Source organism: Oryza brachyantha, chromosome 2 (genome assembly GCF_000231095.2).
Source record: "Oryza brachyantha chromosome 2, ObraRS2, whole genome shotgun sequence".
Taxonomy (NCBI): Eukaryota; Viridiplantae; Streptophyta; class Magnoliopsida; order Poales; family Poaceae; genus Oryza; species Oryza brachyantha.
This window is the reverse complement of record NC_023164.2, coordinates 10,346,817-10,418,320: the sequence shown is the minus strand read 5'-3', so window position 1 is coordinate 10,418,320 and position 71,504 is coordinate 10,346,817. Positions and strand designations below refer to the sequence as shown.

The window sequence follows — 71,504 nt, the reverse complement described above, 5'->3', positions numbered from 1 at the left end:
AAAAATATGTTGACGCTGAAAATAACAATCAATGGTCACACACGTAGGCGTAGGAATCAATCTTAGACCATTCCAGTGCAGGACATAATTCTTATAAATACTGGACATGTCAGTCAGTTTAATCTTGTAACTGACAAGATATAACATAGAAAACAGTTAACCCAGAAACCGCTATCGGTCGGATAGCCGATATCGTCCCAGGACCCTAGCCGATGGACTAGACGATCGGCTTTACAGGAATTTTGTGGTACTAAACGTAAACATGCCCAATCGACTGAGTCAGAAGTAGGATAAATACTAAATAGACCAACCGGCTAATTAAACTTAAAAGATCGGACCTAACCGAGACAGTCTTAAGATTGACCAGCCGATCGGACCACTTCAGTGCTTATCGCACGTAAAATTGACAGCCGATACGAGACTAAGTGCGGAATTAAACATAAATTGGGATTCCATAATAATTACCATCATAAAACAATAATAACCAATAACACGCATGCTCATACTAGATCTATAAGATCGAACCTAATCGAGACAGTACAGATCTAAGCATAATCACATATAAGATCAACTAAATATTATCGTATGTAAGTAACAAGATGACAAACCGGCGTAATCCACCAACTGATTCATTAAACTCAACCGAACGGATAGATTTCTATGGACAGATTTGTTAACGCTGAAAATAACAATCAACGATCACACACGTAGGCCTGGGAATCAATCTTAGACCACTCTAGTGCAGGACCTAATTCTTAGAAATACTGGGCGTGCCAGTCAGTTTGATCCTGTAACTGACAAGATATAGCATGGAAAATAGTTAACCCTGAAATCGCTATCAGCCGAATAGCCGATACCACCCCAGGACCCTAGCCGATAGACTAAACGATCGGCTTTACAGGAATTTCATGATAACGATCATAAACATGCTCAATCGGCTGAATTAAAAGCAGGATAAACACTAAATAGGCCAACCAGCCGATCAAGCTCAAAAGATCGGACCTAACCGAGACAGTCTTGCGATTAATCAGTCGATCGGACCAGTTCAATACTTATCAAACGTAAAATCATCAGCCGATACGAGACTAGTACAGAATTGAATATAAACCAGAATGCTATACTAATTATCGGCATAAAATAATAGAAACCAACAACATGCATACTCATACCAAATCTAGAAGATCGAACCTAATCAAGACAGTATAGATCTAGGTATAACCATACACGATATCAGCTGAACCAGCGTAACTAACCAACGTAACCTAATCGAGACAGTACAGATCTAGGTATAATATGTAAATAACAAGATTGCAAACCAGCGTAACTAACCAATCAATTCATTAAACTCGGCCGATCAGACAGGCTTCTACAGATAGATCGTGCCAAACATACATAGATCAGACCTAACCGAGACAGTATGTAATCTAGCACGATATAACCATAGAAACATGAAGATTGATGAGGCTAACAAACCAATCAATGGGTTACTCAAGATAATGCTGGCTAGAACTCCAGCAATAAGCCCTCGCAAGCCCCTAGTCGAATTAGATGACACAACCCTATTGAACCAGATTGATCGGACTAAACTGAGACAGAACTAGGTTAACTAGAATCATGCTAACAAATCAAACAGAAGAACTTGCGAGGCCTTGATCGAGAACTACTACTACTTCAAGCTAAAACAGATCAAAGCAATAATAGAACTCAGCCTGCCGATCAACCAGGAAGAAGATCGGACTTAATCGAGACAGTCCTGTTCTAGTTGATCGACGGGTTTTGACGAACTAAAACTTACATTGCGAAGCTGACAAACCTCGCGTCGAAAGCTCAAGCAAGTCGAAGATTTGAGGCGATACACAAAGTTAGATTGATCTGGAGATAATTTACAAGGACTCGGGCACACATATTTGTAGCCCCGGGTATTAACTAACTTATCCGGATAAGAATCCGATACTAACTAACTTACATTGTTCGGACTCTAATTAATACAAGAATCATAACCAAATTCTAAGATAAAGCCTAATTAATGTACACGGACTCACAACTAACACCGAATCCATCTCTAAACCTCGGGCTCAATCGGACTCCAGTCCCTGTCTGATTCAGACTCCATCGACTATAGCCATACCGCATCTGTTTTCCTGCCCCGAGCCGACTCGCCTTCTCTTAGCCGATTCGGTTTTTAGCTAAAATCTGGCGTTAACACATGCCCCCAAATTTCGGAATAATTCATTGTTCCGAAATTCCCTCTCATGTAACTGATTTCCGCTATTGGTATAGTCTAACAACTCCCTTGTTTTGGCGCAGTGTGCTAACGGTCACTTCCTGGTCGCTTGCGTTATAAACCTCCACCCTTTCCAGACTTAGCCATTTCTCACCATTATTCTCTTCCTCCTCCTCGAGCTCCCGCAATCTCCATCCACGCATCCAGCACACTCTTCCATCTCCCGAGCTCGCATTTTTTGCACGAGACCATCTCTGGGAAGCCTTCCGCCTCAAGGTACGACCCTTCACGCGTCATCAAGCCTTCGCTAGTAGGAATGGCTTCGACGAGCTCCTCGGCAGACACTCCGTACGAGATCCCCGAGGTAAGTTCCCATCCTAGCCCCATTTTCACTTTCCGCCATAGGGTACTCTGTTTTATCTACCTAGGGTTTACTGTTAGCATTTTTCCTGCTCGATTCCATTTCACATCGGCCCATTATATTGCAACATTTACTTTTTTGATCACTGATTGACTATCCTCATACTGATTCCTTTTCAGCATCTTAAGAACCAAATCATGATCCCTAGCCCAAACCCTAGATTTTACTTCCTTGGACCGATGGGGAATCCTGATACCACAAAAATTATATGCTCAGAGGCCAACAGAATGCCTTTCAAGAATGCCCAATTGAATGCCTCTGACTGGACTCAGTCCTTCCGTTCCTTTCCTACCACTTTAATTGGCTGGAGAGATTGGTACAATCGATTGTATTACGCATATGGCACTCAATGGGATGAACTAGACATCAGCCACTGCATAGGGCTAAGTTTATCTGAGTAGAGAAAGATGAGCCCTTACTAGCTGACGCCTCTTACTTTTGGTCCGATGCCTTAAACGCATTTGTATTCGGCCATGGTATAATTACTCCCACTCTTATGGATATGGTTATGCTAACGGGACTAAACATTATGGCCCCGGTAAACCCTTTTAACCTAAAGGCCAAATTCCAGCATCGGCTGCAGACCAAGAACATCGGGGGTTGGTCCAAGTACATTCAAGCCCACCGCAAGGAATCAGGGTCAGCCGATCACAGAGAGCACAACACCTTTCTCAACCTTTTGCTAGAAAGGTTTGTCTTTTGTGGCCAGACCTTAGGCCCAACTACCAACATGGAAAACATAGCAGAATGCCTGGCCGATGGAAATACCATCCCCCTTGGACAGTATTTGTTAGGAGCAGTTCATCACATGCTGCACCAAGTCTCCTCTAAGCTCTCCATCGGCCAACCAGTTGGACACATTGCCGGACCCTAGTGGTTTCTCCAACTTTCGCTCCGTCTATACTTCTCCAGAGTATTGGAGTTGTCGGCTTTTCACCAGCGCAGCTATCCCTCCCTATCCTTTCTGGAATCGGAGCCATCAGAGACCCGGGGATGCATGTCGTGTGGTGAAGTGGTCTCCTCTTTCCCCAGTCACTGAATGTCAGCAGTCCGCCTAGCCTAGATTTTTAAGCTGTGCTACCTCAGGCCAGAACCCAATGCATGCATCTGGTTTGCATATCCGGACACCAGAGATTACGAGATCCCTAGCTTCTTCAGAATGGAAGAAGTCTTGACCAGCAAGTGGTCATCAGAAAATCTTGCATTTGCTCTCACCCCTTGCCTGGTACCCGTTAGTTTTCACGCTGGACGATCGGCCAGACCGTCTTACGAGTTCTACCATCCAGCACATGCATCTTGGTAGCTGGGATGCGGTCAGCTACTGGCCGATTTATTCTTTCTTGGCAAGATCAAAATGAGGGGACAAGTATCTTCGGCCTTAGAGTTTAATAGAATTAGCAAGATGGATGAAGTTATACCATTTGGATCAATGACCTCCTTCTCCTTCGGAATTACCACCTTGGAGACCTACACCCACTAGTGGGAAGAACTACATCAACACCACTTTTCAATGACAGCTGGGTTCTTCTGCAATCGGATCGATTCTGATTATGAATACTCTGACTCTGAGGTAACCTCTATACAGAACTCATCCATTTACTTCTGGCATATTTTCTCTGCAATTACTGACTTTTCCTCTTGAAGCCCACCCTGGCAATTTCTGCCGTCAGCAGAAGCAGCAAGCCGATCAAATACTCAACATCGGCTCTCCCAGCTCTGGGTCATGGTGCTCCCTCCCACAATGTATATATCAAGAAATTCTCGGGGCCACCAAGTCCAGCCAAAAGGCCTCTTAGGAGTAAGAAGGTCACCTTATCCCCGAAGAAGAAGAAGGCCAAGAAGATGACAGTAGCTTCGTCGATTCATGTGTCATCGGCTGAGTTAGATGCCGCCATAGATGCTGCTGCCGAAGCAGTCTCTGACGCCGATATCCATCAGCAGGTGATTACCTATCTTTTTCCCATCTCTCCAAGTAATTGCCTCGTGACAGTATTTTATGACTGCATTCTATTGACTGTCGCACTAACTCTTTTTCCTGCAGTCTCCTGTTAAACCATCGACCGATGCTACCCTGATCCCGGCTACCGCCGCTGATCCCGCTCCTGCCACCGACGCGGCGTCCAACTCTATCAGCCGACCCAACTTTAAGATTCGGCACGAAGCGAAAGATGGCGGTCCTTCAGCCCTCTCAGCGAGCGGTGTCTCCAGCACATGTATTCTTCTATGGTAACTTTTCTAGTTGCGTCCGTAGTTAACTTTGGCATTTCTTGTTGTTTCAGGCCCTTACAACTCCCAACATGTCGGCCCTACCGATCGATACTGCTTCAGAACCGGTCATCCCTACAGGAGACGCAACCATGCCCATAGTCCCACCTGCTCAGCCAGCCGATCTCCTTGCAGCTATCTCGTCTTCCTAGGCAAGCACCTTTACCCGACACATATTCCCCTATCCGACTGAGTTAAGCCTTAATTTGTATTCTCGTGTTACAACTGTTCGACGACTTGCTCCCTTTTGACATCGGCTAGTATTTGGACATCGATGATGCTGACGTCGATAGCTCTGTCACCCTATTAGATAGCCTTAAGGGGCAACTCTCTGACATACTGGCGAGGCTAGACTACCCCATTGACACCTTAAACAACGATGCTGGTCTAACCAGAGCGAGAATTGAAGAGATACAAGATCAACTCCCCGATGATCTGATTCACACCATTGCGCCGGCTGGTTACATTGAGTCCCACAGGATTCCAGTGCTTCGGGCTCGCCAACGAATCGCGGACCGAGCTTCTCAAGTGCCAGCCCAAGCGAAGCTTCAAGCCGATCGGGAGCGAGCCATGACCGAGAAAACCAATTTGGATCAACTTCAGTCGGCTGTACCAGCGATATCGGCTGCCATCGACGAGCTCCAGGCCAAGAAAGCAAGTTTGGAAGCATAGCTTGCCGAGGTCATCGGGGACATAGCCCAAGAAGAACAGCGATTACCAAACCTGCCATCGGCCATCACTGCTCGGCGGCAAGTCTTGAAGTTTGCAGTCCAACGGACCGTCCAAAGCTGCAAGGCCATCAAGGCTATTCCTGGGTCAGACACTAATGACCTCAAAGTCATCGACGAAGCCGACCGCATTTGCCTACGAGCGATCGATGCCCTAAAGAAATCTCTAGGCTTGTAACTGCTTAACTTGTTTATGGCATCAGCGTGTAGCATAACTTGATACTCTGTTTGGCTTTTGACTACCTTCTAGCTTAATACAACTTCTGCTTTTCTGCCACAACTATTGTTTCTGTCTTGATTTGTAATGAATTTTGGTCTAAGGGCGATGTATCAACATCGGCCATCTTCAGGCGATACTCGGTCATATCAGCTTTCGTGTTAATTGGGTTAACCGATCACAAATTAATCCATACGCTCGAATAATACTTCTTTAGGTACTTTCCGTTCAAAGCTCTTCCGAACACTTATCCGTCCAACCCTTCTTGCATGTATGCATTTTCGGGCATGCAACTATGGATTCGAAAAGGCCCCTCCTAATTCGGCAACCACTAGCCGAAAACGTTATCTCAGGACCTGATCAGCAAAACTAGCTTCCATACCAATTCACCTTCCTCGAATGTTTTTGACTTAACTTTCTTGTTATAGTGCCTTGATACTCGAGCTTTGTTTTCCTTTATCTTCTCTAGTGCCCTCAATCGGGATTGGGCGACCTCCTCTGACTCATCCATCATGAGGTTATAGTACTTGTCGGCTATTAACTAATCTTGGAAAGTTAGTCTCCTGGAGCCGATGTTATTCTCCCATGGGAGTACTGCCTCGTGCCCATATACCAGTTGATAAGGTGGGACTTGGATGGATCCGTGACATGCCATACGATAAGCCCAGAGCGAATTGGCTAGCGAGGTGTGCCATCTCCACTTTATTAGCTTGATTAAACTCTTGTTCGAGGCCTCTGCCTGCCCATCAGCCTAAACGTAGTAAGGAGATGAATTGAGTAGTTTGACCAATTCTATTCAAGAATTGACCTCTAGAAATATGAAGACTCATGTTGTTCTAACATATGTATGAAATTAACTTAACTATGGAGAAGTTAAGCTGGTTTTCATGCAATGTTGCGAGAATCCAAGATATTTAGTTCATTTCTCAACTCACAAAACCTTTTCTCGTCTAAGGGCTTGGTGAAGATGTCGGCTAGTTCATGTTCGATTCTCACATGGGTTAGGGAAATGTCTCCTTTTGTTTCATGGTCCCTCAGGAAGTGGTGTCGGATATCAATATGTTTGGTTCTTGAGTGTTGGACCGCATTGTTGGCTATTTTGACAGTGCTCTCATTGTCACAGAGGAGGGGGATCCTAGACATGCCATATCCAAAGTCTTGGAGTGTTTGCTTCATCCATAGGAGTTGGGCACAACACGCACTGGCGGCTATGTATTCGGCTTTGGCGGTAGATAAGGCTATGGAATTTTGTTTCTTGGATGACCATGAGACTAGAGACCGCCCAAGAAATTGGCAAGTCGCTGAGGTACTTTTTCTATCAACCTTACACTCGGCATAATCTGAAACGGAATAGCCCACTAGCTCAAAACCCTTTAGGATACCAATGCCCTAGGTTTTGAGTATGAACTAGATATCTTAGAATTCTCTTTACGGCCACCAAATGACACTCCTTGGGAGTGGCTTGAAGTCGAGCACACATGCAAACACTAAGCATGATGTCAGGCCTAGATGCACAAAGGTAAAGGAGGGAGTCGATGGTAGAGCATTATACCTTCACATCTACCTCCTAACATTGATGTCGAGGTCGAGGTGTCCATTTATCGGCATTGGTGTCTTGATGGGTTTGGCGCCGTCCATATCAAACTTCTTGAGGACATCCTTCAAATACTTTGTTTGTGATATGAACATGCTGTCCTTCAGTTGTCTTACATGTAAGGCGAGGAAGAACTTCAATTCCCCCATCGTAGACATCTCGAACCTCTTGGTCATGATCCTACTCAACTCGTCACTAAAGGAAACGTTAGTCGAGCCAAAAATTATGTCATCGACATAAATTTGGCACACAAACAAATCATTCTTAAATTTCTTGGTGAAGAGAGTAGTGTCGGCCTTCCCGATTTTGAAGACATTTTTTGCTAGGAAATCGTGAAGACACTCATACCATGCCCTCGGGGCTTGCTTAAGACCATATAGAGCCTTATGGAGCTTGTAGACATTGTAGGGGTGCTTTGGATCCTCAAAATCTGGCGGTTGCTCCACATAAACCAATCAGAGATTGGTCCATTTAAGAAGGCACTCTTGACGTCCATTTGGTATAACATGAAATCATGGTTAGCAGCATAAGCTAATAAAATGCGAATGGACTCAAGGCGGGCAACCGGCGCAAAGGTTTCACTGAAGTCAAGTCCTTCGACTTGAGTGAAACGTTGGGTGACTAACCGGGCTTTGTTTCTTGTGATGACTTCATGCTCATCTTGCTTGTTCCGGAAAACCCACATGGTCCCGATGATATTTTGCTTGGGCCTCTCCACAAGTGACCATACTTCATTCCTCTTGAAGTTATTGAGCTCTTCTTGCATGGCCATTACCTAATCCGGGTCTCCAAGCTCATCTTCCAATTTCACTGGTTCCAAAGATGAAACAAAGGAGTAATTTTCACAAAAACTAGCAATGTGAGAACGAGTTGTTACCCCTCTACGCATGTCGTCTAGGATGTTGTCCACCGGATGATCGCGTTGCACAGTTTGGTGAATTCGAGGATAGTGCACCGCGGGGGCTGGAGCCAATCCTTGCTCACTTGCGCCCACGGCATCAATCCCATCCCCAAGGTCTTTATTTTCACCGTCATCACCAACTTTTACTTGATCATCTTGGGTTGAGAGTTATTGTTGAACTTCTAGCTCTTGCTCTTGCTCCCCCTCAACCTCAAGGGGTCTTACATCCCCGATGGCCTTCTTGTCTATATCCTCCATTGAAGTTTCAATTCTTGCATCATTCACTTCAACTTGCTCTACTTGAGAGCCGTTAGATTCATCAAACATCACGTCCCTTGAGACTTCAATAATTCTAGTGGACTTGTTGAAAACTCGGTAGGCACGGGCGTTTGCCTCATATCCTAATAAGAATCTTTCATCTACTTTGGATGCAAACTTCGAAGATCTAGGTCTTTTTCTAAGAATGTAACATTTGCAACCAAAGACACGAAAGTAGGATACGTTGGGATTTTTACTGATTAGAAGCTCATATGCAGTTTTCTTGAGGAGCTTGTGGAGGTATAGACAATTTAGGGAGTGGCACGCGGTGTTGACGGCTTTGGCCCAAAAGACATCCGGAGTCTTGTACTCATCAAGCATTGTCCGAGCCATCTCAATGAGGGTCCGGTTCCGGTTTTTCCTCTGTACGATCCCATTTTGAGGAGGATCATATGGAGCGGAGAACTCGTGCTTGATTTCCTCTTCATCAAGGAACTCTTCAACTTGGGTATTCTTGAATTCTCCTCTGTTATCACTCTGAACTCTTTTTATCTTCACCTCAAATTCATTTTGCGCTCTCTTGGCAAATTTCTTGAAGATTTCTTGAGTTTTGCTCTTGTCATAGAGAAAGAAAACCTAAGTAAAGCGAGAAAAGTCATCAACAATTACGAGACCATATTTGTTACCTCCCAAGCTTAGATAAGCTATTGGCCCGAAGAGGTCCATGTGCAATAACTCCAACGGTCTTGTAGTCATCTTGATGTTCTTTGCGGAACGGAATGTTCCGACTTGCTTCCCCGCTTGGCAAGCACTACAAACTCGGTCTTTCTCAAAAGTAAGATTAGATAAGCCAAGAATGTGCTCCCCCTTTAGAAGATTTGACAAATTATTTCTCATCCCAGAGTGGCCAAGGAGGCGATGCCAAAGCCATCCTAGAGTCGACTTGGCGATTAAGCAAGATTCAGAGTTGACTCTATCATTGTCGAAGTCAACAAGATAGAGATCCCCCTTTAATCTACCCTTAAACACCTCCGATTTGTCATCTCTCCTAAAGACGGTAACATCTATATCAGTGAAGAGGCAATTAAATCCAAGCTTACACAATTGAGAAACCGAAAGAAGATTGTAGCTAAGTGACTTGACAAGCAGGACATTTGAGAGAGAATTGTCTTTGGAGATTGCAATTTTACCTAGGCCCATTACCTTTCCTTTGTTGTCATCTCCAAAGATTATGTCGTCGCAAATTCCACCATTCTCGTCGAGTGAAGTAAACATACTCCTTTCTCTGGTCATATGGTTTGTGCATCCGCTATTGATCACCCTACTTGAGCCACCGGAGGAGTATGCCTACAAGAAACAGGTCAATCATGCAATTTAGGTACCCAAACTTGTTTAAGTTTGGGTCCCTTAACAATAGTGATCAACTCCTTTGGAATCCATATGCTTGACTTTCACTTCTCTTGATGATCACATGAGAGCCATATATAAAATTCGTCTTTGAATGCCTTCATCTTCGTAGAATCGTTGCTTTGGGTCACACATGGTCTAAGTTTGATCATGTATTCCTTCAATCAAAAGGATCTTTCATCTTCTCTGCAATCACAACCCATTAGCACACACATGCTTGGCTAGCATTGTCATTAATCATCCAAAACTTCATTTAGGGGCTAGATGCACTTTCAATCCCATGGTATATAGCCAACCGCAGCCCGTGGAGGAGCACTTCGTACTCGGCTACGTTATGTGTGGCCGGGAAGTGAATTTGGAGTACATACGTGAATTTCTCACCATTGGGCGATATAAGCACCACTCAAGCTCTAGTCCCTGACATATGCAAAGAGCCATCAAACTACATTGTCCAATGAGGCAGTTCTTCTGGCGCGGTTTCCAGCTGTACGTCGGTCCACTCGGCTACAAAGTCGGCGAGTGCCTATGACTTGATCGCGGTGCAAGGCTTGAAGGTGATGTTGTATGGCATCATCTCCAGTGCCCACTTTGCGATGCGGCCTTGCACCTCCTTGTTGTGTATAATGTCACCGAGTGGATAGGACATGATGACTGAAACCTGGTGGGCTTGGAAGTAATGAACAAACTTCCTTACCATGATCAGGACACCGTAGAGCGATTTCTAGACATGGGGATACTTTAACTTGGACTCCTCGAGTACTTCGTCGACGAAGTAGACTGGCCGCCGCACCAATTGGGCCTGCCTGTCTTCTTCTCGCTCGACCACGAGGACTGTGCTGATGACTTGTTCTGTGGCCGAGACGTAGAGTAGGAGAGGCTCGCTAGGGTTGGGTGAAGCCAGCACGGGGGGAGAGGTCAAGTATTTCTTGAAGTCGTCAAAGACTTCTTGTGCTTTCGGGGTCCACATGATGTGGTTAGTCTTCTTCAGTAGCTTGAAGAAGGGCATCCCGCGTATGCCGAGTCGTGAGACGAATCAGCTTAGGGCCGCCATGCACCCGACCAGCTTCTGGATGTGTCGGAGTTCGCTAGGAGGCTTCATGTTGAGTATGGCCTAGACTTTTTTCGAGTTTGCTTCGGTGCCTTGTCGGGAGACGATGAAATCGAGGAGCATTTCTGAATGGACACCAAACAACATTTTTCAGGATTCAACTTCATTCTGCATCGTCGGAGGTTGTTGAAGGTTTCCTGTTGGTCGTCGAGCAGGTCGCCCTTCTTTCTCGACTTAATGACCACGTCGTCGATGTAAGCCTCCACGTTGCACCCAATCTGATTGTGGAGGCAACCTTGGATCGTTCGTTGATAGGTTGCTCCAGCATTTTTCAGACCAAACAACATCATGATGTAGCAGTACGTACCGAATGGTGTGATGAAGGCGGTCTTCATCTGATCCAACTACCTTAGGCTGATCTGGTGATAGCCCGAGTAACAATCGAGGAAGCTAAGGAGTGCATAGCCAGCCATCAAGTGTACGACTTGGTCGATGTGCGGAAGACCAAACGGATCCTTAGGGCATGCCTTGTTAAGATCCGTGTAATCCACATACATTCATCATTTGTTATTTTTCTTTTTGACCAAGACGGGGTTGGCCAACCAGTCAGGGTACTTGACTTCTTTGATGAAGCCTGCCGCAAGCAGTTTGGTCAATTCCTCCTTATTCGCGTCTTTACTATCTTGTGCGAAGTGGCGAAGGCGCTGCTTGACCGGCCTAGCATCGTCTTTTACATTCAAGGAGTTCTCAATCACTTCCCTAGGGACTCCGGCATATCAGACGGTTTCCAAGCAAAAATATCTTTATTATTTTGGAGGAAAGTGATGAGCGTGCGTTCCTATTTAGGTTCTAACTGAGTCCCTATGAATGTAAACTTAGTGGGGTCGGCGGAGTCGAGGGTGATCTGCTTCTTCTCGTTGGAGGTGATCTTCGCTCTCTTTTTAGATGACAGGTCATCGTCCTCCGTCTTGCGAGTTGAAGCCTTGCGTATCTGCTCTCGGCCGGCCTGCTCTTCGGCGTGCTATGCGACCTCGCAGCTTTCCACTTCGCAGCTGAAGGCTTGCTTGATGTCATTGCGCAGAGTAATGACTCCGTGGGGTCTGGGCATCTTGACAATGAGGTAGGCATAGTGTGGGACTCCCATGAACTTCGCCAGCGCAGACCTGTCGATAATGGCATGGTACGCCGTTTCGAAGTCAACGACTTCAAAGCAGATAGTCTCCATTCGGTAGTTGTCCTTTGTTCCAAAGGTTACCGCAAGAGTGATCTGCCCGAGCGGTGTTGCCAACAGCCCGGGACTGACCCCATGAAAGGGCTCATTGTAGGGCGTCGCTCCGACCTTGGGATCTTCATGTCGTCGAGCGTCTTGGTGAAGAGAATGTTGAGAGTGCTTCCGCCGTCGATGAGCACACACTTTAACTCGTCGCTCTTTATGACTGGGGCCAGCACTAGTGGGTACCACCCTAGGTGAGCCACTCGGTCAAGGTGATCCGAGTAGTTGAACGTGATCGGGACTTCCTTCCAACGTAGGTATTGGGGGACATCCAGCGCTATGGTGTTTATCTCCCTTCACGTGAGCTTCTGCTTTCGCTTGGACTCGTATGCGAGCGGGCCACCGAAAATGTGGTTTAGCTCGGCTTGCGGGTCCTAAAAGTCGTCATCTTTCTTGTCGGTGGGCTTCGTCTTGCAAATTGTGGTGGCCCCCGGCTAACCTTTGGACAGCTGCTCTACGTACTAACGCATGACGAAGTAGTCTTTGGCCAAGTGGGAGGACTTCAAGTGGTAGGGGCACTTGCTGTTCATGACCTTGTCATAGTCAGACATCTTAGGACGTTGGATCTGCTGCCGTTCCACGACGGCAACCAGCTTCTCCGGCTTGCATTTCTGCGAGTCCGAGTCCTTTTTGTGCTCCTTTTCCTTGCCTTTCCCCGATGGTTGTCCCTTCTCTTCATGCTTGTCTCCCCATGAGGCAGACTCCGCATCAGCGGCCGCTGCATAGGAGTTAGCCATGTCAAAGATGGTCTTTGAAAGTAGTCGTCTCCTTCCTAGTAAATTTGGCGATGAATGGCTCATCGCGTACTCCCTTCTGGAAGGCGGTGATGACCACGTCATCTTTGATATCTGGGATGGGATGGAGTTATGGACCTCTGAGAACCGTTTGATGTAGGCCCGTAGAGATTCACTTTTCCTTTGTTGGACTTGGTACAGATCGTACTTCGTCCTTGGCCTTTCGTATGTGCCCTAGAAATTGGCGATGAACCGATCGCGGAGCTTTGCCCATGAGTCAATAGACTGTTTGGGTAGCCCCTACCTGGCACGCCAATTGTCGACGATTGTTATCGGCAATAAACTTATAGGGTGGTTACGAGGCTCGAAATTCAATGATTAAGATGAAGAGGGGAGATGGTTTGCCTAGGTTCAGGCTCTCGGTGTGGCGAGATAATACCTTACTCCTGCTTGGCGATCGTATTACGTAGATGATTCTCCGTTCGTTGGACATGCTCCAGTGGCCCAGGACTCTTGGTCGTCGCCTCCTATAGCGCGGATTGTCATGAAGTACACCGTGAGCCATGCTTTCGGGTCAGTGGAGCCGTCATATTTCTTAATGCCAGTTGGCATGAAACCAGTCGGCCAAGTTAACTAACTTATGTTTTTAGTGAATGCCGGGACGCCATCTGTCATTTCAGTGTCAAAGCTCTCGGGTGACCGATGCCTAGACGACTAGCTACGACTGCGGTGGTCCCGATCGCGGCGGCGATCATCTCGACGGGAGTGGCGTTGGTGTTTGATCTTGTGGCGGAGGTCGGCGGAATTCTCTTGATTGAGACGCTGCTTCTCAGCCCTAGGCTCTTGGCGCTGCCAATCCAGTCGGTGGATCTTGTCGTCGATGCGGTGTTGTCTCTCGATGGAGTCTCTCCTCCGCACCGAGTCAGGAGAGTGCGGGCGCGACCTGTTCTCGATATGCGGCCAGGACCCAGCCTACTGCCTAGAGACGTTCACCCTAGACCTAGGAGATCTAGACGACTGAGCCTCCGAACGAGCGGCTGGGTACCTGTCGTACGCTGGAGGGAGTGCTGAATCACAGCAGTGGTAATCATAGCCTTGACCTTGTTTATGGTTTCTACCATAGGTAGATTTGGTTGTGGGAGCTTCTGGATAATGTCGCCGAGTAGATCGGCGACCGCACGGACGTTTTGTTGGGGCGTCTTGAAGACGTCATGGCCATCAACTAGGGTTTGGAGCAAATCGCGTTGCATCCTCCGAGATTGGAGTCGTAGCTTGACATGCGATTGTGTCGCACGTTGTTCCTTGTCCTCTAGCTACTGGCGTTCTTTTTCCTCCTTGAGTCGGCACTCTTCTGCCAGCCGGGCCACGTCCTCCTCTTGTTGCTCTTGTTGCCTAGCGTCGGAAGAAGGTGACACCGGCTTGCTGGTGGCGAAGACCTCTCGGGGCAGCACGAATCTTCCAGTGTTGTTGCGAGCGTCGGATGCATCGACCAAAGGAATCGGTGCCACCTCGAGATTGGTCTCGACCTTCATCGGAGTTGTGCCTTGACTTGCTTGTCGGTCGGCCTACTTTGTGGATGGCATCTCAGTGTCATGTGACCTAGATTGGATCTGGGTCTGACCTGATGTCCTCTCGTCGGGCTCGAACCGGCAAACTTCTTCGTCGGAGTCAGAAGAGTCTGAAGCCTAATGTCATCGAACTTGAAGGTCGAGCCCAGCGGGAACTTCCTCTTCATGATGTCCGAGTTGAAGTTCATCGAACTTCGCTGAAAAGAATCATAGATCGAAAGAAAAAATAGCGCACCCCCTGCCTGGCACGCCAACTATCAACGATTGGTGTCGGCAATAAACTTATATGGTGGCTATTAGGCTCAGAATTCGATGGTTAAGATGAAGAGGGGAGACGATTTACCTAAGTTCAGGCTCTCGGTGTGGCGAGATAATACCTTACTCCTGCTTGGTGATCGTATTGCATAGATGATTCTCCATGCCCTCAAGGGGGCGCCCCGTGGCCCCTTATATAGTAGGGGAGGGGCTACAGATATGATAGAGTTCTAATCTAACAAGACTAAAATCTATCCTAATTCGGTTACGGCTTGGATCCGGAGTACACGGCATGCAATCCGGTACACAGCAAACTCCTAGTCGACACCATACAGCTACAATCTCTTTCCTCTTCGGTACCCCATTGACCGTACGTATTCGTGTAGTCTACGGATATTCCCGGTATAGGTATCCCACAATAACCCCATAGGTAGCCAACGCGGGCCCTAGTAGTCACCTTGAACTTTCGGCGAGGCATGTGCAAGCATTTGTATCAAACATACCGGACCTCACTCGGCTGAACGCTAGCCCATGTTTGATTTCTCACAATCAGCATTTTTGTAATGTTTGTTTGCATATCACAAAATACTCACAATCGGAACCCTCAACTTCATTACCAGCCTTTCTGTTGCCAGAGTACTTACCAACAACAAATTTCAAAGATTTTTTATAGTCTAACGCGACATCAAACCTATTTGTACGCAGAGAGAAACTAATATTGCTTCTAACTAATGTTGTACACGTGTTCCTATCGGACAAAAAAACTAAGTAATCATAATATAATAATATATTCTGATGTCATTTATTTTAATTCCCCTTATATATCGATGCAATCAACTGTACAAGTAATTTGATTTAGTTGACAAATTATTTTAATTGCCTATTTTAATAGGAGAATGATTATCGTCAACCAAAACTACGAACCTTATAAAGAGTATACTTACTCTAACACTACTTTCAACCAGAATTTTAACTGTTATTTTACAAATTATTAACATACAAACTAACGATGTGTATTAAAGTTATTATTGCAATTTGACCATTTTTAAACCACTTTTATATCGATGCAATTCATACATTACATATATCTAACCCTTAATTACCAAATCTAGCCTATATCTATCTCTTACTTATCAAACGTAACATATACCTTAATTATCAATTCTTGCAAAAATAGCCTTCATGTCAGATGGTGTTGCTATCACTAATCCTATCCGCCGAGACAGTGGGCGGCAAGGTGGTTGGCCCCCTGCCTCCCCTCTCGGCTGCGTGCTGCGCGATTTGCATATAGGCACTTGCCACCCTCGGTATCGGCGGTAAAGACCCAAATGCAATTTTCTTCACCCGCGCCGTGATCCGGTACCCTCCCGTCACCCAACCATCTGCCACGTAGCCTTTCCATCCAACCAGAGGGCGGCAGGAGGTTACAGCTATGATTTTTCAGATTGCAAAATTAATTTTGTAAATAATTTAATAAACAAAATCAAAAATTCAAAAAATTCCTCAAGCGGAAGCGCTGAGACGCGGCCCAGTGGCTCTGTCTGATTCGAGAAGACCTTGAACTAGGCATGGTGTGGTTTTGGTTTTGACAGGTGGCAAGCGAGGATGTGCTTAGCCTTGATTAACTTCTGTTTGAATTGTTGGTAGTACTTAGCTGGATTTTTTTTCATATTCTAGCATCCGCGCCTTGGAAGTAAATGCTAGCTGTAGCTCTGTCAGAAGACTCGGAACGTAGAGTTTGCCGATCTATCTGTGTTGCACTTAGCTCCTTTTAGAAAACGGCAGTTTACGAGATTTTCATATGAACTGGGACAGTTCCTTTGAAACTCTTCCAAAAGGTAGTCCTTTTTACCTCATCTAAAGGCACTTCTATCCCAGCGATGGAGTTTTCGCCACCTCTGTAATTACACAATCCGTTTCTTTGAACCAGTCGAATACTATAGGCACAGCTTTTCAATTAGGGTCTTTTTTTATCCTTAGAGAGTACCTCAAATTTTTGGTATCTCAAGGTACAATGTAAATTTTTTGAAGGATGGTCAAAAAAACTCTTTCAATTAACGTCTTGACTACAGTTTTATTAGTGTTTCATGTACGAAAGTGTACGATTGACAAGGATCTCCAATCCAATCAGTTGTGTACAACTGTGGAACTCTTTGTTCCCTTCCACGTCTACCTGACTATGCATTACGTGCATAACCTGCATTTTTCTAAACCCTCTGATTAAGAGCAGGTACAATAGCAGACTATAAGTCTGCTATAAACATATTTTAAGAAGATAATAAAGAAGAGATAAGAGAAGTGAGCTACTAATTTGTACCCAGTTGTCGTACGGACTAGTGTGTGTATGACGTGTGGGACATGATGATATATATTTTATAGATAGGTATTATATGAGTTGACTATTAAATTAGCTTTAGATGAATTGGAGCTAGCAGTTGGCTATACTATTGAACTTACTCTGAGTAGCTTGTTCACCACTCAATTCAGTGGATTACCCTTCCCGAGTAACTAGTTGTTTAACAATTGCCATTAACGAAGTCAGCTAAGTAACCCAAGCCATCCCTATGGCCGCCACGCCTCCACCCATGCTTTACACAACGGTAACTGCCATCAACAACTCACCGTCGCTGCCAGCCACAGCTACTAAAATTCTTCGGCGTGATCTTGAAACCAAAGCACAAGAAAGAGAGAAGAAAAGAAGATTAGACTTGCAAAAGGGAATTCTTAGCAAGAACATCAACTGGTGAAATAGCACTTGGTCTATATAAGCCCCTCTCTAATGCTCTCGTAACTCCAAACTCACTCGGAAGCTAGAACTGAAAGCTGAATGGAGCAGCTGAGCACGGAAGGGAAAGCCTCGCAGCCTACGGCGTCGCCAGCGGGTCTCCTGCACGGCGCAGGCGGCAGCGACGAGCTGGGCCACTCGTCAAGTGTATACTGCCCGGCGAGCGGTAGGGTCCCCTTCGAGTGGGAGGACGAGCCGGGGAAGCCCAAGAGCCCGCCGCCACTTGATGCGGTCCCGCCGCTGCTGTGCCCATCACCGGCGATGCAGAGCGCACAGCTCGCCAGCCAAGGCAGCGGTGGCGGCAGCTGCCGGGGACAAAAGCGCGGCGGGGCAGAGCCAGAGTTGGAAGGATGCCTGCCGGTGAAGTTGCACCTCGGAAGAGCCCTGAAGAGGTGGCACCTCATTTGCTTCTTCAGGGATGATTGTTGCTTTTAGCACGTCATGAAGGATCTAGAGGTGCACATATCTAAGATGGCTTCGTTGTGTCGTAGGCTACAACTTTGCGACAAAGGAAAACATAATGGAAATTTTAATCCTTCTGTACATGAATCAGTAGTAGTAAGGTACAACGCAATTTAGTACCTACTGGTAAATTTCAAGGGGAAATCCAATTTATACGATTTTATGGGAAGAAAATCTCTAAAGTTCTGAACAAGTGGGCTTCAATCCTAGACAACGAGGCTTAGGCGTGTGCTGAAAAGCATTGAAATTTAAACGCCAGCATCACTTGTTCAAAAAAAAAAAAAACGCCAGCATCAGGTTACACATGGTTATAATGAATTACCTTGCCAACGGCCAATATACAACGATAGTAAAGTTCCTGGGGTGATCAAACTACCAAACCAGACCAGTTGCGGGTAAAGACTCCATAGTTACCCAAGCTACATCTAAATTAAGTTAAAACATGTTCAGAGTTATAATTCTGAATTCAGGGTAGTTCTCAGCGGGGCGTTCAGAATTATGCTGCAGCCAAATTTGCAACCACCAACAAATTCATTTCATAATATACAACTAAAAGTAAATGCTGTTTCAATTTGTAATCCATGTGGCCCCTTACCTGAAAAAATACTAAGAAACAGACAACTGTGAGCATCGGAAATTCAGTAGAAAATGACTGCACAAGCATTGCTTAGGGCTCACCAAATTATACGCAGAAAGAAACAGCATGAAAATTTGTAAAGCCATAGTTCAAAATGTGCCACCAAATTCCTTTTTCCTGGAATGTCGACAGAGAAACTGATGAAAAAGGAGACATCCCATAGTCTAGAAACTTTTGCAAACTAGCCATCAAGGTTATACATGCTCAGTAGCAGTTAATTTCCTACTATGCCCAGCAAGACAGCAACATGGCCCAGCAGTCCACTGCAACACAAAATAAGAATATCTCCATCATCCTACAAAACAAATAAAGTTATTTTCATTAGCTAACCAACAGATCAGTAATCGCTACTTGTTCAGCAAGACATGCATACTACAAATAGAGTATGACACAATATCAGTCATTATCTAAGCGCAGTCATCCTCCTGTCCGTCTCACTGCATCTGCTGGATGTTTGTCGCTCCTTCGCACACCATGTGTAACAACCATAGGATCCAATGTTCCTCAATCTAGCGCCTAAGCCCATTCATTAAGATGGGCCTGTCCCGAGCCCATCCCCACAGGGGCTGGGGGTTGACTCCGGTCCATTGCAAAGCATGGGCTTTACTAGTTAAACTTAAAGGTTGGTTGCCACAAGACATACATGGATAAGCTTCCAAGCCAAACCAAGAAATCACATTATCTGTCAATTGCCATTGAATAAAAAACTGTGGTGAGAAACTGGTATAGCTCCAAGGCCATGGGAAAGCAGAACATATTTAACAAACAAATTTTTCTATAGGACATCATGAATTTGCGGTTTTAGCTATAGGACACCGCACAAAGTGACTTTTGGGCAATGCACTCCGTAAACATGGAAATTAGCTCGTGGACAGCGCATGACAATATTCTATATGAAAGATAAATCATGTGAAAGTTTGGAAATACCCCTAGGCACAGGTCAAATCTCCCATGTGACGCGACGGAGCAGTAAGAGAAAGCCAGACTCATTGGAGATACAGAGTCTTAGAGATATAGATATAGGCATATGTAGATCTTACATGTGGAGCCAGAGGTATTTCAGAACGTTCATGGGTTTCTCTCTCCTATTCAACCATAAATGAATATTCTAAAGGATGTGGTGTCCACAAACTAATTTCCACGTTTACAGAGTGTCTTCCCCCAAAAGTCACGTTGTGTGTCCAGCAACTAAAGCTGCAAAGTCATGGTGTCCTGTAGCAAAATTTGCCCATTTGACAGCTATAATTTGTTGTCATGAATAATTGCATCAAAGAACAAACATGGCATAGAAATGTCTTAAGTACGATAACTACAAACAATTGGAGTAACAAATTTCAATGACTGAGTTAGTCTCTAGGAAATAATTCATCAATAGTGTAGCATATCTTAAACCAAATTATAATAAATGCAGTTCAACATGTGAGCATGCACAGATGTTTGTTTCCACTGTTTCAGTTTTGGTGCTCAATGGAGCATGTAATGGTGCCAAACCTTCAAGCAAAGCAGTACAAAGAACTGATATAGCATGAAACACAACAAACATTCATAGGCTTTTATGCATACGTCACATCACAATTCTAGAAGTAGAAAGGGCTAATCCATACATATTGTTTTCAATTCATACGTGCATTTCAGATACAGAACTACAGAATCAAAGGGCTGGAAGTGGGTGGAAACCATGGAACACAATAAAGAAAATAATAGGACAGGTAACGCTTGCAACATTCGCCAGCAGAAGAAATAATGTACTTACTGGGATGGGTAATGTGCTCCTTTGTTCTTTCAAAAGGCTTACTTTGAGTGGGTACAAGGATTATGGAGTGCAAAACCAAGATTAAGAGCATAGTACTAAAAACAGTGCTTGGCACCAGGTGGCCATCTCAATAAAGCATTTGGTGTGCATTAAGTGGCTGCCCTGCCTCAGGGACTCTAGTGCTGTTGTATCAATATACGATAGTATCTTTTTTATGTCATATGTTTGCTAAATTGCTTCAAAGCCCCTGATCAAATAGGTCCTAGGCCCATAGGTGTTAGCCCTCCCAACAATCTAGTGTCTAGAGCTTCTTGAACTATGATAAAGAGGAGTCAAAATGGCTATGTTGCCCATGCTTAAATACATTGAAATAGGAGAGAACGGTACCGAGATGTTTCTTGTAAATGCAGTAGAGAAAGTTTGTGATAAATGATGGCAAACAAGGAAAATTGGAGCATAATTTAATTTTCTGTTTGATACAATGGATTAGGAGAAGACATTTCTTGTAAATTACCAGGAGAATGTTTCTCTCCCATACGTTGATCACCGTGCTAATTAGTGTGGTTCATATTATAATATGGATAGTTGAATGAATGTGTGTTGAGCACATGTAGTTCAGATTCACAATTGATATTCATCTATTGTCCACATTTGAGCATAGGTATTTCATAACTTGTTTAGGACTAATACCAAAAAAAGAAAAGAAAATGGTGTATTCAACTAACAAAATGTAACAGAAAGTTCGGTACAAACATTTGACAGCAAATATAACTACAAATACTGAGAAAAACCTTGCAATGCATACAATAGGATCAATTACAAGTTTACAATAGAACATCTCATAGGATCATAAACAATAAATCCATTTCATCTAGTACTTCCTGGTGACTTTGTATTTAATTTGAAATGCTCATGCAAATTGTTGTTATTATTTCTGTAATTTTCGGTCAAGTTATTCAGAACATTCTAGTGTATACAAAACCATATTGCAAAATATCACAATATGCAGAGCCTAATCCCATCACTGCATAGAACAGTTACCATGTGAAGTAAATTTGGCACAGCATTGCGTTGTTCAGGTCTGACTCCCTCAAGGACCACCACCATTTTAGAAGTAAACTATGATCTTCTTTCGTGCACATCTCACTACTACTGACAATTCGAACTACAGTGAGAAACTGAGAAGGTAAAATGGTTCTGAAGCTGAAATACAGAAAACGAACCAAAAAGATCATAGAGACACTAATGAGACTTAAGACATTGTGTACAAAGTACAGACATATTCTGTATTGCAACTAAGATGTTAACCTTCAATATTTATATGCCCATGACTATATGGCTCCCATATATTTAGGTACCTGCTCACCTCATTACGAGATAGTCCAAACATGTTAGGTCATAACACAAGTGTGATGCCCAAGCATTGGGGTTGAAGGTTCATAAGTATACTGCACATAATAAGGCAGTTTAAAATGCCAGTGCACTCAACGTTTTACCCAGTACAGATCTTGAGCACAAATAATCCATATACAACGGTTTGGATTTGTAAGTAAGCATATGCTCATTATTAACAAAATTCCTAACAGAGGCTAGTAATCATGCAGTAAGTCAAAAGATTCAGGCAGATTTTAGCACAAGTTTATACAAGCAAAAGAACATTCAGATCAGCTTTCAGTAGAACTAAATTATGCTCATAATTCCCACGCAAGCAGGTCAATAGAAAAACAAATCTAGAAAATCTAAGAGGAAGGAAATCCACACCATTTTCTTTCCTCAGCGGTTGCGCTCTGGTGGCAGGGGCCGATTGAACCCACCACGACGGTTCATGTACTGCCGTGGCTGCCGCTTGGTGACGACGCGTACCCCGCTGATGTCGGCGTCCGGAACGTGCTTCCCCTTGGTGGAGTCGAACCCAGCGGGGATCCCCATCATCCTCATCATCTCAAGTTCCTCCATGTCCACTGCCCCGTCGCCCGCCACGGCCCCTTCCTCGATGCTCTCAGTCACCACGGGTGCTTCTGGCTTCTTGTTGTCCTTTTGGTCCGTGGCAGGGGACCCGTCGCGGCGGCGCTTGTGGCGGCCAGCGTCCGGGGATTGAGGTGAGAGGCCGCGGTGAGAGTGGGAGTGGGATTGACGGCGGTGGGAGCGGTCGGCTGAAGGAGAGCGCGAGCGCTTGCGTTCACGGTCCCGGCGGCGGTCCCGGTCCCGGTCCCGGTCGCGGTCGCGCTCACGGTCTCGATCCCTCTGCTTCTCCCGCTCGCGGCCACGGTCGCGGGGGCGGTCGAGCTCCCGAGCCCTCTCACGGTCGCGCTCTCCGTCTCGGCCCCGGTCCCTATCCCTGTCCCTGTCCCGGTCGCGATCGCCCTCGCGAGGCTCCTCCCGGTCGCGACGGCGGTCGGACATTTGTGCGGCGCCGGTGAGGAGGAAGAGGAGAGGACAGGACAGGACAGGACAGGACAGGAGCTAGGGTTCGCTGCTTTGGTTCCAGAGTACAAATAGAAAGGGAGAGATTCTTACCTTTTCTTCTGCTAGTATATGTTGAATTCGTGATAACGCTATTGTTTATCTATTTATTAACACAAACATCGAAAGTTAACTATCTACCGAGCATTTGTTATTCTGGTTACGTAAACAAACTCTTACAAATAGGAGTAAACTATCTATTAATATCATTAATAGTGACTATTTTTACTTTACATAATTAACTAAAGTTGGCACATATTTTAAGTGCAAAATTTTAAGTTTAGACAATAATTTGAAAGGTGAAATTTATACACTAATTTAAAAAACATTGATACTCATACACCAATTTTAGAACCACCGTAACATCCAGTTCATATATCCCATCCCAAGATCAATTTTAATTAAATAATTTAATTATATTATCTAATATTAGCTCAAAATTTAACTCTGCACAAGCTAAATTTAAAACAAGCTACTTTATACAAACACGAGCTGCGTCATATACAACTTCCAATCTCCTTATGTTAGATGAAAAAATTTGTTATATATGAAATAAATAAAATAACTATCCAACTCTCAAATAAGACATAATTGAAAGCTTATTTTTTAAGGGTTCAAAACGGATAGCACTGTCACCACTGTGTCTCCTTGTAATACATAAAAGGAAATTAAATTAAATATTAATTGATCTACAGCCACAAGCCGTGGTTGTTGCCATTGTTTCGTCAACCCGTTTCACGATCCACGTGACAGATCAGTTCGACCGTGCGAATATGTGTTTCGTGCAAGTTTTGCCCCTGATTTGCTACTGTTTATGTGAGTCTTTTCCGGTTTGCAGCTTCGACATTGCCAGTCACGCCACCGGCTTCGGCAACCCCGACTGGAAGCGGACACACGCGCCTGCCGCCCCCACCTCCCCCGTCGTCCTCGTCGCCGGTGCCACCAGCTTCGGCACCACCGTCATGGACGAGATGTCCTACAGGTACATACTGATTTGTGCAAGTGCAACTCCAAGAATTGATGGATTGATTGAATTCTTGGCACTCAGCATCAATGGGGAGAACGCGCACTGCGGCACACCGACCAACCCGTGCACACCCGACCGAGTCCTCGGCGGTTCCTCCAGCGGATCAGCCATCGCCATGGCCGCAAACCTCGTCGACTTCTCCCTTGGCACCGACACCGGCTGCAGCGTCAGGGTGCCTACTGCCTACTGCGGCATCTTCGGCCTCCGCCCTTCCCATGGCCTGTTTTCCGCTGAAAACGTCATCCCCATGGCACAGATGTTTGATACTGTTGGTAATGCATTCTCTTTTCATTTCCCTCTTAAGTAACTAATGTTTACTGCATATTATTGTTGGTAAAATTACACACTCTTGATGCTATTACTGCATCAAGAACGATTGCAAGCAATTACATTATGCTATTACTGCATAATGTTGGGCAAATTACCGAAGCCCGATTGCAAGCAAGAGCAACAAGAACGGTTAAGAGTGGTGCTGACAGATGCCATCAGTTATGCAGGGTGGTTTGCCAGAGATCTATCTACGTTGTCTCTGTGACCAAAGTACAGTTGCCACTTTCTAATGAAACTGTCAAAAAACCTACCAAAGCCACAATTCCTATGGACTGTTTCTAGATATCAATGCTTCTGTAGCGAAGATCATCAATGCTTCTGTAGCGAAGAGATTTGGCAGTGAGTAAAACTTTCTTTGTTCTCATGTTCTAGATGAAAGCTCTTTCTTTCTGGCATACATCTTGTCTGATGTGTGTTCTTAATTTGTTTTCATAGGTCAGGCAATAGACAACAGGAACCTTGGTGATCATCCCTGATGATGTACCAAGCATGGGAAAGTTCATTGCCGGCTTCTTTGACAGTGAACTACCTTCTGTGCCAACTCTATGTATCGTTTCACATGTCATGCGAGGCCTGGTAAGGTTTCACTTACAGCTTACTCAGGATATGATGTAATCTCACTTTATAATATTAAAACCTAACCTAGGTCCTGGATTACGAGAGTGAATACAAGAGGCCATTGCATCAGGGGATAGTGAACCCTGGGAAAATTTCCAAGCTATAAGGGCTGAATTCAAGTCTGCACTTGTTGTGCTTCTCAAGGTAACTCTGAGAAAGAATGACATCCTCCTGCATTCTCCTGCACGCAATGATTTGATGGTGATCTATATCAGATGAGGTGTTCTCTTACCCATTTGCTTGCTTATCCATAGGATCATGGAATCCTTGCAATCCCTACAGTTCCTGGCCCTCCAGCAAAGTTGGGCATGGAAGCTACTCCTCTGGAAAACTTCCGAGCAAGAGCTTTCTCCGTTCTCTCGATCGCAGGACTATCCAGGTTTTGCCAGGTGCAACTAGCTATCAAGTTGATCACTCATTTTCTGATGAACTCTTATCTTGATAATTCTTGATAATGGACTAATGGTTCAGTGACTTTTTTTTTTCTGTACTGCGCTTGTCCTGCAAGTGAGTATTCCACTAGGTACACGAAATGGTGTTCCTGTGTCGGTTTCACTCGTGGCACAATATGGCTTGGATCGTTTCCTCCTCAATGTGGCTGAGCAGCTGTATGAGACACTCTTAGATGAAGCCACCAAAGCTTGGGCCTCCCGAATCGTTTACTGATTCTATCCTTATATACCAAATAGACAGCCTATAGCATATGACATGTGGAAATGAAATGAAGTGATATTGATACCACAGTAGACTGCTCATCCAATTAAAAATTGCATATGCATGGATGAATTTGCATTGCGCAGACGGTGTTATTTGGAATAAGTCTTGTGTTTTACCAATAAGGTTGATTGTTCCCTTTTGCTGATCTTTCCTCTAATGTTTCCATCTTAATTTACGTAGACTATGTGAAAAAAGGTTGAATTTAATTCTGAAGCCTCACACTAAATATATTTTAGTTAAATTCCATTTGAATTAACTAAAAATTGGAACTAGCGGCTCATATTCAGTCATCCAAATCAGCGATGATAAGGTAGGAGCGTGTTTTCGTTTGTGTAGCTCCTTGCTTACTGCAAAAGTGTTCAACTGAATTCACCTTTTTTTTCTTCAGTGAGCTATTCAGGAAGCTGGGAATATCGTAAGGTTTGTAGCTCTCTTTTTATTTTCTTCATATTAGTATTTTGATGAATGCATGTAGTGAACTAATACTAATACAAAATTTAGTTATATCTCATTAGGAATATGTTCAGATCTTTCTAATCCTTGATAATATGAGCTTTGCATTTCCAATTTCATTTTCCAAGAAAATTACACATAATCATGCAACTTATAGATGACATACAATAATTGCCTTTCTATGAAATATAATGCCAGGCTGCTAGCGATTGCAGAAGTGCATGACTGTCACGCCCAGAAATTCCTCACACGAATTTCTGAACTTAGTTGTGTATTAAATCCCTGTCCAGGATCAGCCAGGGTACACAAAAAGACAATGTTGATTACATAACCATCGTTCTTAGAAACAACTGAAAATTACACTTATTCTAGCGGAAATGCAGCGGAAAGAAAAACAAAGGGGTAGACTAGCTCCAGCGAGTACGGCTCCAGTCCACAGGCAACACTTCGACGGCGGAACAGCTCACTCCTGAGAGGCACCTCCATCGGACTCGACTTCTAGCTCTGGGGTGGGAAAGTTAAGCAAGGCTGAGTACAAACTACCGTACTCAACAAGTAACACGGACAGGGGGAAAATAAATGATGCAACGGGATTAACAAGGACAGGTTAAGGTTAGTTGCGATAAAGCGGCAGTTTAAATAAATAACAGAGCTTAAAGAATAAAGGTAATTAAGTACAGTAAAGCATAAATAAAATAAGCAGTTGTAAAGTACCACAACACTGTCCAACGTTACACCACGTTGCAACAGGCCCAACCACTACTCAACGTTACACCACGTTGCAGTAGTCCCGAGTGATAACCAATTACTCAAGTTATTAAAGTTCACTAATCACAGTGAAGCTGGGAGTTCGCCCGTAACCGTGGGCACGGCTATTCGAATAGTTTATACTCTGATCAGAGGTGTACTACTGTACCCACAAGACACGACTCCACTACACTTGAACGTGCGCCGACATACCACCACGGCATACCGGAAAGGAGATCGTGATACGACCCGTTACACAACCCTCCCTATTTAATCGTACCACACTTCAGGTTTCACCCCTTCCTTTACACCAAGTCAGGCAGTCCCCTCTTGTGCCTTGGTAGATCCGGAAGCAGGAGAAGCTTTCGTTACACCACGATTGCCCGTCCCTACTCCATCACGCCTACCCTTGCCTGGGTACGTCAAATAGTTCGAAGTCATGCTTCAAATCCCACCTTGCCTGGGTACGTCAAATAGTCCCGACGGCGCGGCACGTGCGGCGCAAGCGACGGCGGCCAAACGTCGGCGACGCGGAGGCGACGACGACCACGGCGGCCGACGGGAGGGGCGAGCTTCGCACTCGTCCGGCGACGGCACGCGACTCGGCGGCGGTCGGCGGAAGGGGGAGAAAGAGGGGAGGAGGGTGCGGGTGCGGGAGATCGGCGGTGGTGGCGGAGATCGATTGGCGGCGGCGAGGCGACCGGGCGCGACGGCGACGACGCGACGGAGGAATGCGCGACGCAGGGGACGCTCACCGGCGACGATGAGGACGGCGACTGGTCGGCGACAGCGGCGCGGAGGTGATGACGCGGCTGGACAGCGGCGAAGGCGTCCGATGGCGAAATTGCACGGCGGCGGCGAGAGGCAGCAGCGCGGCGACGACACGAGCGACGGCGGAAAGTGGGCGACGGCGCGGCGGCGGTGGGGATTTATAGGGTGGCGGCACCGGCTAGGGCGGGCGGAGGTTGGAGACCGAGTCGGCGACGACGCGGTCTCGGCGGCGGCCGTTGCGGCGGCGGCAGTTGCGGCGCGGCGGCGGACTCGGACTCGGCCGGCGCGGGCGCGGCGCGGGCTGGCGGAGCGGTCACTGACAGGTGGGCCCCACCTGTCAGTGGCGCGAGAGAGAGGAGGGAGGCGGCGCGGACTCGCGGCGCGGGCGAGCGGGCGACGCGGGAGCTGGGCCGAGCGGCGGCCCAGGCAGGGCGCGCGCTGGCGGGCGGAGGGGGCCGGCTCGGCTGGGCCGGCCGAGGAGGCTGCTGTCACGCCCTGAGTTTTACCCAAGCCAAGAATTAATTAAATAATGCATTAAAAATAATTTGTCAATTAAAGTTCAGGAGAAACTCGGTGTATTAAATTAATTTAATTTAATTGGAAGCTTTTCGGATGTTCAAAAATGTCCCGAAAGCATTTTAAATGATTAACAGGATTTATATTTGAATTGCAGTCAATAAAATTTGGTCTAATAAACTTAATAAAAATCGGCAAAATTGGAGGCAATTTCTTTTTTTTCCCTCCTTCCTTTTTCCTTTCTTTTCCCTTCTCCCTTTTTTTTCCCTTTTTCCCTTTTCTTTTCTCTTTTCCTTTTTCCTCTCCCTTGGCCGAACTCCTCCTCCTCTCCTCCCTGTACGATCCTCTCCTCCTCCTCTCCAAGCCATGCAGCCTCATCTCTATCTCCACCCAAAAAATCAATTCCAATTAATTCTAAATCTTATCTCTTTGAAACCTTATCTATTCCTTGTTAATAGGGGATGGATAACAAGATCTATCTCTAGCTTCCCCCTATAAATACCCCCTACACCCTTGCCTCTTTTCCCCGTCTCCCTCTCCCGTGCATCTCTAGTCGCCTCTTCCGCCTCCGCTATAGCTGTGCTGCCCCTATCCCAGCAGCTGCGCAGCAAGCCGCTAGCAGCCCTGCTGCATCCTTGTTCGCAGCACGTCGCCGGCTGGTCTCTCTCCACCAAATTTCAGGTTCACATATATTTTATTCTTGCGAATCAATCTAAATTAATCTACCGTTTAATTGTTCAGGTTTTCTAGCCTAACAGCGAGGAACAACCACAATCCGTCGCTGATCTCTCCACCAAACCTCAGGTTTGCATACGTTTTATTCATGCAAATCAATCTATCGTTAATCTACCGTGTAATTGCTTAGGTTTTCCAATCTATTAGCTAGCGTGACATTGATCTACGGTGCGGAATTCAATTTCGTAAACGTAGATTGGTTTAACCTTAAAGTCATCTAATTCTAGTTTAGCGAGTCGTTAAATCTCAATTTAACGGGTCGTTAACTCCTGCCGTTGTTTCGCTAACAGTTCACGGGTCCACGTATCAGATCTAATTTGTCGTACGGATCTCTAATTCGTGCATGATTTGGTTCTGTCGTGTGAATGCGTGTACTGTCTGCAATTTCCCAAGTCGTGTCCCAACCGGCGCTCAAAGTCTGCATCGCCTCCCTCGGCCCACTCCTCCTCCCTCTCCTCCCGGCCAGCAGGCCACCGGCCCAGCCAGCCGGCCCGCTCAGCTCGCCTCAGCCTCTCTCCCATCCGCCTCTCCTCTCTCCCGAGCGTGGGCCGAGCCACAGCCCATAGCCACCACGCGCGCGCCAAGTCCAGGCCGCCTCCCCTCTCCTCCCGGGACGCTGACAGGTGGTCCCCACCAGTCAGCCCCATCTTCCACCCCCAGTCGGCGCCTGCGCCCGCGCGCGTCGCGCCCGCGACTGCACCGGCCGCGCGCAGCCACTGTGCCGCTTTTCCCGGCCATGACCCGCGCCGCCGCCAACCACCTCCCGCTTTCGCCGCACCGCGTCCACCCGGCCGCGCTAACCACCGCTTCGCCCTAAGCGTGCCGCCGCCGCATCGGCTCCCTATAAAATCCAACCCTCGTCCGCCGCTCGCCCCCCTCCGGCTCGCCTTGGTTGCTCGACGTCGTGCCGTTCGGCCGATGCCGCCGCCACCCGATTCCGTCGCACGCCACCTCCGCCTCGTCCACGCCGACCCGTTGCCGCCGTTCTCATCACCGGTGAGCCTCTCCCTTTCTCTCTTCCGCCCTCATTTTCACTTCGGCCGCCGTCATCGACGGATGTGTCGCCGTCGCGCGCACGCCGTTTGCCGCCGCCGACGCACCCTCTCGGGGCCGTCTCCATCGCCCCGCCATCGCCGCCGCGGAACCGCCATCCTTCGCCGCCCTCCGCACCGGATGCCGCCGCCCTCCTCTGCCTGCACCCCTCACCGCCACGGCACAAGCCGAGTACCCTTAAATGTGTCGCCCGTTGTCGCGTCGCCACCCCGCGCTTGCACTGCGCTGCTTACGCCCACATCCTAGCCTCGCACTGCGCCAGCACCTTGCCACCGGCCACCCTTCGTCGCTGTGCTGCCTGCGTAGCTTCTCGCTACCTCTCGGCCACGCCGCATCTCGCTGTGCCGCTTCCACTGCTGGCCACCGCACCTCGCCTCTTCGTCGCCTCCCGCGTAGCCGCACTCGCCGCTGTGAGCCGCCCCTCGCTCGCCTCGCCACCGCGGCCTTGCGCCGTCGTCGGCACCGCCTCCCAACCGCACCTCCGCCCCCTCTCGGCCACACCGCCCTGCGCCGCCGCGTGCCTGTCGGCTGCGCCGCGTCGGCTCTCCGCTGCCGCTGCGTCGTGCCTACGCCCACCGCCTCAGACTTGCTCTGTCGCGCCTCGCCTGCGTTCAGCGTCGCGTCGCCCGCGTCGGCCACGCCTCGCCGTGTGCCGCCGTTGCGCTGCGTCACGTGTGCGCCGCCGCCTCACTCCCTCACGCCGGCGCAACAACCACTCTGCTTTCCCCGGGCGCCACCAACTGCCACCGCGAATTCTCCGGCCGTCCGCCACCTACTCACGCCACCCCGCCCGTGAGCGCCGCGAGCAAGAGCCGTCGCCCGAGCCGTGCCGCCTCGCCCCGCCCGCGTCCCGCAACGGCCGCGCGCAACCACCGGCCCGCTTCTTCCGGCCGCGTCCCGCTCCGACGCCAACCACCGCCCGCACATCCCGGCGCCGAGTCCCGGCCACGCCACTAACGACCTCCCCGCCCTAGCCGGCTGCTCTTCCCGTATAAAGCCCCGCCACCACACGCCGCCATGCCCAAACCTCGTCACCGCCGCCCCTAGCCGCCGATCGATCTCGCCGTCCGCGACTCGCCAACCTCGCCGCCGGCCGTCGTCCCGTGTCTCGCCGCCACGCCGAGTCACCGCCGCCTTTAACCCTATTGGTGAGCACCCGTGTTACCTCTCCCCTCCTCTTCCTCCCCTCCGCGCCGCCGTCGGGTCACCCTCGTCGCGACCGGCCACCGAGTACCGTCGTCCCGCCGTTGCTGCGCCTCTGCCCGGCGCCGCCGTCGCCATGCGGCCGCCGTGCCGCGACCGCCGACGTCTATACTCGCCTTCCTCCATCGCGCGCCACCCGTTGTCGGTCGCGCGTTGACATCGTCGCCGCGTCGCCGTTGGTCTTCGCTGCCGTCGCAAGAGCTGCTCGGCCAACATCGCCGCCTCCGCCTCGTCCTGCTTCCCCGTCCTCTCTTCCTCCCGGCCCGTGCTCAAGCGTCGACGCCGTCGATCTTCGTCGCCGCCGTCGTTGAGCCAAGCCGGGGCCGAGCGCCTGCGCTCTCCCCTCCCTCCTCTGCCCTCTCCCTCTGTCAAGTGAGCCCCGCCTGACATTCCTCTCCCTCTCTCCCTTTCTCTCTTTCCCCTTGGGCCCCACGTGTCATCCCATCCTTTCTTCTCTCTCTCACCGACGAGTGGGTCCCCTTTGTCAGTCCACTCTCTCCCCTCCCCTTAAGTCACTGTCCAGTGGGCCCACGCTGTCAACCTCACTCTCCCGAGGATGACGTCAGCGCTTCCAATAATTGCACAATAAATCAATTAAGGTTTCTGTTTAGTTTAAAAACACAGTTAATCTTCTAAAATTCATAAGTAATTCGTCTAGTCTCCGTTTAGGTCCATTCAAGTTTCATTAAATTCATAAAATTGTCAAGAATCCATTAAAAATAGTTTCTTTCTCTGTTTCAGTAGTTTTATAGCCTGTTTTGTTTGTTTTGCCTTGTTTGTCGTAGGTTTTGACCCCGTCGCAGCGCCGTTCGTTCTCGAAGTCGTCGCCGAAGTTCCTCGTGGGTCTAAGCAAGGCAAGTGGCACCCTTCTTTGATCATATTGAACCTATGATTATAAAATTCCCCGCTTTTACATTCAAACATGCATTGTTTTATGCAATCTATTTATTTTATTTATCTATTGGGCATTTACCTATATACCCGTTGATCCCCATTTATTATTATTGTCATCCCAGGGTTAATTTGACTAGACTTAGGGTTAGGCAATGCTTAGCCATGCTTAGCTCAACTAGCTCACCAATTATCGTTTAATTACTATTACAGTTTGATTAGACTTTGATAGACCTTTAATGGTTGTGATCATTACCCATTTTCCCGTTGTGGATTAATGACAACTAAAATATTGCTTATGGTGGGCTGTGGGTGCATGGTTTTGAGAGTCGCACCCATGGCAATTAAGGACCGGTTCTCAGGAAACCCTGAAGGTCTTACACGTACTAACCACAAGCCAGAATGGGCAACGGTGAGACTCGTAATCTAGCTTGTCCCTATTCGACGTACCCAGGCAAGGGTAGGCGTGATGGAGTATGGACGGGCAATCGTGGTGTAACGAAAGCTTCTCCTGCTTCCGGATCTACCAAGGCACAAGAGGGGACTGCCCGACTTGGTGTAAAGGAGGGGGTGAAACCTGAAGTGTGGTACGATTGTCTAGGGAGGGTTAGGCGAAAGGTCTTATCATGGTTTCCGTACTGAGGTATCGTGGTGATAAGTTGGGGCATGGTAACATGCTTGGCAGCCATGTCTTGTGGGTAAAGTTGTACACCTCTGCAGAGTAAAACTATTCGAATAGCTGTGTCCGCGGTTATTGGGCGAACCGACAGACTCACTGGGATTAGTTGAACCTTTTTAATAATTTTATTAATCTTGGAACTGGTTTGACCCTGCGCAATGTGGTGTAACGTTGGCAGTGGTTTGGGTCTGTCGCAACGTGGTTTAACGTTGGACAGAGGGTTGACCCTGTCGCTACGTGGTGTAACGTTCGACAGCAGTCTGGGCCTGTTGCAACGTGGTGTAACGTTGGACAGTGGATGATTATCTTAAATGTTACTTTACCTTTTATTTCAGTTTATTTTATCTACTGCTTTGCTAAATTACTACAGCTTTTGTGCAAGTTAACCTTAGCCTATCCTTGATACCCTGTTGCATTCATTATTCTCCCCCTCTTGGGTGTTACTTGTTGAGTACGGTGGTTTGTACTCAGCCTTGCTTAATTTTCCCCACCAGAGCAAGTGCCAGGGCCTGTGTCAGAAGAAGGTTGTTCCGAAGGTTGAAGTAAGGTTCAGTCCGCCGTCGAGAGTGCCTGTGGTGTGGAGACGTCTTCGCCAGCTGAAGCTGAAGACTAGATGGTTTAGTTTGTTTTCCTTTTCCGCTGCATTTCGATAGATAATTGTTTCTTATTTGTTTTTAAGCCGTGGAACTGTGTATTAATTTGTCATGGTGTGTACTCGGGCTGATGCCTGCACCGAGATTCAATACATGCTATTGTTCAGAAATTTGGTGTAAATTTCTGGGCGTGACAGCTGCGGGCTGGCTCGGCTGGGCCGGCCCGGGAAGGAAAAGAAAAAGAAAAAGAAAAGGAAAAAGAAAGAGGGAGGAAAATTGGACTTTGGCCCAATTTGAGAAGGAAGGGAAAAAGAAAAGAAAAAGGAGGGAAAAAGGAAAACCCCACTTTTGCCGAGTTTTAAATTAATTTGTTTGGCCAAATTTTATACTGCTGCAATTTGAATTTAAATCCAGTTAGTCGATTTGCGAGCCTCGATTTAGTTGAATTAATTCCTTTTAGAGGGATTTTTCCTGAGTTAATTAAGCCAATTGTTACTTACGAATTTCTTTTTACAATTTAGGCTTAGGACGAAACTCCGGGTGTGACAAACCTACCCCCCTTAAACGGAATCTCGACCCCGAGATTCGGAGGCACTAGCGAAGAGGTGCGGATGGGCGGCCTTGAGCTCATCTTCTCTTTCCCATGTTGCTTCTTCTTCTGAGTGGTGAATCCACTGAACTCTGCAGAATCTGATCACACGGTTCCGAGTCTTCCTTTCACTGGTTTCTAGAATCCGTGCTGGCTTCTCCACATAAGTTAGATCTTCCTGTAGATCGATGTGTTCGGAGTTGGTCTGTTCTTCAGGCACACGTAGGCACTTCTTGAGCTGCGACACATGGAACACGTCATGGATTCCGGCCATGTTAGCGGGGAGTTCCAACTGATACGCAACTTCTCCCCTGCGTTCCACTATCCGGTATGGTCCCACGAAACGTGGTGCCAATTTTCCTTTGGTCTGAAACCGGTGCACTCCTCGCAAAGGTGTGACGCGGAGGTACACATAGTCTCCTGCTTCGAAGGCTAAGTCTCTTCGACGATTATCTACATAACTCTTCTGTCTGGTTTGAGCTGTTTTCAACCTTTCGCGGATTATTCTGACCTTCTCTTCGGCCTGGCTTAGAACTTCAGTCCCAAAAACTTGACGTTCTCCTGTTTGATCCCAGAAGAGAGGTGTACGACACTTTCGCCCATACAATGCTTCAAAAGGTGCCATCTGCAAACTGGCTTGATAACTGTTGTTGTATGAGAACTCTGCATACGGTAGGTTCTTATCCCAAGTTCCACCAAAGTCGAGAGCGCAAGCTCTGAGCATATCTTCAAGAATCTGATTTACCCTCTCTGTCTGACCATCTGTCTGGGGATGATAAGCCGTACTGAAATTCAGTCGGGTTCCCAATTCTTCCTGTAGCTTCTGCCAAAACTTTGAAGTAAACTGGCTTCCACGGTCAGAAACGATCTTCTTCGGTACTCCATGTAAACACATGATCCTAGCCAAGTAAATCTCGGCTAATCTTTTCCCTGAGTAGGTAGTGTGAACTGGTATGAAATGACCGACCTTTGTCAATCGATCAACAATTACCCAAATCGAGTCATGACCAGCAGCAGTCCTTGGTAAACCAGTGATGAAATCCATCCCGATTTCTTCCCATTTCCATTCTGGAATCTGGAGAGGTTGCAACAATCCTGCTGGCCTTTGGTGTTCTGCTTTGACTCGTTAACAAACATCGCACAAGGCAACATATTCTGCTATTTCTCTCTTCATACTAACCCACCAAAACTTTTCTTTGAGATCCTGATACATCTTAGTACTCCCGGGGTGAATAGAGTACTGGGTTTGATGAGCTTCTTGGAGTATCAGCTCCTTCAACTCCCTGTTATCTGGTACGCACAACCTGTTTCCCATCCAGATTGTTCCATGTTCATCTTCTGAAAAATCTCGAGCTTTACCGACTCGCATGTTTTTCTTTAGCTCGGCTATCTCCGGATCATTTGCTTGGGATTGGCGGACTTGATCCACCAAAGTGGGCTGCGCTTCTAGGGCTGCCACAAAGCCTTCTTCGACTAAACCCAAATTTAGTCGTTCAAACTCCTGTTGTAACTGCTCACAAACTTCCGTTGACATCGCAGAGCTGCAGTAATTCTTCCGGCTCAAAGCATCTGCAACTACATTTGCTTTGCCTGGATGGTAATGGATACTTAGATCATAATCCTTGATCAATTCCAACCATCTTCGCTGGCGGAGATTCAAATCTGGTTGCGTAAAGATATACTTTAAACTCTTGTGATCCGTATATACTTCACACTTGTTACCGATCAAGTAGTGTCGCCAAATCTTTAGGGCATGCACCACAGCTGCTAGTTCCAAATCATGAGTCGGATAGTTACCCTCATGTGGTCTCAACTGACGAGAGGCGTAAGCAACCACCTTTTCTTCTTGCATTAGCACACATCCCAGTCCTGATCTGGATGCGTCACAGTAAACCTGGAAGTCCTTCGTTTGATCCGGCAAAACCAACACGGGTGCCGAAACCAACCTTTGCTTGAGCTCTTCAAAACTCCTATCGCACTCACTTGACCACTTGAACTTCTCTTCCTTTTTCAACAACTGTGTCATTGGCTTGGCTATCTTTGAGAAATTCTCAATGAACCGGCGGTAATAGCCCGCAAGTCCTAAGAAACTCCTGATTTGGGAAACCGTCTTAGGCGGGGTCCACTTGATCACTGACTCCACGTTACTGGGGTCCATTGCTACACCTTGGGCATTGATCACATGGCCAAGGAACTTCACTTCATGCAGCCAAAAATCACACTTGCTGAACTTGGCATACAACTGGTGTTCTCTTAGCTTCTCTAGCACAATCCGCAAATGTTGCTCGTGCTCTTCTTTTGACTTAGAGTAGATAAGAATGTCGTCGATGAAGACAACCACAAACTTATCCAGGTATTCCATGAACACCTTATTCATGAGATTCATGAAGAATGCCGGGGCATTAGTAAGTCCAAACGACATTACCGTACACTCATACAAGCCATAGCGAGTAGTGAATGCCGTCTTAGGGATATCTTCTTCCCGAATTCTCAACTGGTGATACCCTGATCTCAAATCGATCTTGGAGAAAATTTTGGCTCCCTTCAACTGATCAAATAGGTCATCAATCCTTGGCAGAGGATACTTATTCTTGATAGTAACATCGTTCAAAGCACGATAGTCCACACACATTCTCTTAGTTTTGTCCTTCTTCTCAACAAAAATAACCGGGCACCCCAAGGCGAGGTACTCGGTCGGATATAACCTTTCTGGAGCTGTTCATCCACTTGCTTCTTCACTTCTGTCATCTCATTGGCGGCCATCCTGTAGGGTCTCTTATAGATCGGTGCGGTTCCGGGTACCAAGTCGATACGGAACTCGATCTCTCTTTCTGGCGGCATCGTTGTGAGATCATCTGGAAACACCTCCGGATACTCACAAACCACTGGTATGTCTTCCAACTTCTTTGGGTCTTTGGCTTTTTCCGAGGGCTGCTCTTCGGCTTCCATCTGATTCAAACAAGTCCTGGTTGTCACTGACTCCAGCGACTGATAAGTCACCACTTTACCTTCTTCACTGGTCAAGGTGATTGTACGCTTGGCACAATCAATCACTCCTTGATGCTTGATAAGCCAGTCCATTCCCAAAATGACGTCTAGGTCTTTAGATTCGAGAAGGATGAGATTGGCTAGAAAGGGTATCCCTTGGATTTCTATGGGCACATCAGGGCTATAAAGGTCCGAAAACATACTATGCCCTGGAGTATTAACCCGCATCGGGTTTCTTAACTTTTCCCTTGCTAACCCAAGCATTCCCACAAACTTCCTTGAAATAAAAGAGTGTGTAGCACCAGAATCAAAAAGTACTGTAGCATGTACGGAGTTGACAGGAAACGTACCTAGTATTACTTCCGACGCAGCCTGTGCTTCTTCGGCGGTGACGTGATTCACGCGAGCTTGCACGAACCTTTGCCCACTGCGCTTCGGCTTCGGGCACTTGTCAGCAAAGTGACCTGGGTCGCCACAGTTGTAGCACACCCCAGGCTTTGCACCTGCATCCTTCCTGACTGGAGGAGGTTGAGTTGTTGGCGGAGGAGCATTCTATTGCCGGGGAGCTGGTGCAGGGAGAGCGCGTTGAGGTGGAGCACGCTGGAACGAACCACTGGAGAAGTTGCTGGGGTTGTAAGGACGATGTTGGCGGACAATGAAGGTTGATTGCCCGTGCTGCTGATTCGAAGGATAGGGGCCGGTGTGGAATCGGGGCTTCTGAGGAGGCGGCTGGTTAGACCTGAACTGCGAAGCCTTCCTCTTCTTGTTCATCTGGAGGTGCTGGTCCTCCTGACGGATGGCCTTATCCACTAGTTTCTCAAAGTCGGCATAGTCGCCCGAAAGCAACTGCTTCTTCAGTTCATCATCCAAGCCTCCGAGGAACTTTTCTTGTCTTTCGGCGTCGGTGCGGACGTCCTCTGGAGCGTATCGCGCTAGGCGATTGAACTCATGAAGGTACTCAGTCACCGTCTTGGTACCTTGCTGCAAAGCGGGGAACTCACGCTTCTTCTGGGTGACTATCCCATCGGGGATATGGGCCTTGCGGAAATTAAGGCAGAACTCCGCCCAAGTCACTTCCATGGTAGCGGTGCGGGTAACCAGGAAATTATCCCACCAAGCAGAGGCGGGACCCATCAGTTGATGTGCGGCAAAGGAAACCTTCTCTTGGTCAGTGCACTGCAATAGGTTGAGTTTCTTCTCGATAGCATCACTGTGATTAAATATTGGTTACGGGCACGTCAAATAACTTTATTCGAATAGCCGTGCCCACGGTTACGGGCGAACTCCCAGCTTCACTGTGATTAGTGAACTTTAATAACTTGAGTAATTGGTTATCACTCGGGACTACTGCAACGTGGTGTAACGTTGAGTAGTGGTTGGGCCTGTTGCAACGTGGTGTAACGTTGGACAGTGTTGTGGTACTTTACAACTGCTTATTTTATTTATGCTTTACTGTACTTAATTACCTTTATTCTTTAAGCTCTGTTATTTATTTAAACTGCCGCTTTATCGCAACTAACCTTAGTCTATCCTTGTTAATCCTGTTGCATCATTTATTTTTCCCCTGTCCGTGTTACTTGTTGAGTACGGTAGTTTGTACTCAGCCTTGCTTAACTTTCCCACCCCAGAGCTAGAAGTCGAGTCCGATGGAGGTGCCTCTCAGGAGTGAGCTGTTCCGCCGTCGAAGTGTTGCCTGTGGACTGGAGCCGTACCCGCTGGAGCTAGTCTACCCCTTTGTTTTTCTTTCCACTGCATTTCCGCTAGAATAAGTGTAATTTTCAGTTGTTTCTAAGAACGATGGTTATGTAATCAACATTGTCTTTTTGTGTAACCTGGCTGGTCCTGGACAGGGATTTAATACACAACTAAGTTTAGAAATTCGTGTGAGGAATTTCTGGACGTGACAATGACGACACTGACTTGTCAGTTGTGACAAATAATCAGTAAGGATGCAAAAGAGTTTTAATAAATATATTGTCCATTTGTTGGTCTGAATTGATGTTTCTTATGGTAAAAACCCATCATTTTTAACAAAAATTGGTCTCTCGGGAAATGCCATTTTTTGTTTACAATCAACTCCATTACATGTTCATGGTGAAATTTTGATCATTCACTTGAGAAGCTTTTGTGTTGCTACGTTTGTTGCAGTGAACAGACTGATGGAAAAAAATGAAGTTGAACTACTGCAAGATATTTGAATCACTCATCCAGTCATAGCGAATGAATTTCGCAATGAATGGCTCATCTTTCACGCCTTTGCGAAAGGCGGCGATGACTACGTCGTCCTTGACGTCAGGGATGGAATCGCGAAACTCAGAGAACCGTTTGATACAGGCCCGAAGAGATTCGTTCTTCTTCTGTTAGACCTGGTAAAGGTCGTATTTGGGCCATGACCTATCGTAAATGCCCTGGAAGTTGGCTATGAACTGATTGCGGAGTTTTGCCCAGGAGTTAATAGACTGTTTTGGGAGCCCCAACAACTAATGTCTAGCCGAGTCATCCAGAGCGACTGGTAGATAGTTGGTCATTGCTTTAGTGTCGTCGCCGGCTGCTCGGATAGCCATGGTGTACACAGTTAGCCAAGCCTTAGGGTCGGTGGAGCCGTCATACTTCTTGATACCAGTCGGCTTGAAATCAGTTGACCAAGTAAGCTAGCTCAAGTTTTTGGTGAAGGCCGCTACACCGTCAGTCATGTAAGTGTCAAAGCTCTCGGGTGACCGATGCCTAGACCCCCGACTATAGCTGCGATGTTCCCGGTCCTGACGACGACCGTCCTAGCGAGCTTGGCATTGGTGTTCGATCTTGCGGCAAAGGACAGAGTTGTCCTCTTGATAGAGGCACTTTTTCTCGGCTTTAAGATCATGGCATTGTTTATCCAGTCGGCGAATTTCGTCATTGAGGCGGCGTTGCTTACTGGTTGTGTCTTTCCTCTGCCCTGGGTCGGGAGATGTTCGACGCAATCTATTTCCAGTCGGTGGCCGAGATCTGGATGTTCGTTTGGAAACGTTCAATCTAGATCGAGGTGACCTAGACGACTGAGCCTCCGACCGTACCGATATTGTTCCCGAGTTGCATTGCAACGAGTATTGGACCGCAGCTGTAGTCACCATTGCCTTGATCTTGTTGATGTTTTCAACCATCGGTAGATCTTGTTGAGATAGCTGATGAATCACGTCGCCGAGTAGATCCACCGCCAATTGGACGTTTTGTTGAGGGGTCTTAAAGACTGCATGCCCCTCAACCCGAGCTTGATCACGCTGCACTTTGCGCGACTAGCTCCTTAGTTGTTTGTAAGATTGGTTCTCATGTTGGCGTATGGTTTTGTCTTCAAGTCGATGGCGTTCGTCTTCCTACCACTGTTCTCCGGCCAGCTTGGCTGCTTGCTCCCCTTGTCGCTTCTTCTCAACCTCGTTCGTTGTTGCCGAAGTGATGATGAAGACCTCTCTAGGGGAAACGAAGCTTCCCGAGTTGTTGTAGGTGTCTGATGCGGCGACTTGAGCAGTCAGATTTGCATTGACCTCAATCCCAAGCGGCGGAGGTGCTGACTGAAGAGACTGCAGCTCGGTGTGGTGAGATCTAGATTGGATCTCATCTTGAAACAGCGCCGAGTTGTCTGGTGCGAAGCGACACACCTCCTCCTCAGGCCTAGATGAATCTAAACACGTGTAGGAGAGCACACCACCCTAATCAGCGAGGAATCTGATGCTGCCAAACTTGAAGGTTTGCCTCGAGATAAACTTTGTCTTCATGATCTTCAAGTTTAGGTCCATTGATCTCGTCAATGACCTCAGAGTAGCTTCCCCTACTTGGCGCGCCAACTGTCGACGATTTGAATGTCGGCAATATATATGGGGTGGCTAGCGAGGCGTAAAGATCAATGGTTAGGATGAAGACACAGAGTTACCCAGGTTCAGGCTCTCGACTAGGGAGATAATACCAGAAGATAGTCGATATGATTATGCCGTCTCTCTGGCCGTCCCCATAAGAGGTGCCTCTGTCTCCCTTTATAGTGGGGGATAGGTCTTACAAGTAGAGTCCTAATCTGATAAGACCAAGATCTATCCTAATTCGGTTACAACTCGGAACGGGTATGTGCGGCATGCAATCCCAAGATCTATCCTAATTCGGTTACAACTCGGAACGAGTATGTGCGGCATGCAATCCGATAGTTACCAAACTCCGGTTGATACTGTACAGATATAATTTGATTCCTATTCGATACCCCCATGACTGTATGTACTCACGTAGTCTACGGATACCCCTAGTACAGGTGTTCCACAGTTGTTTTTAAGAACAAGTTTATGTAATCAACATTGTCGATTTATATACCCTAGCTGATCCTAGGGGATTTAATACTTATTTTAGTTTAAAAATTCATGTGTGAAATTTCTGAAAGTGATACAAATCTAAACCGAGTGTCCCCATACAGACATGGCTTATTTTTGCTATACGACACATCTCTCTCTCTATATATATGTATATGTGTATATATGTACGTATATGAATAGATATGTATATGTGTGTATATATATGTATATGTGTATGTATATATGTACATCTATATAGAATTTTAGTGCTTTGACATTTTTTGGCGTTTACCACCACACTTCAAGGTTAAACTAAAAACTTAGATATACAGTTGCATATTTCACGGAAGTCAAAAAATTAAAAAGAACACTATCGGTCATTGCACATATGCAATTTTGTCATTCATATAACAAGGATTTGGCAGGAGCGAACAAAACGACTAGTAGTTTCAATTCCATCCCAGCGCAGCCTGACCTGCCACGAGACTAGACACCGAAGATTTAACAAATGGAACTTCTCCACACATATGCTCAGCTAAACATTAAACCTAGCATAATTGCAGAAAAGAAGTTCTGATTTTACCATCTAAACTTTCTGCACTTTGCTAGCGATTAGGTCCTTCGGCTTGCCAGGTTTGCCAGACTCCACTTCCTGCAGTGCAATTAGAATAATTAGGCATCAGAAGCCACAAACTATGACCATTTTCATCAAGTTCTAATTGTGATGCTTGCCAATTTATTACAACCAGGGGATCAATGATATTGAATAAACAATGGTGTGACAAGAAATGCTTCTATGGTACAATTCCAAAGGGTTTGATACCACAAGAGATTCGTGACATAGCTGCACCATACATCCATATGGCCACCGACAATTGAAGATAAGGATTTGGCTAACATCAGGTAATGCTAAACATTATAGTTATCCATTGCAGTGCTAGTAATTAAAATGCAGAGTTGTTGTATAGTGCTAAGCCCTGGGATTAAATATTGGTTCTCTAAATTGTTGCTGATACAAAGCGTAAGTTGAACTGGGCAATTGGAGAAGCTAGGTGGGTATGCTCATTACCAGATAAACTCTAATCAATTGCGAAGGGCACATAAAGGTGTTACTACTACACCATTACTTGTTGTGAATGCTCAACTGCCAAGTGGTACAATAAAGGACAAATTTACATCCTTGATAATTATAAAATCTCCAATAATGCTACTTCGAACAAAATAGACTAGTAAGTAAAAAGGCTTCATAAAACATTATCCATGTCATCAAAATTCATTGCAAAAGGAATCAATGATTTTGCCATCTTGCTTCATTATGTTTGGTTGGGATGGCAGTGTCCTAAAACAAACCAAGAATTCCCCAGAATGCCATTTAAAATCTGTAAGGAATCACCAAAGTTATCCACAAATGTGAAAAAAAAAATCTGATTTAGTCACTCGAAGCAATCGAGTAATCAATTATGTGAAGAAATCAGAGCTGTTTCTTCCATCAATCCCACCTTGTAAAGCCATCCTGAACATATGTTATAAATTATTCATATATAACTCAAAATTACACTTACAGAACACTATTGTCAATGATAGCCTAGGTGCATTTAATAACAGAACAGTCAAATGATTAGCGATTACATCACTGTCAGGAGCATTTGTCACTGACACGAAGGATGCAGGTTTCAGGAAAGACAAATTTCTCATTTCACACTCTCGTGAGTCATGGTTCTTGCAATTTACAAATCATCAAGTGTCATAAAGTGAGTTGAGAGGATGTAATTAGTAGTACAAGCAGCAGGTACACTCAAAGGTAGAACCAGTTAACAATCTCAGAAACACTTCCAAGAGCATCTGTCTAGACTATGATAGCCTACGTCACATTTTTCTACTCAGGGATAACTCTTGATCATTCATATAGGTAGGTGCTAAAAAGGATGATTAGGTATCAATCCTTGCCTTGTGTTTCAGGCCTATGCACGAATCTACTTTTAGAGAAAGTCAGAAAGATGACCTGAATTTTTCTGCACTCACTAAATCTAACAAGCACCACTGTCCACCACCATCTAAAACCCTTTGCTTATATTCCCCACAACACAAATGCCTTTCGGGCCCAAATAGTACCTACCACATAAGACACAGTTACGAGCATCTATCACACTCAGAAGACAAAGATCAACAACTTTATGATCTAAAGGACATAGTCCTATGCATAGCTCCATGTTCACCATCAAGTAGACTTCACAAGGATAGACTGCAGCAGCATCCACCATAGATGCATCCCACCAACCAAACATCCACATCAAAAGAAACGTTTCTTCAAGTCACACTGAAAAATACAGTGGTAATTTTACCCCACATTTCTCGTCACGGACGCAGATCCAGTAGAGAATAACAGGCGTGCGAAACAACCCAAACGACAGGGATCGAATCCGATTCCTCGAAATTACATGCATATGCAGCGAAATCGCGGAAGATGAATCAGTGACAACGAACCTTGCCGGTGCTCTCATAGTAGTCGTTGAGCGCCCATTGGTACTTGGATTGATCCAGGCCAAACCAGTTCGCCACGTATTCGTCGAGGCTGGCGTGCGCTGCGGCAACAGCAGAGTAAATTCACGCATCACCATCTGAAATCTACGAAATGGAGAACTAAAAACTGCAAATTACAGTAACTAAGGCCAGGAAAATCCTGATGAGCCTCACCTTCCTGCACGCGCGCAAGGGCGTCCCAGAAGAAACCAAACGTCGATCCGTCGTGCTTACCCTCCGCAGAGGCCTTCTCGTACTGTGGCGGGGGCACCTGCACTGGATGAGGAGGGGCCTTCACTGGAGCCGCATGAGGGGAGAACTTCATCGGGATTGCGGGCGGACTCGCCGTCTTCTGATCCGACGAGAGGGACGGCGATGGCGACGCGGGCGTGCGCAGAGCCGGTGCCGGGGTAGAGAGACCCGACCGCAGGGACTCTGACCGACGCGAGGAGCGCGGCTTGCTGGCCGGCGACGGCGGCGTGATGAAGACGGTGAGGTTGCCCGCCCTCCCAATCATCGGCGGCGGCGGGGAGGACGGCGAGGAGGTGGAGCCCATACCAATGACGTAGAACAAGAAGGTAGTAGGGTTTTCTGCGGCGCGGCCTAGGGCGAGCAGCGGCGGGGCGCTCGTGGGAAAGCTCGAGACGCCATTGCAGACAAGGGGAATGAAGCTTTTGTTGGCTTGTAGGAAACTGGAAGAGTAAATTATTTTTCAATATTCCCCAAAGCTTTTTGGAAGGTGGGGTTTACATTGAGAAAATTTTTGAAAAACAGTGTCACGTCAAATGTTTGGCCGGATGTCGGAAGGGTTTTTGACACGAATGAAAAAACGAATTTCACGGTTAGCCTGGAAACCGCGAGACGAATCTTTTGAGCCTAATTAATCCGTCGTTAGCACATAGTGGTTACTGTAGTACTTATGGCTAATCATGGACTAACTAGGCTTAAAAGATTCGTCTCAAGATTTCTTCCGTAACTATACAATTAGTTGTTTGGTTCATCTATGTTTAATACTTTATTTAGATGTCCAGAAATTTGATGCGATGGTTTTAGAAAAAAAAATTTTAGGAACTAAACCAAACCAGACCAATACTACCTTTCCACCCATCAAATAACGTACCTTTGGAAGTTACCCCAGAAGAGCCGCATGCACCACGTCTTCAACACCTCATCAACGGGGCCCACATAAAATGTAACATTTGATGCACGCGGTGTTGGAAAACAATCTCCATTTAGTTAGGAAAAAAATTTTGAAATTTAAGTATTAAACGTGGTATGATTACAAAATAAATTTCATATTTTTCCTGAAAAACGCGAGACGAATCTTTTTAGTCTAATTACTCCGTCATTAGCACATATTGGTTACTAAAGCACTTACGACTAATCATGTACCAAAACTCCCGAGCATTAAAGGTACACTTGCATACCATCGTCAACTTCACCATTCATGCAAAATCAATTAAGATTCAACTATTAACATTAGGATAACTATCCACTTGGTTTACACTTTGTGCTCGAACACAAGTTAGGTAGCAAATCTCCCGCATGAAGGGTACACTTGGACTACACCATCAACTTCATCATTTATACGAAGTCGAACAATATTTGACTATTAACTTCTGAATAACTACACAAATTATGTGTCCACTTGATTTACACTTCGTGTCTGAATATAACTTCGGTAGACAAACTCCTGAGCATGAAGGGTAAACCATGTTTCGACTATTAACATCAGGATAACTACACAAGTTGTGTATCCACTTGGTTTACACCTCATGCTCGAAGACAACTTCGGTAGCAAAACTTCCAAGCATGAAGGGTGAACTTAGATTCATTCCATCATCAACTTCAGCATTCTTACAAAGTGGAAAAAAATGACTATTAACTTCGGGATAACTACATAAATTATGTATCCACCTTATTTACACTTCATGATTGAACAAAACTTTGGTAGCGAAAGTACCGAGAACGATGTGTACACTTTGATTCCATCAACAACATCACCATTCATACAAAGTAAACCAAGTTTCGACTATTAACATCGGGATAACTACACAAGTTGTCTATCCACTTGGTTTATACTTCATTCTCGAAGACAACTTTGGTAACAAAATTCCCGGACATGAAGGATACACTTGGATTCCATCAACTTCACCATGCACGCAAAGTCAAACAAAATTTGACTATTAACTTCGGGACAATTGCACAAATTGTGTATCCACTTGGTTTACACTTCGTGCTTAAACACAACTTCGCTACCAAAACTCCTGAGCATGAAGGGTACACTTGGATTCCATCAACAACTTCACCATTCATACAAAGCCAATTAATATTTGAGTATTAACATGGGGATAACTACACAAACAGTGTATCCACTTGGTTTACACTTCATCCTCAAACATAATTTCGGTAATCTCCTGAGCATGGAGGGTTGTCACACCCGGAGTTTTGTCCCAAGCCAAAATTTGTAAAAGAAATTCGTAAATAATAATTGGCTTAATTAACTCAGGAAAAATCCCTCTAAAAGAAATTAATTTAATTAAATCGAAGTTCGCAAATCGACTAACTGGATTTAAACTCAAATTGAAGAAGTATAAAATTTGGCCAAGCAAATTAATTTAAAACTCGGCAAAAGTGGGGCTTTCCTTTTTCCCCTCCTTTTTCCTTTCTTTTTCCCTTCCTTCTTAAATTGGGCAAAAGTCCAATTTTCCTCCTCTCTCTTTTTCCTTTTCCTTTTTCTTTTTCCCCTCTTCCTCCCCGGGTCGGCCCAGCCGAGCTGGCCCACCTCTCCCTCCAGGCCGGCCCAGCCGAGCCGGCCTAGCCTGGGCGTGCCTCCTCCCCCCTGGGCTACCGCTCGGCCTAGCCTCCGCGCCGACTCGCCTGTGCCGCCGAAGTCCGCCGCGCCTCCCCGCACCGGCCGCGGCGAGTCCTCCTCGCCACCGAGCCGGACTCCGCCTGCCGCCCGCAACCGCCGCCACTGAATCCGGCCGACGCCGACTTGGTCTCCTCCCCAACGGCCGTCCCGCCCTAGCCGGCGTCTCTCCCCCTTTAAAACACCCTCGCACAAGCGCCGCCGCCACCCTTTTTCCATTCGCCCGAACCACCGCCGCGCTGTCCTCCTTCGCCGCCGCAGTTGATCTCGCCACTTGCGCCTCGCCACCCTCACCGCCGGCTGTCACCCCGTGTCCCGCCGTCTCGCCGACCTTCCGTCGCCCTCGTCGCCGCCGGAGGACACCCGAACGCCCTTGCGCCTCTTCCTCCCCTCCGCCACTACCCCCGACCTCCTCACCGCCGCTGAGCCATCTCCGCCGCCACCACCGATCGACCGCGCCACCGGCCGTCATAACCTGTCCCGGGTCCTTGCGCTGGTCGGTGAGCCCTTCCCTCCTCTCTCCCCCTCTTTTCCATCGCCGCCGGGTCTCCTCACACCCGCGCCGTCGTCGGGTGCCATGCGCTGCCGGCGCTCGCCGCCGCATCTCTGCCCGAAGTCGCCGTCGCCGCGCGGTCGCCAAGCCGCCGCTACTGGTGCCCACCGTCGTCTCTCCCTTCCGCACGCTGTTGCCGTCGCCCTCGGCACCATGCGCCACCGCCCGTCGCCTCGCGCCGGCCGTCGCTGTCGTCGCCCCCCCCCCCCCCCGCCGCTGACTGTCGCCGTTGGTTGCCGGTCGTCGCTGCGTCGTCGTGTCGTCACCGCCGCGCCGTGCGCCGCCGCTGTCGCTGCCCGTCGGTTGTCGTCGTCGGCCGAGCACCCGCTCCCTGCTCCCCTACTCTCCTCTCTGAGGGACGGGCCCCACCCGTCGGCCTCACCCTCTCTCCCTCGCCCCGTGGCCCACCTGGCAGCCGCCCGCCCCTCTCGCCCCTCTCTCCTCCCCGCGGGTCCCGTGCTTCAGCCGGTCCCTTCCCTCTCTCCTCCCGGGCCTAGCTGTCAGCCCCTCCTCCCCTCTCTCCCTCACCGACAGGTGGACCCCACCTGTCAGCCGTTAGCGCCTCCTCTCTCCTCGCTGACGTCAGCAGCCCCATTAATTGCGCAATAATTGATTTAGGACTTTCCTGTTTAGTTAAAAACCTAGAAAATTTCTAAAATTCATAAGTAATTTATCTAGTCTCCGTTTAGGCCCATTTAAATTTCATTAAATTCATAAAATTGTCAAGAATCCATTAAAAATACTTTCTTTTACTGTTTCAGTAGAGTTTGTGCCTGTTTTATTTATTTTTATGCTTTGTCGCTTAGATTCGGACCCCACCGAAGAGCTGGTTTAATTCGAGATCGTCGCCGAAGTACCCCAGGGGCCAGAGCAAGGCAAGTGGCACTCATTTTTATCATATTGAACACATTATTGCAAATTCCCGCTTTATTTATTTAAATATGTATTGTTTAATTAAAGTATTTACTGTATTTTATTTTTCGGGTAAACCTTACTATTATGCCGTTGATTATCCAACTTTATTCATGCTAGACCAAGGGTAACTTGATTAGAGTTAGGCCTAGGTTAATGCTTAGCCGTGCTTAGAACAAGTAGCTCATGGGATCACATTTAATCATGCTCAGTTCTGAATAGCTGTAGTAATGATTCATTACCTGGTTCAGGCTAATGTCAACTAAAATATTGCTAATAGTGGGCTGTGGGTGCATGGTTTTGAGAGTCGCACCCATGGCAATTAAGGACCGGTTCACGGAAAACCTTGAAAGTAATTTAGTGCTAACCACATGCCGAAATGGGTAAGGTGGGATTTGAAGCATGGCTTCGAACTATTTGACGTACCAAGGCAAGGGTAGGCGTGATGGAGTATGGACGGCCAATCGTGGTGTAACGAAAGCCTCTGCTGCTTCCGGATCTACCAAGGCACAAGAGGGGACTGCCCGACTTGGTGTAAAGGAGGGGGTGAAACCTGAAGCGCGGTGCGATTAAATAGGGAGGGTTATGTGACGGGTCCTATCACGGTCTCCTTTCCGGTATGCCGTGGTGGTATGTCGGCGCACGTTCAAGTGTAGTGGAGTCGTGTCTTGTGGGTACAGTAGTACACCTCTGGTCAGAGTATAACCTATTCGAATAGTCGTGCCCACGGTTAAGGGCGAACTCCCAGCTTCATTGTGATTAGTGAACCTTTAATAACTTGGGTAAACTGGTTTTCACTCGGGACTACTGCAACGTGGTGTAACGTTGAGTAGGGGTTGGGCCTATTGCAACGTGGTGTAACGTTGAATAGTGTTGTGGTATTTTACAACTGTTATTTACTTATCCTTCAATGTATTTAATTACCTTTATTCGGTTTATTCTCTGTTATTTACTTATCCTCGCGCCCGTCGCAGCTCCTCCGACCTCTCCACCGCAGTGCCTCGTCGCCTCGCCGTCGTTCGTCGATCTCCGCTGCCGTTGCCGATCTCCCGCTCCTACCCGCGTCGCCACCTCCGCCTCGACCTCGCCGACCCGCCCGCGCGTTCGCCGCCGCCGGTGAGCGTCTCCATCCTCCTCCCCTCTCTCCCCCTTCCGGCCGACCGCCGCCGAGCCGCACGCCGTCGCCAGACGGGTGCGAAGCTCATCCTCGCCGCCGGCCGCTGCGGTCGTCGTCGCCTTCGCGACGCCGTTGTCTAGCCGCCGTCACCTGCGCTCGCGCGTGCCCGCTCTCGCCGCTCGCCAGTCGTCGCCGTGCCAGCCGTCGCCGCCGTTCTGCCGGGTTGCGCCGCGTGCGTCGCCACCTCGGCCGTCGTCGCCGTCGCGCCGTCGCCGAACGCCGGTCGTAGTCGTCGCGCCGACGCCGCCGCGTCGCCCGCAGCTCCCGCCGGCTGCCGCCGTCCGCCCGAGCCGCGCGCTCTGCTCCCCTCCTCTCTGTTTCCCCTCTCGCTGACGAGCGGGACCCACCCGTCAGCCGCCACCGCACCCCTCCTCTCTCTCCTCCCTGGACCCGCGTGTCAATCTCTCCCTCCCCCTCTCTCTCACCGACAGGTGGTCCCTACCTATCAGCCGTCAGCTTCCTCTCTCCTCGCTGACGTCAGCAGCCCCATTAATTGCGCAATAATTGATTTAGGACTTTTCTATTTAGCTAAAAAACCCAGAAAACTTCTAAAATTCATAAGTAATTCATCTAGTCTCCGTTTAGGTCCATTCAAATTTCATTAAATTCATAAAATTGTCAAGAATCCATTAAAAATAGTTTCTTTTGCTGTTTCAGTAGAGATTGTGCCTGTTTTATTTATTTTTGTGCTCTGTCGCTTAGATTCGGACCCCGCCGAAGAGCCGGTTTACTTCGAGATCGTCGCCGAAGTTCCCCAAGGGTCAGAGCAAGGCAAGTGACACTCATCCTTGAACATATTGAACCCATTATTGCAAATTCCCTGCTTTATTATTTCAAATATGCATTGTTTTAATCAAAGTATTTACTGTATGTTATTTTCGGGTAAACCTTATTATTATGCCGTTGTTTATCCAACTTTATTCACTGCTGGACCAGGGGTAACTTGATTAGAGTTAGGCTTAGGTTAATGCTTAGCCGTGCTTAGAACAAATAGCTCATGGGATCACATTTAATCATGCTTAGTTCTGAATAGCCGTGCCCACGGTTAAGGGCGAACTCCCAGCTTCACTGTGATTAGTGAACCGTAATAACTTGAATAAATTGGTTATCTCTCGGGACTACTGCAACGTGGTGTAACATTGTGTAGTGGTTGGGCCTGTTGTAACGTGGTGTAATGTTGGACAGTGTTGTGGTACTTTACAACTACTGTTTATTTATGTTTTACTGTACTTAATTACCTTTGTTCTTTAAGCTCTGTTATTTATTTAAACTGCTGCTTTATTGCAACTAACCCTAGCCTGTCCTTGTAAATCCCGTTGCATCATTTATCTTTTTCCCCTTGTCCGTGTTACTTGTTGAGTACGGTGGTTTGTACTCAGCCTTGCTTAACTTTCCCACCCCAGAGCTAGAAGTCGAGTCCGATGGAGGTGCCTCTCAGGAGTGAGCTGTTCCGCCGTCGAAGCGTTGCCTGTGGACTAGAGCCGTACCCGCTGGAGCTAGTCTACCGTTTTTCTTTCCGCTGCATTTCCGCTAGAATAAGTGTAATTTTCAGTTGTTTCTAAGAACGATGGTTATGTAATCAACATTGTCTTTTTGTGTACCCTGGCTGGTCCTGGACAGGGATTTAATACACAATTAAGTTCAGAAATTCGTGTGAGGAATTTCTGGGCGTGACATGCAGCAAATGCAACAACAGCATCAACAGGTGCTACAGCAGCTTCTGAACCAGCACCAGAACAACAAACAGCATGGACCACCCCTAGTGCAGTCCAAGTTGCTAGAGTTTCTCCTTGTTCGTCTCCCAACCTTCTCAAGCACCACTAATCCTATGGAGGCAAGTGATTGACTCCATGCCATTGAAAAGAAACTCAACTTACTGCAGTGCACTGACCAGGAGAAAGTCTCCTTCGCCGCACATCAACTGATGGGTCCCGCCTCTGCTGGGTGGGATACCTTCCTGGTTACCCGCACCGCTACCACGGAAGTGACTTGGGTGGAGTTCTGCCTTAACTTCCGTAAGGCCCATATCCCTGATGGGATAGTCACACAAAAGAAGCGTGAGTTCCGCGCTTTGCAGCAAGGTACCAAGACGGTGACAGAGTACCTTCATGAGTTCAATCGCCTAGCGCGATATGCCCCCGAGGATGTCCGCACTGACGCCGAAAGGCAAGAGAAATTTCTCGGAGGTTTGGATGATGAGTTGAAGAAGCAGTTGCTTTCGGGAGACTATACTGACTTTGAGAGGCTGGTCGACAAGGCCATCCGTCAGGAGGACCAGCACCTCCAGATGGATAAGAAAAGGAAGGCCTCCCAGTTCAGGCCCAACCAGTAGTACCCGCAGAAGCCCCGGTTCCACACCGGCCCCCATCCTCAGAATCAGCAGCACGGGCAATCGACGTTTATTGTCCGCCAACACCGTCCCTACAACCCCAACAACTTCTAAAGTTGTGGCTCGTCCCATCGTGCTCCACCTCAGCGTGCTCTCCCTGCACCAGCTCCTCGGCAACAGAACGCTCCTCCACTAAAAGCTCAACCTCCTCCAGCCAGGAAGGATGCAGGTGCAAAGCCTGGAGTGTGCTACAACAGTGGCGACCCAGGTCACTTCGCCGACAAGTGCCCGAAGCCGAAGCCTAGCGGGCAGAGGTTTGTGCAAGCTCGTGTTAACCACGTCACTGCAGAAGAAGCACAAATCGCATCGGAAGTAATACTGGGTACGTTCTCTGTCAACTCCGTACCTGCTACAATACTTTTTGATTCTGGTGCTACGCATTCTTTTATTTCAAGCAAGTTTGTGGGAATGCTTGGGTTAAGAAGGGAAAAGTTAAGAAACCCGATGCGGGTTAGTACTCTAGGGCATAGTATGTTTTCAGACCTTTATAGCCCTAATGTGCCCATAGAAATTCAAGGGACATCATTTCTAGCCAATCTCATCCTTCTCGAATCTAAAGACCTAGATGTCATTTTGGGAATGGACTGGCTCACCAAGCATCAACGAGTGATCGATTGTGCCAAACGTACAGTCACCTTGACTAGTGAATGTGGTGAAGTGGTGACTTATTAATCGCCGGAGACAGTAACAATCGGGACCAGTCTGAATCAGATGGAAGCTGAAGAGCAACCCTCGGAAACAGTCAAAGATCCGAAGAAGTTGGAAGACATACTAGTGGTTTGTGAGTATCCGGAGGTGTTTCCAGATGATCTCACAACAATGCTGATAGAAAGGGAGATCGAGTTCCGTATCGACTTGGTACCAGGAACTGCACCGATCTATAAGAGACCCTACAGGATGGTAGCTAATGAGATGGCAGAAGTGAAGAAGCAAGTGGATGAACAGCTTCAGAAAGGTTACATCCGACCGAGTACCTCGCCTTGGGGTGCCCCGGTTATCTTTGTTGAGAAGAAGGACAAAACTAAGAGAATGTGTGTGGACTATCGTGCTTTGAACGATGTCACCATCAAGAATAAGTATCCTCTACCAATGATTGATGATCTCTTTGATCAGTTGAAGGGAGCCAAAGTTTTCTCCAAGATCGATTTGAGATCTGGGTATCACTAGTTGAGAATTCGAGAAGAAGATATTCCCAAGACGGCATTCACTACTCCTTACGGCTTGTATGAATGTACGGTAATGTCGTTTGGACTTACTAATGCCTCGGCATTCTTCATGAATCTCATGAATAAGGTGTTCATGGAATACCTGGATAAGTTTGTGGTTGTCTTCATTGATGACATTCTTATCTACTCCAAGTCAGAAGAAGAGCACGAGCAACATTTGCGGATCGTGCTAGAGAAGCTAAGAGAACACCAGTTGTATGCCAAGTTCAGCAAGTGTGATTTTTGGCTTCGCGAAGTAAAGTTCCTCGGTCATGTGATCAATGCTCAAGGTGTAGCAGTAGACCCCAGCACTGTGGAGTCAGTAACAAAGTGGGCCCCGCCTAAGACGGTTTTCCAGATCAGGAGTTTCTTAGGACTTCCGGGCTATTACCGTCGGTTCATTGAGAACTTCTCGAAGATAGCCAGGCCAATGACACAGTTGTTCAAAAAGGAAAAGAAGTTCAGATGGTCAATTGAGTGCGATAAGAGTTTTGAAGAGCTCAAGCAAATGTTGGTGTCAGCACCCGTGTTGATTTTGCCAGATCAAAACAAAGACTTCCAGGCTTAGTGTGATGTCTCCGGGTCAGGGCTTCGATGTGTGCTGATGCAAGAAGGAAAGGTGGTTGCTTATGCCTCTCGTCAATTGAGACCGCATGAGGGTAACTACCCAACCCATGATTTGGAACTAGCAGCCGTAGTGCATGCCCTAAAAATCTGGCAACACTACTTAATTGGTAACAAGTGTGAAGTGTATACGGATCATAAGAGTCTAAAGTATATCTTTACACAGCCGGATTTGAACCTCCACCAGCGAAGATGGTTAGAGTTGATCAAGGATTATGATCTAAGTATCCATTATCACCCAGGCAAAGCAAATGTGGTTGCAGATGCTTTGAGCCAAAAGAATTACTGTAATGCCGTTGTATCAACGGAAGTTTGTGAGCAGTTACGGCAGGAGTTTGAACGACTAATTGGGTTTAGTCGAAGAAGGTTTTGTGGCAGCCCTAGAAGCGCAGCCGACATTGGTGGATCAAGTTCGCCAATCCCAAGCAAATGATTCGGAGATAGCCGAGCTAAAGAAAAATATGCGAGTTGGTAAAGCTCGAGATTTTTTAGAAGATGAACATGGGACAATCTGGATGGGAAACAGGTTGTGTGTACCGGATAACAAGGAGTTAAAGGAGTTGATACTCTAAGAAGCTCATCAAACCCAATACTTTATTCACCCCGGGAGAACCAAGATGTATGAAGACCTCAAAGAAAAGTTTTGGTGGGTTAGTATGAAGAGGGAAATTGCATAATATGTCGCCTTGTGCGATGTTTGTCAACGAGTCAAAGCAGAACACCAAAGGCCAGCAGGACTGTTGCAGCCCCTTCAGATTCCAGAATGGAAATGGGAAGAAATTGGGATGGATTTCATCACTGGTTTACCGAGGACCGCTGCCGGTCATGACTCAATTTGGGTAATCGTTGATCGATTAACGAAGGTCGCCCATTTTATACCAGTTCACACTACCTACTCAGCGAAAAGACTAGCTGAGATTTACTTGGCTAGGATCATGTGTCTACATTGAGTACCTAAAAAGATTGTTTCTGACCGAGGAAGTCAATTTACTTCAAAGTTTTGGCAGAAGCTACAGGAAGAATTAGGAATCCGACTGAATTTCAATATCGCTTATCATCCGCAGATAGATGGTCAGACGGAAAGGGTAAACCAGATTCTTCAAGACATGCTCAGAGCTGCACACTCGACTTTGGTGGAACTTGGGATAAGAATTTGCCGTATGCAGAGTTCAAATACAACAACAGTTATCAAGCCAGTTTGCAGTTGGCACCTTTTGAAGCTCTGTATGTCGAAAGTGTCGTACACCCCTCTTCTAGGATCAAACAGGAGAACGTCAAGTTTTTAGGACTGAAGTTTTAAGTCAGGCAGAAGAAAAAGTCACAATAATCTGTGAAAGGTTGAAAACAACCCAAACCAGACAGAAAAGTTATGCAGATAATCGTCGAAGGGACTTAGCCTTCGAAGCAGGAGACTATGTGTACGTCCGCGTCACACCTTTATGAGGAGTACACCGGTTTAAAACCAAAGGAAAGTTGGCACCACGTTTCGTGGGACCATACCGAATAGTGGAACGCAGGGGAGAAGTTGCATATCAGTTAGAACTCCCTGCTAACATGGCCGAAATACAAGACGTGTTCCATGTGTCACAGCTCAAGAGGTGTCTTCGTGTGCCTAAGGAACAGACCAACTCCGAGCACATCGATTTATAGGAAGATCTGATGTATGTGGAGAAACCAGCACGGGTTCTAGAAACTAGTGAAAGGAAGACTCGGAACCGTGTGATCAGATTCTGCAGAGTTCAGTGGAGTCACCACTCAGAAGAAGAAGCGACAAGGGAAAGAGAAGATGAGCTCAAGGCCGCCCATCCGCACATCTTCGCTAGTACCTCCGAATCTCGGGGTCGAGATTCCGTTTAAGGGGGGTAGGTTTGTCACACCCGGAGTTTTGTCCCAAGCCTAAATTTGTAAAAGAAATTCGTAAATAATAATTGGCTTGATTAACTCAGGAAAAATCCCTCTAAAAGAAATTAATTTAATTAAATCGAGGTTCGCAAATCGATTAACTAGATTTAAACTCAAATTGAAGAAGGATAAAATTTGGCCAAGCAAATTAATTTAAAACTCGGCAAAAGTGGGGCTTTCCTTCTTCCCCTCCTTTTTTCTTTCTTTTTCCCTTCCTTCTAAAATTGGGCCGAAGTGCAATTTTCCTCCTCTCTCTTTTTTCTTTTCCTTTTTCTTTTTCCCCTTTTCCTCCCCGGGCCGGCCCAGCCGAGCTGGCCCAACTCTCCCTCCAGGCCGGCCCAGCCGAGCCGGCCTCGCCCGTGCGCGCCTCCTCCCTCCCTGGGCCGCCGCTCGGCCCAGCCTCCGCGCCCACTCGCTCGCTCCGCCGAAGTCTGCCGCGCCTCCCCGCACCAGCCGCGCTGAGTCCTCGCCACCAAGCTGGACTCCGCCCGCCGCCCGCAACCACCGCCGTCGAATCCGGCCGATGCCGACTGGGTCTCCTCCTCAACAGCCGTCCCGCCCTAGCCAGCGTCTCTCCCCCTTTAAAACACCCTCGCACGAGCGCCGCCGCCACCCTTTTTCCGTTCGCCCAAACCACCGCCGCGCTGTCCTCCTTCGCCGCCGCAGTCGATCTCGCCGCTTGCGCCTCGCCACCCTCGCCGCCGGCTGTCACCCCGTGTCCCGCCGTCTCGCCGACCTTCCGCCGCCCTCGTCACCACCGGAGGACACCCGAACGCCCTCGCGCCTCTTCCTCCCCTCCGCCACTGCCCCCCGACCTCCTCACCGCCCCGATCGACCACGCCACCGGCCGTCATCACCTGTCCCGGGTCCTCGCCGACTTGCTGCCGCCTTCCGTCGCCGCCGGGGAGCCCTCCCCTCCTCTCTCCCTCGCTTTTTCCGTTGCCGCTGGGTCTCCTCGCACCCGCGCCGTCGCCGGGTGCCATGCACTGCCGGCGCTCGCCGCCGCATCTCTGCCCGACGTCACCGTCCCACGTGGTCACCAAGCCGCCGCTACTGGTGCCCACCGTTGTCTCTCCTTCAGCACGCTGTCGCCGTCGCCCTCGGCACCATGCGTCGTCGTCCGTCGCCTTGTGCTGGCCGTCGCTATCGCCGCCCCCCCCCCCCGCCGCTGACCATCGCCGTCGGTTGCCGGTCATCGCTGCGTCGTCGTGTCGTCACCGCCGCGCCGTGCGCCGCCGCTGTCGTCGCCCGTCGGTTGCCGCCGTCGGCCGAGCACCCGCTCCCCGCTCCCCTGCTCTCCTCTCTGACTGACGGGCCCCACCCGTTGGCCTCACCCTCTCTCCCTCGCCCCGTGGCCCACCTGGCAGCCGCCCGCCCCTCTCGCCCCTCTCTCCTCCCCGCGGGTCCCGCGCGTTAGCCGGTCCCTTCCCTCTCTCCTCCCGGGCCCAGCTGTCAGCCCCTCCTCCCCTCTCTCCCTCACCGACAGGTGGACCCCACCTGTCAGCCGTCAGCGCCTCCTCTCTCCTCGCTGACGTCAGCAGCCCCATTAATTGCGCAATAATTGATTTAGGACTTTCCTGTTTAGTTAAAAACCCAGAAAAGGGTAAGGTGGGATTTGAAGCATGGCTTCAAACTATTTGACGTACCAAGGCAAGGGTAGGCGTGATGGAGTATGGACGGGCAATCGTGGTGTAACGAAAGCCTCTGCTGCTTCCGGATCTACCAAGGCACAAGAGGGGACTGCCCGACTTGGTGTAAAGGAGGGGGTGAAACCTGAAGCGCGGTGCGATTAAATAGGGAGGGTTATGTGACGGGTCCTATCACGGTCTCCTTTCCGGTATGCCGTGGTGGTATGTCAGCACACGTTCAAGTGTAGTGGAGTCGTGTCTTGTGGGTACAGTAGTACACCTCTGATCAGAGTATAACCTATTCGAATAGCCGTGCCCACGGTTAAGGGCGAACTCTCAGCTTCACTGTGATTAGTGAACCTTTAATAACTTGAGTAAGCTAGTTTTCACTCGAGACTACTGCAACGTGGTGTAACGTTGAGTAGGGGTTGGGCCTGTTGCAACGTGGTGTAACGTTGAATAGTGTTGTGGTATTTTACAACTGTTATTTACTTATCCTTCAATGTATTTAATTACCTTTATTCGGTTTATTCTCTGTTATTTATTTAAAGTGCTGCTTTATTGCAACTAACCATAAGCATGTCCTTGATTATCCTTATGCATCATTTATTACCCTCTTTTCCGTGTTACTTGTTGAGTACGGTGGTTTGTACTCAGCCTTGCCCAATTTTCCCCCTCCAGAGCTAGAAGTTGAGTCCGATGGAGGTGACTCTCAGGAGTGAGCTGGTCTGCCATCGAAGCTTTGCCTGTGGACTGGAGCCGTACCCGCTGGAGCTAGTCTACCTTTCTTTACGCTGCATTTTCATTAGAATAAGTGTTATTTTCAGTTGTTTCTAAGAACGATGGTTATGTAATCAACATTGTCTTTTTGTGTACCCTGGCTGGTCCTGGACAGGGATTTTAATACACAATTAAGTTCAGAAATTCATGTGAGGAATTTCTGGGCGTGACAAGGGTACACTTGGATTCTATCATCAATTTCACCATTCATACAAAGTCAACCAAGATTTGACTATTAACTTCAGGATAAATACAATTTTTTTGTATCCATTTGATTTGCACTTCGTGCTGGAACAAAACTTCGGTAGCAAAGCTCCCGAGCAGGAAGGATATAGTTGGATTCCATCAAGAACTTCACCATTCGTATAAAGAAAACCAATATTCGACTATTAGAATGAGGATAACTACAAAAGTTGTGTATCCACTTGGTTTACACATCATGCTCGAACACAACTTTAGTAGCAAAATACTCAAGCATGAAGGGTACACTTTGATTCATTCAATCATCAACTTCACCTTTCATACAAAGACAAACAAGATTCGACTATTAAATTCGGGATAACTAGACAAATTGTGTATCCACCTTGTTTACACTTAATGCTCGAACACAACTTCGGTAGTGAAAGTTTCGAGCACGATGAATACACTTGTGTCGGTGATACGGCTCCCGACCCCCGCAGTGCACGGCTCAAGCGCCGCGATGCCCATTGTGTGGCGGACATGACCTTAGCAACCAACCACCGCATTTACTACTATGTGAGGGGGCCTGGAGCGTGTGCCGCCCGCGTGATGGGCATGGGCGCACATGCGCCCCCACTCGCCCCCCACCGAAAGAAGAGGCGAAAGGGGGACAGGTGTCCCTGACAGGGTGGTGACGCCCCTATCATCATATGGATAGACTGTTCCCTCTCCGTCACCGTTGCATTTAATGTGATGGACAACTACGGAGCCGAGAGGACGACTGCCCGTTCGGACCGTTGGGTCCGAATGACCGCTGGTCCTAAGGTCTGGACACTGATTCATGGGACTAGGCATGAGAGGTGTGGCTGCCCCCTCCGCCAAACTTTCTGACTGATGGGACCGGGTAAGGACGACATGGTTGCCTTGTGCACCTAGCCTCTGATGGATGGGACCGGACGGAAGCCGTTCGATGCCAGCGAATCGCCACAGCGTCGAACATGCATGATAATAGATTGTTAATCGTAGTGCACTGATAGCCTATTGATCAATAGATGGTAAGATCATAGCAATTGTGGTGTCCCCTTACTAGTATAAAAGAAGGCCCTGGCCAACCGTTAGAGGAGGACCGAAAAAAGACACACAACAACAATCCTTCATAGGCTTGTACGAATTTACTTAGATAGTTCTCAAGCAACAGAAATAGGGTGTTACGCCTTGCGGCGGCTTGAACCTGTATAATTCCTCTTGCGTACTTTCTAGTTCATAGGGATTTCTTAAACTCACCCTGCACCCATGTGCCGAACTCACAAAGGGGTTTAGGGAACTCCCGCTCGAGGAGGTCAGTCTCAGACGGCTAGCGTGCCAGGTAGGGGGTGTGTCATTTGGGTTTTTTTGAAAGCTTCACCTTCCCGCCACCGCCGCCCGGTGCCCCCGCGGTGGGCGAAGACACCACAACGGCGCAGGAAGCCACGGCTAAAGTGGACGCCTCAAGGGGCAGGGAGCGACGCCGCCTGGTGGAGTTTGGCACCCCTGAGGGCGCTCTCTAGGCCGCTGAGGCGTTATTACGCCATCCCCCGGTCACCCCAGAACCGGGAACCAACTGTGAGCACTGGCTGGATGACGTGACCAAGCTGGTCATGATAGCGCAGCAGCAGCTGGTGGCCCCCGATCGAACGTCGACGACGACCTCTCGTAGCATGGCCCCCACCCTTGGTATTAGCGCAGCGAACAGCCTCAGCGGCTCGGACTCGTTGAGCCCCATCGCCATTCGTAGCCAGCAGCGTACGGGCGAACGAACTCTACGCCGAGAGTGACGCTCGCCTGAACATCGAGAGACGACGCGATGAGCGCCGCGACGCACAAGTCATGGGCAGCACCCACTCCTCGGGCGAAGCGCGCACCCACAGACTGGCGACGCGGACCCAACCATCCCCGACAGCATGCACCACGGGCAATGCCTCTCCCTAAAGGGGACGCTTTCCCGACGCAGGAGTGTGCACCCCTCTCCCTCGCCATCCTCTGGGGGTGGATGCTAAGCCTTTGTGGCGAGCCTGAGGAGCGTCCGTTGTCCCTCGAAGTTTCGGCCCCACCTGATGGTGAAGTATGACGGTAGCATCGACCCCGCCGAGTTCCTCCAGGTCTACACCATGATCATAGAGGCGACGGGGGTCGACGATCGTGTCATGGTGAACATCTTCCACATGGCGCTGAAGGGCCAGAGGCGAGCCTAGCTAATGAAACTCCTGACGGCATATGTGCACTCCTGGGAGGACCTATGCTAGCAATTCATCATGAACTTCCAGGGCACGTACCCCCATCCGAGGGAGGAGGCAGACCTCCATGCCATACTACGAGAGGACGACGAGTCCCTTTGCCATTAGATTTAGTGGTTCTGCTAGGTGCGCAACACCATCCCACGAATTCCTGCCCATGCGTTTATTTATGTGTTCAAGAATGGTGTCCAGGATAACCGCATGCTGGAGAAGATCACCTCCAAGAAGCGTGAGACCATGGGTGAGCTCCTTGAGCTCGTCGATCGAGTGGCACAAAGAGAGGAGGCCTAGGCCTAGAACCCATGTCCACCCCCGCCATGGCGACGTCCACGTCCAACCCCACCGCGGCGACATCCACGTCCCACGAGGACCGACGAAGCAAGCGACATAAGAAGGGCACGTCCTCGCCGTCGATGGCGCTGCGCGTCCCTAGCGCAAAGGGAAGGCCGGAGGGTAGCCACGGCAAGTCTGCCACATCCCAAGCCAAATTCAATAAAAGAAATTGTTAATTAATAATTGGCTTAACTAAACTCAGGAAAAATACCCTCTGAAGAATTAACTGAAATAAATCGAACTCCGCAAAATCGTTAACTAGATTTAAAGTTGAAATTCCAATTATAACACTTGCCCCAAAAATTAGATAAAAATTGGCAAAGTGAGGCTTTTCCCCTCATTTTCCTTTTCTCTTTTTCTCCCCCTCTTTTTCCCTTTTTTCATTGGTTTGGACCACGGCCCAAACTCCCCTCCCTCTCTTTCTCTCTCTCTTTCTTCCCTCTTTGGGCTAGCCCAGCCGCCAGCTTGGCCTGTCTCCTCCTCCCGCACGCCCGCACGCGCCCTCCTGCCACTGGGCCGCTGACCCAACCCGCCTGTCCGCTCGGCCGTCCCCTCCATCGGCGTGTCGCTGATAGGCAGGTCCCGCCTATCAGGCCGCCCTCTCTCCCCTGTCTGACCCAGCGCACGCCGCCCATCGCCTTCTCCGGGCCGATCACCGCCGCTAACTGCGCCCGGATCCTGGTCGGGCTCAACTTTCCATCCCTCCCCCTACTTTTCATAGGGGCAATCCCTCCCCTGGTATAAAACCCTCGCCGCCGCCGCTGGGCTTGTTTCCCCTCCCCACCACCGCCGAACACCACCGCCAAGCCCGCACCCAAAAATCGCCGTCCGTCGCCGGACCCCGTCACCACGTATCCTGCCACCTCATCGAGGTCACCGCCGTCTCCTCACCACCAGTCGCCGCCACCGCTGGGCCACCGCCGTCGCGCCACCGGCCATCCCCCCAAGCCGGATACCTTTGGCCACCTCCATCCCCCTCCGCTGTTTTCTCCCACCGACACCTCGGGTCCCACCATTAGTCCCTCACTCCCATTCCCCACTCATCGACAGGTGGGGACCACCTATCGACGCCACCTCCCTCCTCTCGGGCTGACGTCAGCATGCGTCATTATTGCACAATAACTCAATTAAGGATTTTTCTGGTTTAGTTTAAAAACCCAGAAAATTTTTAAAATTCATAACTAATTCATCGAGTCTCCGTTTTAGTCCACTAAATTTTATTAAATCTAGAAAAATTTCAAGAATCCATTAAAAATAGTTTCTTTTGCTATTTCAGTAGAGTTTTTGCCTATTTATTTATTTTGTGCTTTGTCGCTTAAATTCGGACCCCGCCGAAGCACCGGTTTACTTTGAGATTGTCGCAGAGATCCCTCCTGAGGCTGAGCAAGGCAAGTGGTACTCCTTTTGACCATATTGATCCCATTTACTATAACATTCCCACTTTATTCATTCAAACATGCATTATTTACTCCTTTTGACCATATTGATTCCATTTATTTTAGCTGTTAATGATTCATTACCCAATCAGGGTTAATTACAACTAAAATACTACTAATGGTGGGTCTTGGGTGCATGGTTTTGAGAGTCACACCTATGACAATTAAGAACCAGTTCACGGGAAACCCTGGAAGTAAATTAGTGCTAACCACAAGCCTAGTACGGGCAAAGTGGGATTTGAAGCGTAGCTTCGAACTATTTGACGTACCAAGGCAAGGGTGGGCATGATGAAGTATGGATGGGAGTCGTGGTGTAATGGTGGCCTTTGCTACTTCTGGATTCAGCAATGCACAAGAGGGGAATGCTCGACTTGGTGTAAAGGAGAGGGTGAAACCTGAAGTGCGGTGCGATTAAATAGGGAGGGTTATGTGATGGGTCCTAGCACGGCTTCCTTTCTAGTGTGTCATGGTGGCACGTCGGCACATGTTCAAGTGCAATGGAGCCATGTCTTGTGGGTACAGTAGTAAACCTATTCGAATAGCCATGCCGACAGTCATGGGCGGACTCCCAGATTCACTGTGATTAGTTGCACCTTTAATAACCTGAGTAAATATGCATTCACCTAGGACTACTGCAACGTGGTGTAACATTGAGTGATGGTAGGGCATGTTGCAACGTGGTGTAACATTGAGTGATGGTTGGGCATGTTGCAACGTGGTGTAGCGTTGAAAAGTGTTGAGATGTTTTATTTAAATGCTTTACTTCATTATTTAAATGATGTTATTCTATTTAAATCTCTGTTTTACATAATTGCTACTTTGTGCAACTAACCCTAGCGTCCCCTTGAGATTTATTTGCATTCATTTACTACTCATTTTCCGTGCTGCCTGTTGAGTACGTGGTTGTACTCAGCCTTGCATAATTTCCCCCTACAGAGGTAGAATATTGTTTAGATGGTGGAGGTGACTCAGAAGGTTGATGCTTGTCCGCCGTCGAGGTGTTGCCTGTGGACTGGAGCCAAGCTACGTTGGAGCGTAACGTCATTTACTTTATTTTCCGCTGCATGTCGTTAGACATTAATTATCATTTATTGTTGTTTCCAAGAACGTTGGTGATGTAATCGACTTTGTCTATTTGTGTACCCTGGCTGGTCCTGGACGGCTGGCCAAATGGAAACCCTAAGAGCCCTTTGCTTTTCATATTTATGCATTCTTTTCCAAAAAGGATTTGAAGTGAGTAGGTGATATGCAAAGGTGTGAGTGGTTTAAAGGTAAGTTTTTGGCTGCAAAGGTGTGAGTAAAAGTATTTACGGGTAAAACATTGTTTACTTTTTCTTTTATTGTTTATTCTGTTTAAAACAAAGCTTGCATCCATTGAGTCTTAATTCCTTGGTATCTTTAGATGGCCAACCTTCCCGCAACTCACCGTGGGCGTGGAATGGGTAGTTTCGTAACGAAGCTTAGTAGGGTGTCCTTTACAGCACTACCCCTACGAACTAGAGTACACCACTGCCCACCCTCTTAGTAGAGAATTCCCTCATCGAGTCTGACTGGAGCTGCAAGGGATTCCTAGCTACCTCCCAAACCTGGAAGTAGACAGAGCTGGAGGCTCGCACGACCACAATTGTCAAGAGGCGGCTTACAGCATGATGGTGACGCTCAGGGCCAGGCATGACCTGACGTTCCTGAAAGTACATCTAGGCCCCAAATTTGTTTCGGTGATTAATGACAATCAAATGATGTTAACTAATGATGTGTGTGAGAATGTGAAGGTATAGATAGTCCTCATGAAAAAGTTGTTGTTGCACCGCCCACGTGAAAAGAGAAGAAAAAATTGGTATATTCATGTTGGCGTGAGTATTTATTTATGAGTTTGAGTCAACTAGGAATGCTGTACTATAAGAGGGGTGCGCAAATGAATTCTAGGAATGAATACGGTGCTTAGAATTATATTTGCAGTGTTCATTTTCCTATCTTTTTGAACTTGTGCTAGAATTTACGGAAGTTCCGGAGGTGTCATACGGAACTTCAGAACAGGTCAATTTAGGTTCTGTAAGAACCACGGAAGTTTCGAAGATGAACTTTGGTTTGAAGAAGTCAGAATAGGCTTAAGATTCACGGAAGTTTCGAAGAGGACCTTCGAAAGTTCTGAGGAAATTAGTTTTGGTTCTGTGAGATTCACGGAAGTTCCGAAGGTTGTGACCAGAACTTCCGAAGACTTAAATTTTCACATTTGACTTTGATTTGTGTAAGTGTTGTGGGTTGCAATTTTGAACTGACCGGAAGTTCCGAAGAGAGCATTTTTTGCCCCCAACTTGTAGAAATTGAGTGGGGGTATAAATACCCCCTCCCACCCCCAAGCTAGGGTTGTTGCTCACATTGCTCATTTATTTTTGGCCCTTGGCTTGATTTCCTAAGATTCACTTGGAGCCTTGCTTTCTCCCTACCTTCTCTCCACATATCTAAGTGATTTGGATTTTGTGTGTGTGAGAGTTTGTTGGTTTGAGTGCTTGGTGTTGGCTTCGTCAGAAATTTCTTGAGCACTAGATTCATCCCCAAGAGCGGATTGCAAGCTTGTTACTCTTGGTGGTTGAGGACACCTAGACGGCTAGGCGTCGTTCCTTGAGCCGCCAAAGTTCTTGTGGTGCGCCAAGGAAAGTTTGTGAAGGTTGGGTCTCACCTCCAAAAGGGAAGAGACACCTCGAGTGAGGGGGAGTGCACGAGTCCAACCCTGAGGAAAGGGTTGTGGAACCCGGCTCAAGCATGAGCTCCTCAATGGAGAGTACAATCCCCTCATGGATTGGAACTTCGGTTAAAAAAAGTCTCCATCTCTACCTGTGGTGATATCTCTCTAACTTTTGAATTTAGCATTGCTTTTAGTTGTCGCGCGTACTCTAGTTACTAATTGTTGAAAGCTTGGAGGTGGTTTGCTTATTTAACTTTTGGGTGGCTAGATCTACTCATTTCTTGTTCTAGATCTAGTGCTATCTGAAGTTCTGAAGATCAACGGAACTTCCGAAGGCCGAAAGTTCTGAAGTCCTGACCGGAACTTCCAAAACATTCAGCTTGCGACTTTTGGGTTTAATTTTTAAATCGCCTATTCACCTCCCCTCGAGGCCTTGATATACTCTTTCAGTTCCGTCATTCGGCTTATTGGTATCACCCTGGTCGTGGACCCAATTCCATGGTTAGAGTGTTCCGGTCTGCCAGGAGTGAGCAAGACCCTACATTCGATAGGATATGTGCGATGCTGCAAGGACTTGACTGCAAGCTATGAATGACCACAAGCTGATGAAGGTCGTCCGCTTGTAGAACGAGGTTGACCGCCTACATAACGAGGTTGACTGCCTGAAGAAGGAGAATGCCAGGTTACAGGGACGCCGAGAGCCCGGAGGTGCAAAGATTGCACCACGGTCAACAGCAAGGAAGCGGAGAGAGGAAGAGAGGAAGAGTGATGATACTGTCAAGAGAGAGGAAGAGTGATGATACAATTATTCCTCATGGCCGAAGCGGTGATTACTCCGCTGTCGGACATGACTACTCTACATCTACATCATATTCCTCTTATAGTGGTAGGGCACCGTACTTCAACGGTACAGAGTATGCCGCTTGGAAGTATAGGATGAAGATTGTCACGCACAGAAATTCCTCACACGAATTTCTGAACTTAATTGTGTATTAAATCCTTGTCCAGGACCAGCCAGGGTACACAAAAAGACAATGTTGATTACATAACCATCGTTCTTAGAAACACTAAAAATTACACTTATTCTAGCGGAAATGCAGCGGAAAGAAAAAGGTAGACTAGCTGCAGCGGGTACGGCACCAGTCCACAGGCAACGCTTCAACGGCGGAACAGCTCACTCCTGAGAGGCACCTCCATCGGACTCGACTTCTAGCTCTGGGGTGGGAAAGTTAAGCAAGGCTGAGTACAAACCACCGTACTCAACAAGTAACACGGACAAGGGGAAAAATAAATGATGCATAGGGATTAACAAGGACAGGCTAGGGTTAGTTGCAATAAAGCAGCAGTTAAACAAATAACAGAGATTAAAAAGAACAAGGGTAATTAAATACAGTAAAGCATAAGTAAATAACAGTTGTAAAATACCACAACACTGTCCAACGTTACACCACGTTGCAACAGGCCCAACCACTACTCAACGTTACACCACGTTGCAGTAGTCCCGAGTGATAACCAATTTACTCAAGTTATTAGAGGTTCACTAATCACAGTGAAGCTGGGAGCTCGCCCGTAACCGTGGGCATGGCTATTCGAATAGTTTATACTCTGATCAGATGTGTACTACTGTACCCACAAGACACGACTCCACTACACTTGAACGTGCGCCGACATACCACCGTGGTATACCGGAAAGGAGACCGTGATAGGACCCGTTACACAACCCTCCCTATTTAATCGTACCACACTTCAGGTTTCACCCCCTCCTTTACACCAAGTCGGGCAGTCCCCTCTTGTGCCTTGGTAGATCCGGAAGCAGCAGAGGCTTTCGTTACACCACGATTGCCCGTCCATACTCCATCACGCCTACCCTTGCCTGGGTACATCAAATAGTTCGAAGTCATGCTTCAAATCCCACCTTACCCATTTCGGCATGTGGTTAGCACTTAATTACTTCCAGGGTTTCCCGTGAACCGGTCCTTAATCGCCATGGGTGCGACTCTCAAAACCATGCACCCACAGCCCACCTTTATCAATATTTTAGTTGGCATTAGCCCGAACCGGGTAATGAAACAGTATCTCAGCTATTCAGAACTAAGCATGATTAAATGTGATGCCATGAGCTATTTGTTCTAAGCACGGCTAAGCATTAACCTAAGCCTAACTCTAATCAAGTTACCCCTGGTCCAGCAATGAATAAAGTTGGATAAACAACGGCATAATAATAAGGTTTACCCAAAAATAACATAAAGTAAATATTTTAATTAAAACAATGCATATTTGAAATAATAAAGCGGGGAATTTGCAATAATGGGTTCAATATGTTCAAGGATGAGTGTCACTTGCCTTGCTCTGGTCCCTGGGGAACTTCGGCGACGATCTCAAAGTAAACCGGCTCTTCGGCGGGGTCCGAATCTAAGCGACAAAGCACAAAAATAAATAAAACAGGCATAAACTCTACTGAAACAGCAAAAGAAACTATTTTTAATGGATTCTTGACAATTTTATGAATTTAATGAAATTTGAATGGACCTAAACAGAGACTAGATGAATTACTTATGAATTTTAGAAGTTTTCTGGGTTTTTAGCTAAACAGAAAAGTCCTAAATCAATTATTGCGCAATTAATGGGGCTGCTGACGTCAGCGAGGAGAGAGGAGGCTGACGGCTGATAGGTGGGGACCACCTGTCGGTGAGAGAGAGGGGGAGGGAGAGACTGACACGCGGGCCCGGGGAGGAGAGAGAGGAAGGGAGGGCGCGGTGGCGACTGACGAGTGGGGCCCGCTCGTCAGCGAGATGGGAACAGAGAGGAAGCAGCGAGCGCGGCCGGCGACGGGAGCTGCGGGTGGCACGACGGCGGCGGCGCACGGCGACGTTGACGATGGCGCGACGGCGACGGCGCGACAACGATGACCGGCGTTCGGCGACGGCGCGACGGTGACGACGGCCGAGGCGGCGACGCACGCGATGCTACCCGGCGAAGCAGCGGCGACGGCTGGCGCGGCGACGACTGGCGAGCGGCTAGCGCGGGCACGCGCAAGCACAGGTGATGGCAGCTAGACAACAGCGTCGCGAAGGCGACGACGACCGCAGCGGCCGGCGGCAAGGACGAGCTTCGCACCCGTCCGGCGACGGCGTGCGGCTTGGCGGCGGTCGGCCAGGAAGGGGGAGAAAGAGGGGAGGAGGATGGGGACGCTCACCGGCGGCGGCGAGAGCGCGGACGGGTCGGCGAGCTCGAGGCGAAGGTGGTGATGTGGGTAGGGGCGGGAGATCGGCAACGGCGGCGGAGATCGACGGGCGACGGCGAGGAGGCCGGACGCGGTGGCGACCGGACGGCGAAGGAGTGTGCGGCACTGGGGAGGCTCCCTGGCGACGACGAGGGCGGCAGCAAGTCGGCGACAGCGAGGCGGGGGTGGTGACACAGCTGGACGACGACGACCGGCGGCTGGAGGCGAGATCTACCGACGGCGGCGAACGACGACAGCGCGGCGGCGGCTCGGGCGGAGGCGGAAAGTGGGCGACGGCGCGCGGCGGCTCGGGATTTATAGGGTGGCGGCGCCGGCTAGGGCGGACGGAGGTTGGAGACTGAGTCGGGCACGACGCGGTCTCGGCGGCGGCGGTTGCGGCGGCGGCGGTTGCGGCGGCGGCGGCGCGTAGTCGGACTCGGCGCGGCGCGGCGCGGGCGCGGGCGCTGGCGGGGAGACGGTCACTGACAGGTGGGCCCCACCTGTCAGTGGCACGAGGGAGGAGGGAGGCGGCGCGGACTCGCGGGTGCGGGCGACGCGGCGAGCTGGGCCGAGCGGCGGCCCAGGCGGGCGCGCGCGGGCGGGGGAGCGGCCGGTCGGCTGGGCCGGCCGAGGGGGAGTGGGCCGGCTCGGCTGGGCCGGCCCGGGAGGGAGAGAAAGAAAAAGAAAAAGGAAAAAAAAAGAAAAAGGAGGAAAATTGGACTTCGGCCCAATTTGAGAAGGAAGGGAAAAAGAGAGGAAAAAGGAGGGAAAAAGGAAAACCCCACTTTTGTCGAGTTTTAAATTAATTTGTTTGGCCAAATTTTATACTTCTGCAATTTGAATTTAAATCCAGTTAGTCGATTTGCGAGCCTCGGTTTAATTAAATTAGGTTCTTTTAGAGGGATTCTTCCTGAGTTAATTAAGCCAATCGTTGCTTACGAATTTCTTTTCTACGATTTAAGGCTTAGGACGAAACTCCGGGTGTGACAAAGATGCACCTAAAGTCTATTAACCGTTCTATTTGGAGATTGTCGAAAATGGCTATGTTTTGCAGAGCCCAACGGTGCCCACCGAAAAAGATGACAAGAATGAGTACAAGAATGCTCAAGCTACCAATTGTCAAGGGCGTTGACGCCCAAGACGGCATGGCCTTGGCTCGTAACTCGTAGCCTCGACCAATGATGAAAGTGGAGGGAGTAAAAGTATTATTTCTTGCTTAATCCTCAAGAGTACCGATTACATCTTATATATAGGCACGCAACCCAAATAACTAAGGAAACAAAGTCCCTGAATATCTAAGGAAATGGACTAACTAACTAAGGAAACAAACTCCCTGAATCTAGCTTTCCATGCATGTCGAGTGCATGCCTAACCTTATGCCCTACCTTGGGCTCCTAATCGGCGCCTATAATGGTAGCCCCACATGACATCCCTCTCCCCTCGACGAGCTGCTCGTCCTCGAGCTGGAAGTGTGGATATCGATCCATGAAGCTTTCAGTGTCTTCCCAAGTAGCAGATGCAGCCGGTTCACCTTTCCAGTGGACCAGAAGTTGGCGGACACCACGGGCCAAGCACGAACAAGTGACGTGCTCTGGCTCTAGAACAGCAGCTACCGCCGAGGGAACTGGGAGAGGCAGTAGTAGTCCAGCCGGGTGCAAGTGCTTGGACTTGTTCTGTTGACAAGTGCCGCAGGCGCGAACGAAGTCCTGGACGGCCCGGCGGAGCTGGGGTGAATTGAAATCACAACGCAGCCTATATACAATGCGTTGCACGCCCTCGTGACCATCCTCATGGATGGTGGTGATCAGCTCGTGGAGGAGAGGTGACACCATGGGGACGTACAGGCGACAAGCGAATGACACGGGGCCATCGATGATGGACCATGTTGCGGCGCGTTGGCCCACTACGATCGATTCATCGAGCGCCACCAAGGCCGTGTCCGTGGAGTTGGCGGGGCGTAGCCGGTCAATGAAGTCGAAGTGCAGCCCAGAGATGGCAGGGATGACAGTCTCCTCGGTATCACGGTGTTGGTGGTGCCTGCTTTATACTCAACTGTGAAGTTGAACCCGATCGAGAAGCTTGCCCACCTAGTGTTGCTACGAAATTGTAGCCAGGCACCGGTCGAGCAAAAATTTGAGACTGAAATGATCAGTGCGTACCAGGAAACGGCGTCCCTAGAGGTACGGTCTCCAATGACGTACGACGAGAATGAGGCCGATATGTTCATGCTCGTAGGCCACCAATGATCTGTGGCATGGTGCGACCAATCGGCTGAAGAAGGCCACCGGGTGCTGCCCTTGCAAGAACGACGGGCTGGGCAAAGTCTGGTAGCGCAAGAACGACTGCCATGGTGACGGCTATCTTGAGTGAAGTGAATGCCGTCGCGAGCTCTTCAGATCAGGTGAAACCCTCGTGTAGAAGGGCGGTGAGGGGCACGGCTATCGAGCCGAAGTCCTTAACGAACTTGCGGTAGTGGCCAGCGAGGCCGAGCAAGCCATGCACCGCACGTGCGGACCAAGGGACCGGCCAGTCTACGATGGCCTGTACCTTGGTCGGGTCCATGGTGACGCCCGGCACGGGGATGATGTGGCCGAGGTAGGAGATGGAGTTAGCACCAAACTCGCACTTGGATCACTTGGCGAAGAGGCAGTGCTGGTGAAGAACGTCGAGGATAGTGCGTACATGATGTAGGTGATCAGTCCACATGGTGTTGTAGATAAGGACGTCGTCGAAGAAGACGAGGACGAACTGCTAGAGGAACGGCCATAGGATATCGTTCATGAGTGCCTGGAATGTTGCCGGGGCATTGCACAAGCCGAACGACATCACCAGGAACTCGTAGAGGCCGTCGTGTGTGTGGAAAGAAGTCTTGTGAACGTCTTTGGGTCACATCTAGACTTGATGACACGCCAAGTGGAGATCAAGCTTAGTGAAGAAGCGGGCACCATGGAGCTCGTCGAGCAGCTCGTCAACCATCAGAATTGGGTAAGCATCCTTGACCGTGATCACGTGCAATGCGGGATAGTCGACGCAAAAGCACCAGCTGCCATATGCCTTCTGCACGAGCAGTACGGGCGAGGAGAAGGCCGAGGAGCTCCGACGAATAATGCCGTTTTCCAGTATCACGGCATGCCGAGGTGCGGATGAAAGGGGAGGGAGTAAAAGTATTACTTCTTGCTTAATCCTCAAGAGTACCGATTACATTTTATATATAAGCACACTGCCTAAATAACTAAGGAAATAAACTAAGGAAAGAAACTCCCTGAATATCTAAGGAAATAGACTAACTAACTAAGGAAACAAACTCCCTAAATCAAGCTTTCCATGGATGCCGACTGCATGCCTAAACTTATGCCCTATCATGGGCTCCTGATCGGCGCCTATAATGGCAGCCCACTTGACAACATTGCTTAGTGCATTGAGTCCAAGTGAGTTCAATCGGGTCGAGGGGATCAAGAGCGCCAAGAAAATTTGGGACACCCTTCGAACTGTCCATGAAGGCACCGACGGGGTGCGCGAGTCTAAGGTGGAGATCTTGAAGGGACAATGGAGAGGTTTGTATTGAAGCCGGAGCAAGATCGTCAATGAGATCAAGGGCCTT

General features: G+C 48.2%; 2 protein-coding genes and 1 pseudogene across 6 annotated transcripts; 1 reads left to right on the top strand and 2 right to left on the bottom strand.

The window, feature by feature from the left end:
- Window positions 1-18,306: 18,306 nt before the first annotated feature.
- Window positions 18,307-23,086, bottom strand: LOC102722832 (U4/U6.U5 small nuclear ribonucleoprotein 27 kDa protein). 3 transcript variants are annotated; one of them, XR_005811188.1, is made up of 4 exons: window positions 22,292-23,086; window positions 18,978-19,072; window positions 18,819-18,894; window positions 18,307-18,746 (listed from the first exon to the last, which is right to left on the bottom strand). XR_005811188.1 is itself a non-coding variant. In XM_015832907.2 (2 exons), exon 1 carries the CDS (start codon window positions 22,931-22,933, stop codon window positions 22,304-22,306), a length of 630 nt encoding a protein of 209 aa, XP_015688393.1. In that variant the 5' UTR covers window positions 22,934-23,086; the 3' UTR covers window positions 18,851-19,072; window positions 22,292-22,303. The 3 variants fall into 3 exon arrangements, 1 of the variants encoding a protein (XP_015688393.1); XR_005811189.1 differs by having other exon boundaries at window positions 18,307-18,735; XM_015832907.2 differs by lacking the exon at window positions 18,307-18,746 and having other exon boundaries at window positions 18,851-19,072.
- LOC102702635 lies at window positions 23,066-25,820 on the top strand (annotated as a pseudogene).
- A 782-nt stretch (window positions 25,821-26,602) lies between these two features.
- On the bottom strand, window positions 26,603-44,423 carry LOC102722551 (lysine-rich arabinogalactan protein 19). 3 transcript variants are annotated; one of them, XM_040520311.1, is made up of 4 exons: window positions 43,905-44,423; window positions 43,695-43,792; window positions 41,794-41,862; window positions 26,603-26,642 (listed from the first exon to the last, which is right to left on the bottom strand). In XM_040520311.1, exons 1-3 carry the CDS (start codon window positions 44,284-44,286, stop codon window positions 41,797-41,799), a joined length of 546 nt encoding a protein of 181 aa, XP_040376245.1. In that variant the 5' UTR covers window positions 44,287-44,423; the 3' UTR covers window positions 26,603-26,642; window positions 41,794-41,796. The 3 variants fall into 3 exon arrangements, with proteins under 3 accessions (XP_040376245.1, XP_015688891.1, XP_006647312.1); XM_015833405.2 differs by lacking the exon at window positions 26,603-26,642 and adding an exon at window positions 41,569-41,696 and having other exon boundaries at window positions 43,905-44,421; XM_006647249.3 differs by lacking the exon at window positions 26,603-26,642 and having other exon boundaries at window positions 41,569-41,862; window positions 43,905-44,421.
- Between the last annotated feature and the right edge of the window lie 27,081 nt (window positions 44,424-71,504).

Excerpts from the sequence above, each read along its gene's own strand:
- LOC102722832 (XM_015832907.2), bottom strand. The coding sequence starts at position 22,933 with ATGTCCGACCGCCGTCGCGACCGGGAGGAGCCTCGCGAGGGCGATCGC.
- LOC102722551 (XM_040520311.1), bottom strand. The coding sequence starts at position 44,286 with ATGGGCTCCACCTCCTCGCCGTCCTCCCCGCCGCCGCCGATGATTGGG. Across the intron at positions 43,793-43,904 it reads CCTTGCGCGCGTGCAGGAAG|CGCACGCCAGCCTCGACGAA; the intron begins GTGAGGCTCATC and ends CTGTTGCCGCAG. Across the intron at positions 41,863-43,694 it reads ACTATGAGAGCACCGGCAAG|GAAGTGGAGTCTGGCAAACC; the intron begins GTTCGTTGTCAC and ends ATTGCACTGCAG.